The following is a 70704-nucleotide window of genomic DNA, read 5'->3' as shown; positions in this document are numbered from 1 at the left end:
TGTTCAGTGCGGCATGGTGTTGTTCAGTGCGGCATGGTGTTGTTCAGTGCGGCATAATGTTGTTCAGTGCGGCATAATGTTGTTCAGTGCGGCATGGTGTTTTTCAGTGCGCCATGGTGTTGTTCAGTGCGGCATGGTGTTGTTCAGTGCGGCATAATGTTGTTCAGTGCGCCATAATGTTGTTCAGTGTGGCATGGTGTTGTTCAGTGCGGGATGGTGTTGTTCAGTGCAGGATGGTGTTGCTCAGTGCGGCATGGTGTTGTTCAATGCGGCATGGTGTTGTTCAGTGCGGGATGGTGTTGTTCAGTGCGGCATGGTGTTGTTCAGTGCGGCACAATGTTGTTCAGTGCGGCATGGTGTTGTTCAGTGCGGCATGGTGTTGTTCAGTGCGGCATGGTGTTGTTCAGTGCGGCATGGTGTTGTTCAGTGCGGAATGGTGTTGTTCAGTGCGGCATGGTGTTGTTCAGTGCGGGATGGTGTTGTTCAATGCGGGATCGTGTTGTACAGTGCGGGGTGGTGTTGTTCAGTGCAGGATGGTGTTGTTCAGTGCGGCATGGTGTTGTTCAATGCGGCATGGTGTTGTTCAGTGCGGGATGGTGTTGTTCATTGCGGCATGGTGTTGTTCAGTGCGGCATGGTGTTGTTCAGTGCGGCATGGTGTTGTTCAGTGCGGCATGGTGTTGTTCAGTGCGGCATAATGTTGTTCAGTGCGGCATGGTGTTGTTCAGTGCGGGTAGGTGTTGTTCAGTGCAGGATGGTGTTGTTCAGTGCGGCATGGTGTTGTTCAGTGCAGCATAGTGTTGTTCAGTGCAGCATGGTGTTGTTCAGTGCGGCATGGTGTTGTTCAGTGCGGCATGGTGTTGTTCAATGCGGCATGGTGTTGTTCAATGCGGGATCGTGTTGTTCAGTGCGGGGTGGTGTTGTTCAGTGCAGAATGGTGTTGTTCAGTGCGGCATGGTGTTGTTCAATGCGGCATGGTGTTGTTCAGTGCTGGATGGTGTTGTTCAGTGCGGCATGGTGTTGTTCAGTGCGGCATGGTGTTGTTCAGTGCGGCATGGTGTTGTTCAGTGCGGCATGGTGTTGTTCAGTGCGGGATGGTGTTGTTCAATGCGGGATGGTGTTGTACAGTGCGGGGTGGTGTTGTTCAGTGCAGGATGGTGTTGTTCAGTGCGGCATGGTGTTGTTCAATGCGGCATGGTGTTGTTCAGTGCGGGATGGTGTTGTTCATTGCGGCATGGTGTTGTTCAGTGCGGCATGGTGTTGTTCAGTGCGGCATGGTGTTGTTCAGTGCGGGATGGTGTTGTTCAGTGCGGCATGGTGTTGTTCCGTGCGGCATGGTGTTGTTCAGTGCGGCATGGTGTTGTTCATTGCGGCATGGTGTTGTTCAGTGCGGCATGGTGTTGTTCAGTGCGGCATAATGTTGTTCAGTGCGCCATAATGTTGTTCAGTGTGGCATGGTGTTGTTCAGTGCGGGATGGTGTTGTTCAGTGCAGGATGGTGTTGCTCAGTGCGGCATGGTGTTGTTCAATGCGGCATGGTGTTAGTCAGTGCGGGATGGTGTTGTTCAGTGCGGCATGGTGTTGTTCAGTGCGGCACAATGTTGTTCAGTGCGGCATGGTGTTGTTCAGTGCGGCATGGTGTTGTTCAGTGCGGCATGGTGTTGTTCAGTGCGGAATGGTGTTGTTCAGTGCGGCATGGTGTTGTTCAGTGCGGGATGGTGTTGTTCAATGCGGGATCGTGTTGTACAGTGCGGGGTGGTGTTGTTCAGTGCAGGATGGTGTTGTTCAGTGCGGCATGGTGTTGTTCAATGCGGCATGGTGTTGTTCAGTGCGGGATGGTGTTGTTCATTGCGGCATGGTGTTGTTCAGTGCGGCATGGTGTTGTTCAGTGCGGCATGGTGTTGTTCAGTGCGGCATGGTGTTGTTCAGTGCGGCATAATGTTGTTCAGTGCGGCATGGTGTTGTTCAGTGCGGGTAGGTGTTGTTCAGTGCAGGATGGTGTTGTTCAGTGCGGCATGGTGTTGTTCAGTGCAGCATAGTGTTGTTCAGTGCAGCATGGTGTTGTTCAGTGCGGCATGGTGTTGTTCAGTGCGGCATGGTGTTGTTCAATGCGGCATGGTGTTGTTCAATGCGGGATTGTGTTGTTCAGTGCGGGGTGGTGTTGTTCAGTGCAGGATGGTGTTGTTCAGTGCGGCATGGTGTTGTTCAATGCGGCATGGTGTTGTTCAGTGCTGGATGGTGTTGTTCATTGTGGCATGGTGTTTTTCAGTGCGGCATGGTGTTGTTCAGTGCGGCATGGTGTTGTTCAGTGCGGCATGGTGTTGTTCAGTGCGGCATGGTGTTGTTCAGTGCGGGATGGTGTTGTTCAATGCGGGATGGTGTTGTACAGTGCGGGGTGGTGTTGTTCAGTGCAGGATGGTGTTGTTCAGTGCGGCATGGTGTTGTTCAATGCGGCATGGTGTTGTTCAGTGCGGGATGGTGTTGTTCATTGCGGCATGGTGTTGTTCAGTGCGGCATGGTGTTGTTCAGTGCGGGATGGTGTTGTTCAGTGCGGGATGGTGTTGTTCAGTGCGGCATGGTGTTGTTCCGTGCGGCATGGTGTTGTTCAGTGCGGCATGGTGTTGTTCATTGCGGCATGGTGTTGTTCATTGCGGCATGGTGTTGTTCAGTGCGGCATGGTGTTGTTCAATGTGGCATGGTGTTGTTCAATGCGGCATGGTGTTGTTCAATGCGGGATCGTGTTGTTCAGTGCGGGGTGGTGTTGTTCAGTGCAGGATGGTGTTGTTCAGTGCGGCATGGTGTTGTTCAATGCGGCATGGTGTTGTTCAGTGCTGGATGGTGTTGTTCATTGTGGCATGGTGTTGTTCAGTGCGGCATGGTGTTGTTCAGTGCGGCATGGTGTTGTTCAGTGCAGGATGGTGTTGTTCAGTGCGGCATGGTGTTGTTCAATGCAGGATCGTGTTGTTCAGTGCAGCATAATGTTGTTCAGTGTAGCATGGTGTTGTTCAGTGCGGCATGGTGTTGTTCAATGCGGCATGGTGTTGTTCAGTGCGGGATGGTGTTGTTCAGTGCGGCATGGTGTTGTTCAGTGCGGCATAATGTTGTTCAGTGCAGCATGGTGTTGTTCAGTGCGGCATGGTGTTGTTCAGTGCGACATAATGTTGTTCAGTGCGGCATAATGTTGTTCAGTGCGGCATGGTGTTGTTCAGTGCGGCATGTTGTTGTTCAGTGCGGCATGATGTTGTTCAGTGCGGCATGGTGTTGTTCAGTGCAGGATGGTGTTGTTCAGTGCGGCATGGTGTTGTTCAATGCGGCATGGTGTTGTTCAGTGCGGGATGGTGTTGTTCAGTGCAGGATGGTGTTGTTCAGTGCGGCATGGTGTTGTTCAGTGCGGAATGGTGTTGTTCAGTGCGGCATGGTGTTGTTCAGTGCGGCATGGTGTTGTTCAGTGCAGGATGGTGTTGTTCAATGCGGGATGGTGTTGTTCAGTGCGGGATGGTGTTGTTCAGTGCAGGATGGTGTTGTTCAGTGCGGCATGGTGTTGTTCAATGCGGCATGGTGTTGTTCAGTGCAGGATGGTGTTGTTCAATGCGGCATGGTGTTGTTCAATGCGGCATGGTGTTGTTCAGTGCGGCCATGTGTTGTTCAGTGCGGCATAATGTTGTTCAGTGCGGCATGGTGTTGTTCAGTGCGGCATGGTGTTGTTCAGTGCAGCGTAATGTTGTTCAGTGCGGCATGGTGTTGTTCAGTGCGGAATGCTGTTGTTCAGTGCGGCATGGTGTTGTTCAGTGCGTATGGTGTTGTTCAGTGCGGCATGGTGTTGTTCCGTGCGGCATGGTGTTGTTCAGTGCGGGATGGTGTTGTTCATTGCGGCATGGTGTTGTTCAGTGCGGCATGGTGTTGTTCAGTGCGCCATAATGTTGTTCAGTGCGGCATGGTGTTGTTCAGTGCGGCATGGTGTTGTTCACTGCGGCATAATGTTGTTCAGTGCGGCATAATGTTGTTCAGTGCGGCATAATGTTGTTCAGTGCGGCATAATGTTGTTCAGTGCGGCATAATGTTGTTCAGTGCGGGATGGTGTTGTTCATTGCGGCATGGTGTTGTTCAGTGCGGCATGGTGTTGTTCAGTGCGGCATGGTGTTGTTCAGTGCGGCATGGTGTTGTTCAGTGCGGGATGGTGTTGTTCAGTGCAGGATGGTGTTGTTCAGTGCGGCATGGTGTTGTTCAATGCGGCATGGTGTTGTTCAGTGCGGGATGGTGTTGTTCAGTGCGGCATGGTGTTGTTCAGTGCGGCATGGTGTTGTTCAGTGCGGCATGGTGTTGTTCAGTGCGGCATGGTGTTGTTCAGTGCGGCATAATGTTGTTCAGTGCGGCATGGTGTTGTTCAGTGCGGAATGGTGTTGTTCAGTGCGGCATGGTGTTGTTCAGTGCGGGATGGTGTTCAGTGCGGCATGGTGTTGTTCAGTGCGGCATGGTGTTGTTCAGTGCGGCATGGTGTTGTTCAGTGCGGCATGGTGTTGTTCAGTGCGGCATGGTGTTGTTCAGTGCGGGATGGTGTTGTTCAGTGCGGGATGGTGTTGTTCAGTGCGGCATGGTGTTCAATGCGGAATGGTGTTGTTCAGTGGAGGATGGTGTTGTTCAGTGCGGCATGGTGTTGTTCAGTGCGGCATAATGTTGTTCAGTGCGGCATGGTGTTGTTCAGTGCGGCATGGTGTTGTTCAGTGCGGCATAATGTTTTTCAGTGCGGCATGGTGTTGTTCAGTGCGGCATGGTGTTGTTCAGTGCGGCATAATGTTCAGTGTGGCATAATGTTGTTCAGTGCGGCATGGTGTTGTTCAGTGCGGGATGGTGTTGTTCAGTGCAGGATGGTGTTGTTCAGTGCGGCATGGTGTTGTTCAGTGCGGGATGGTGTCTTTCAGTGCGGCATGGTGTCGTTCAGTGCGGCATGGTGTCGTTCAGTGCGGCATGGTGTCTTTCAGTGCGTCATGGTGTCGTTCAGTGCGGCATGGTGTTGTTCAGTGCGGCATGGTGTTGTTCAGTGCGGCATGGTGTTGTTCAGTGCGGGATGGTGTTGTTCAGTGTGGCATGGTGTTCAGTGCGGCATGGTGTTGTTCAGTGCGGTATCGTGTTGTTTAGTGCGGTATCGTGTTGTTCAGTGCGGTATCGTGTTGTTCAGTGCAGTATCGTTGTGTTGTTCGTATTGTGTTGTGTTGTTCGTAATGTGTTGTGTTGTTCGTATTGTGTTGTGTTGTTCGTATTGTGTTGTGTTGTTCGTATTGTGTTGTGTTGTTCATATTGTGTTGTTCATATTGTGTTGAGTTGTTCGTATTGTGTTGTGTTGTTCGTATTGTGTTGCCTTTAACACTTAGCCTCTAACACTTAGCCTCTAACACTTAGCCTCTAGCACCTAGAAGCTAAATAAATAGGAAGGAAGGACTCACCGGTGACGTCTTCGCCCACGTCCAAGCGTTGTACTTTGTATTTTCATCCTTCTGACAGTGGAAAACATAGCCAACAAACACCGTGGAACCTAAACGAATGAAAGAAAACTATCATTTGGCCACAACAGACATTCACAGATACAACACAATGTGACGTGCGGGGTTGAGGTTAAAGGTTGAGTGAAGGGCCCTCGTTTTAAACTACTTTTTTGAAAAGGATTGGGAACAAGTAAGACGTATTTAATTTATTTAATGGGAAGTAGTAAGAGCTATTGAATTTAATCTATGTATTATATTCTATTGTATTGCATTCTGTTGTATTTATTTTGGATTGTATTCACACTAACCCCACTAAAACTTCAGCCCACAAAAACTCGCCTCTGGCGCCTAGCCTCTGGCTTTTAGCCTCTAACACTTAGCCTTTAACACTTAGCCTAGAAGGTGAATAAATAGGGTTAAAGGTTGAGTGAAGGGACCTCGTTTTAAACTACTTTTTTGAAAAGGAGTGGGAACAAGTAAGACGTATTTAATTTATTTAATGGGAACTAGTAAGACTTATTAAATTTATTTAATCTACTTTTCTTCCCAGGCAAAATTTGATGTGCTGCAATTCCAAATTTCCAAAGTGAATAAAGGAATGAAGTCCTTTAAATTATGATTTTGTATAAATACTAGGCATTAACACAAAATCGACGGCACAAAATGGGCAGACTTTACTTGTTTGAAAAGGACTGGTTACAAGACAGACTTTTTTAATTTATTTAATGGGAAGAAGACTTATTTAGTTTAATTGATCTATTTTTGTTCCCTGGCAAAATTCGATTTGCTGCAATTCCAAATTTCCAAAGTGAATGAAGGAAAGAAGTCGTTTAAATTATGATTTTGTTTAAATACTAGGCATAGACACAAAATCTACGGCACAAAATGGGCAGACTTTACTTGTTTGAAGAGGACTGGTTACAAGACAGACTTTTCTGATTTATTTAATGGGAAGAGGACTTATTTAGTTTATTTAATCTATTTTTGTTCCCTGGCAAAATTGGATTTGCTGAAATTGTATTTTGCCAAATCTTGACTTGAGACCTGATAGGAAGTATTAAACGCTTAGTTAAATCAATACAAGTTGGTAATAAGAGCGAGTAATGTTGGTTGAACCGATGAATGAAGGTTGAAAGCAATTTAAATTATGACTTTGTATAAATACTAGATATTAACAGAACATCTACTGCGCGAAATGGGCAGAGTTTACTTGTTTGAGAAGGAGTGGCTTATTCAAAACTAAGATTTATTTAATCTGTTTGTTCCCAGGCAAAATTGGATGTGATGCAATTCCAAATTTCACCACATGATGGTGCCCAATTTTGACTTCATAGGACATATTAAACACTTAGCTTGTTATTATGTTCAAGGTAATCAGATTTGTTTATTATTCTAATGGCCTCTTCAAAACTATTCTGGATTACTACTTTGGATCTATTCTACATTACTTGGCAACAACATACTCTGTAACAGATTAGGCAGTATAATCATATATGTTAACTTGAGAGTGCCCACACTCAATCTACTTATCGTGATGTGTTAAATCAATTACTGTTAGACATTATTTGTCTGATAATCTACCAAATCTTTGAATTGAAGAATTTGTGATTTAATTAATAGCTTGTTGTTATGTTAAGGGTAATCATACTTGTATATAATTCTAATGGCCTTCTTTTGAAAACTATTCTGAATTACAACTTTGGGTCTTATATTACTTTGCAACAATCTACTCTGTGACAGATTAGGCAGTATAATCACATATGTTAACTTCAGTGCCCACACTGTATTTATTTATGGTTATTTGTTAAATCAAGTACTGTTAGACATGAAATAGGAAGTGTTTAACATAAATGTTATGGCTACTCACCATTGTAGCTCGCTCCTGGTCAATGATACGAGCCTCTTCTTGCAGTGGAAAACTTGCAGCCAACAAACACCGTGGAACCTAAAGGAATGAAATTAAACATTAACATTTCGCCTCGACCAATTTTCACACGTACAACGCAACGCGGCTACACTTCTGCTATTACAAACGTAAATCTCCTTAAACACAATGAGTGTTACTTACCGTGTACGCTCTAGACGGTCCAGTTGCAAGCAGAAAATAAAGATATTTCTGTTGATAATCGTCGCTGCTCAGCGGCTCACGGCCATCGCGCCAACAGATTTGAATTTTGGCGGAGGTTCGGGCAATTACGTCATATCCGCGGCACATGACTGCGACGTAATACCCGCTTATCTGAAACGGCAGTTAAAAGTAGAGTTACATCAAGTTTTCTTGGAACCTAAACGAATGAAAGAAAACTATCATTTGGCCACAACCAAGATTCACAGATACAACACAACGTGCGGGGTTGAGGTTAAAGATTGAGTGAAGGGCCCTCGTTTTAAACTACTGTTTTGAAAAGGAGTGGAAACAAGTAAGACGTATTTAATTTATTTAATGGGAAGTAGTAAGACTTATTAAATTTATTTAATCTACTTTTCTTCCCAGGCAAAATTTGATGTGCTGCAATTCCAAATTTCCAAAGTGAATGAAGGAATGAAGTCCTTTAAATTATGATTTTGTATAAATACTAGGCATAAACACAAAATCGACGGCACAAAAAAAATTGTATTTTGCCAAATCTTGACTTGAGACCTGATAGGAAGTATTAAACGCTTAGTTAAATCAATACAAGTTGGTAATAAGAGCGAGTAATGTTGGTTGAACCGATGAATGAAGGTTGAAAGCAATTTAAATTATGACTTTGTATAAATACTAGATATTAACAGAACATCTACTGCGCGAAATGGGCAGAGTTTACTTGTTTGAGAAGGAGTGGCTTATTCAAAACTAAGATTTATTTAATCTGTTTGTTCCCAGGCAAAATTGGATGTGATGCAATTCCAAATTTCACCACATGATGGTGCCCAATTTTGACTTCATAGGACATATTAAACACTTAGCTTGTTATTATGTTCAAGGTAATCAGATTTGTTTATTATTCTAATGGCCTCTTCAAAACTATTCTGGATTACTACTTTGGATCTATTCTACATTACTTGGCAACAACATACTCTGTAACAGATTAGGCAGTATAATCATATATGTTAACTTGAGAGTGCCCACACTCAATCTACTTATCGTGATGTGTTAAATCAATTACTGTTAGACATTATTTGTCTGATAATCTACCAAATCTTTGAATTGAAGAATTTGTGATTTAATTAATAGCTTGTTGTTATGTTAAGGGTAATCATACTTGTATATAATTCTAATGGCCTTCTTTTGAAAACTATTCTGAATTACAACTTTGGATCTTATATTACTTTGCAACAATCTACTCTGTGACAGATTAGGCAGTATAATCACATATGTTAACTTCAGTGCCCACACTGTATTTATTTATGGTTATTTGTTAAATCAAGTACTGTTAGACATGAAATAGGAAGTGTTTAACATAAATGTTATGGCTACTCACCATTGTAGCTCGCTCCTGGTCAATGATACGAGCCTCTTCTTGCAGTGGAAAACTTGCAGCCAACAAACACCGTGGAACCTAAAGGAATGAAATTAAACATTAACATTTCGCCTCGACCAATTTTCACACGTACAACGCAACGCGGCTACACTTCTGCTATTACAAACGTAAATCTCCTTAAACACAATGAGTGTTACTTACCGTGTACGCTCTAGACGGTCCAGTTGCAAGCAGAAAATAAAGATATTTCTGTTGATAATCGTCGCTGCTCAGCGGCTCACGGCCATCGCGCCAACAGATTTGAATTTTGGCGGAGGTTCGGGCAATTACGTCATATCCGCGGCACATGACTGCGACGTAATACCCGCTTATCTGAAACGGCAGTTAAAAGTAGAGTTACATCAAGTTTTCTTGGAACCTAAACGAATGAAAGAAAACTATCATTTGGCCACAACCAAGATTCACAGATACAACACAACGTGCGGGGTTGAGGTTAAAGATTGAGTGAAGGGCCCTCGTTTTAAACTACTGTTTTGAAAAGGAGTGGAAACAAGTAAGACGTATTTAATTTATTTAATGGGAAGTAGTAAGACTTATTAAATTTATTTAATCTACTTTTCTTCCCAGGCAAAATTTGATGTGCTGCAATTCCAAATTTCCAAAGTGAATGAAGGAATGAAGTCCTTTAAATTATGATTTTGTATAAATACTAGGCATAAACACAAAATCGACGGCACAAAAAAAATTGTATTTTGCCAAATCTTGACTTGAGACCTGATAGGAAGTATTAAACGCTTAGTTAAATCAATACAAGTTGGTAATAAGAGCGAGTAATGTTGGTTGAACCGATGAATGAAGGTTGAAAGCAATTTAAATTATGACTTTGTATAAATACTAGATATTAACAGAACATCTACTGCGCGAAATGGGCAGAGTTTACTTGTTTGAGAAGGAGTGGCTTATTCAAAACTAAGATTTATTTAATCTGTTTGTTCCCAGGCAAAATTGGATGTGATGCAATTCCAAATTTCACCACATGATGGTGCCCAATTTTGACTTCATAGGACATATTAAACACTTAGCTTGTTATTATGTTCAAGGTAATCAGATTTGTTTATTATTCTAATGGCCTCTTCAAAACTATTCTGGATTACTACTTTGGATCTATTCTACATTACTTGGCAACAACATACTCTGTAACAGATTAGGCAGTATAATCATATATGTTAACTTGAGAGTGCCCACACTCAATCTACTTATCGTGATGTGTTAAATCAATTACTGTTAGACATTATTTGTCTGATAATCTACCAAATCTTTGAATTGAAGAATTTGTGATTTAATTAATAGCTTGTTGTTATGTTAAGGGTAATCATACTTGTATATAATTGTAATGGCCTTCTTTTGAAAACTATTCTGAATTACAACTTTGGATCTTATATTACTTTGCAACAATCTACTCTGTGACAGATTAGGCAGTATAATCACATATGTTAACTTCAGTGCCCACACTGTATTTATTTATGGTTATTTGTTAAATCAAGTACTGTTAGACATGAAATAGGAAGTGTTTAACATAAATGTTATGGCTACTCACCATTGTAGCTCGCTCCTGGTCAATGATACGAGCCTCTTCTTGCAGTGGAAAACTTGCAGCCAACAAACACCGTGGAACCTAAAGGAATGAAATTAAACATTAACATTTCGCCTCGACCAATTTTCACACGTACAACGCAACGCGGCTACACTTCTGCTATTACAAACGTAAATCTCCTTAAACACAATGAGTGTTACTTACCGTGTACGCTCTAGACGGTCCAGTTGCAAGCAGAAAATAAAGATATTTCTGTTGATAATCGTCGCTGCTCAGCGGCTCACGGCCATCGCGCCAACAGATTTGAATTTTGGCGGAGGTTCGGGCAATTACGTCATATCCGCGGCACATGACTGCGACGTAATACCCGCTTATCTGAAACGGCAGTTAAAAGTAGAGTTACATCAAGTTTTCTTGGAACCTAAACGAATGAAAGAAAACTATCATTTGGCCACAACCAAGATTCACAGATACAACACAACGTGCGGGGTTGAGGTTAAAGATTGAGTGAAGGGCCCTCGTTTTAAACTACTGTTTTGAAAAGGAGTGGAAACAAGTAAGACGTATTTAATTTATTTAATGGGAAGTAGTAAGACTTATTAAATTTATTTAATCTACTTTTCTTCCCAGGCAAAATTTGATGTGCTGCAATTCCAAATTTCCAAAGTGAATGAAGTCCTTTAAATTATGATTTTGTATAAATACTAGGCATAAACACAAAATCGACGGCACAAAATGGGCAGACTTTACTTGTTTGAAAAGGACTGGTTACAAGACAGACTTTTTTAATTCATTTAATGGGAAGAAAACTTATTTAGTTTAATTGATCTATTTTTGTTCCCTGGCAAAATTCGATTTGCTGCAATTCCAAATTTCCAAAGTGAATGAAGGAAAGAAGTCGTTTAAATTATGATTTTGTTTAAATACTAGGCATAGACACAAAATCTACGGCACAAAATGGGCAGACTTTACTTGTTTGAAGAGGACTGGTTACAAGACAGACTTTTCTGATTTATTTAATGGGAAGAGGACTTATTTAGTTTATTTAATCTATTTTTGTTCCCTGGCAAAATTGGATTTGCTGAAATTGTATTTTGCCAAATCTCGATTTGAGACCTGATAGGAAGTATTAAACGCTTAGTTAAATCAATACAAGTTGGTAATAAGAGCGAGTAATGTTGGTTGAACCGATGAATGAAGGTTGAAAGCAATTTAAATTATGACTTTGTATAAATACTAGATATTAACAGAACATCTACTGCGCAAAATGGGCAGAGTTTACTTGTTTGAGAAGGAGTGGCTTATTCAAAACTAAGATTTATTTAATCTGTTTGTTCCCAGGCAAAATTGGATGTGATGCAATTCCAAATCTATCTGAAACGGCAGTTAAAAGTAGAGTTACATAGTTTTCTTTTTTAATCAACACAATCATTTACAACCGTTGACCAGAAAGAATCGTCGAAATTCGACGTCCCCCACAAACGCCACGCTCACTCGCTTTTCAGGGCAACAAAAGTACTTCTTTTTAAAAACGATGAGTTGTACTTACCGTGTACGCTCTGGACGGTCCAGTTGCAAGCAGAAAATAAAAATATTTCTCTTGTTAGTCGTATGTTACCATCCGCTGTGTCTTTGTCAACATCGCCGCCATTTTCCTACTTCCTGCTGCGAGCCACGCCCACGGATTTAAATTTGGGCGGAAGCTCTTTCCATTGGCGTCGTTTTCGCGTATAGCAAATCCGATTGGTTGGGAAGGGGGCACGGTTATGCAGCCGAGGGGTCCTGTGATCGGTGGGATGTAAAGTAGGCGTCGACGTCACGTCCGCGTCACGTGACCACGACGTGGCAGACGTCATATAGCAACCGCTGTTTTGTTTAGTAGATTTACAGTTGTTATGCATTGGCATAATGGTGTGCACTCAAAATAGATTTAAATAAATTAAATATTTCTTCTGCCCACTCCCTTTTAAACAAGTTAACTCTGCCCACGTCCATTGACGTCTTGTCTGCGTCACGTGACCACGACGTAGCGACGTCATGTAGTAACCGCTGTTTTGATCAGTAGACTTACAGTTATTATGCGTTGACATAATGGCGCACTGGTTAGCATGGCCACCTCTTAAGCATGATGTTGCGGGTTCGACGCCTGATCAATGTTAGCATGGAGTGAGCTTAAGTGCATGGCGCTGAAGATTTGAATCTTTGAAATGCGCTGAGGTCTGACATATCAGGCAGAATGGTTTGCCATCACGTTCAACAAAAAATAGAAACTTTCCCACTCTGATTAAAACGTCCTGTGTTCATCTACGTATTTTCGTTTTGCTGTGCATCTTTTCCCTGCCATTTCGAGAGCCCAATTGACACTCATAGTTTAAAGAAATGTGTTTGCCCATCCTACTTTGTGGAATTTCACCACATGCGCTTTTGACCAAAATACCAAATTGAACTCAAGTGAAGCCAACACGCCCCCCCCCCCCCCCCCCCCCCCACACACACACACACACACACACAAATGTTGATATGAACATAAAAGAGCCGCATGCGGTTCGGGAGTTGCGGCTTGGCCAAACCTGTACTATACAACTTTATTTGTATAAAATTTTCACAACAGCTGTCACACAAACAAAGCGGGAAAAACCGAAGACGTGCGTGTTCCGCCCACGCTGGATTTATTTGCACCTTTGAAAAGACACCGTATTGCCGCAGATGTGGCAAAGAGTACTTTTGGGCATCTGAGACGGAAGGATGTCCAAAGCATCACGTCACCTGCTCTGGTAGGCATGGTGGTGGGACGTTGAGGTCAACCGCTTTGGGGTTGGCTGAATCTTTGATCGCAGGATGCCACACACTTGAAGACAGAAGCAGAAAAGCAGAGCTAAATGCAAAATGTACTCACCGGTGACTCCAATTTTTTTCCCCCTGAAGAAACAGCTGGACGGGTGGCCCCGGCTGGCCAGTGGGACTCTTGTTATTCTGACCCTTTTTAGTGCGCGTTTGGGGCAACAACCGTTTTTTGTGGCGCTCTCTTCTGGTTCAAAAGTGCCCTGCATGTGAATTTGCTTTTCCTGCCTTCTGATTGGATGAGCGCCGGTGTGACGCGGTGCCTCTGTCACCGTGGCGGGGGGTATACGTTGGCATCGGAGCGTCTGCCAACGTCTGAGACCGGCTGGCAGTGTATCGGAGGTGTCGAGTGCGGTGCCGCTGGAGCTCACTCACCAGCTGGTGTTAGGGCCACAGAATGAAGGCCAAGGAGAAGAATAGAAAGAGAAACAGAAACTTCTCCTCCAATTGTTTGATTTGTCTCTTCTGAGCTTCGATGAATTCTTTCAGCTCTTTGTTCCTCTAGGACGGACAAATGGAAAGTGGCATTCAAAAGCCAGTAAGCGTGCAAGTAAGTGCCGGGCTGGCTTTGGGCCCTTACCTGTTGCGCGCTGTGCAGCAGATCCATTCTCTCTTGGAGGATGCAAGCGTCGCGCTCCCTCAACTCGCACATCAGGGCTCGCTTCCATTGGTCCACGGCGCTCCTAAGCTCTTCTCTCTGATCCGCCGTCAGCACGTCATTCACGCCAGCGTGGCTGGCTTTTTCGCCGTCCGTGGCGGGGCAGTCCCGCTGCGGTAGCGCCTCGTACAACATGGCCTCCAGCTCCAGGATCCTCTGGGCCGCAATCCTCGTCCATCAGTGGTCCGGCGGGAGATTTGAGGGCGGCTTACCTTATGAGCCTGGTCCATGGAACACTTCCTGAAGTCCAACTCTTCATCCAGGTAGCCCTTCTGCTTGCAGAACATATCCTAGCACAGCTCAAGGTCAGAATTGTTGGGGCACATTGCCGGAGTTCCCCTTGGCTGATGTCGCGTGTCTGTCTACCTTCTCACTTTCAATGTCCAACATCTTCTGTTGAAGTGCTGACTTGGTCACTTTGATGTATTCTAACCACTGAGGAAAGGCTGCTGTCACATAAGCAGAATGCGAGAGCGTGCGTGGACGTGCGCGTTACCTTCTCGGCTAGGGTGAGAAGGGTCCTGGCGTGAATCACGACCACCTGCTCCTCGTTGGTGAGATTCTGCAAGAGCCCAAAGGCACAGCGTCAACAAGCTTCTTTCAGCGCAAAGCCTTCCAAAAGTCACATTTGAGCCGCCGAGTCTCGTGGAGTGCGAACATAAGGAGTTCGACATACACTTACGGCGTTATAGCCCAGGATGTCCAGCTTCTTCATCAGATCACTGATGACGATGTCCGGGGGAAAGGCGCAAGGAGCAATGTAAGGTGTTCTGGGACCTCGGGTTAAGGTTAGGGTTGCGAGGGACGCCTTACGTACGCTCACGCCCTCGGCCTCGCAGTAGATCTGCAAAGGGCTGAGGCCGTCTGGGAAACGGACTTGCAGAAACTTCAAGACGGGGGAGCGCCACTCCCTCTCCTGAAAGGCAGAGGCATGCATCCGTCCGTCCGTCCGTCCGTCCGTCCGTCCGTCCGTCACATCTCTGGCCTCAACACGCTTGTGCGAGTCTTCCCACCTCCAGCTCCAGGATGCGGAACTCAAGCAGTTCATTTTGGTCTCGGATATCCTGGATGTGCTCTTTCAGACGCGCTTCTTCCGCCTCCATCCGCCTGACCTGAAAAGACAGTCAGACCTCATCTGCGGGGCTTCCCGACGGGTGTGACGCCAAGCGACTCCGCCCAGCGCCTTTCTTTCCGTCACCTTTTCGGCCAACTGCTGATTGCTCTGACGCAGCAGCTGCTTCTCCTCCACCCACTTGACATTCTAGAAGAGACAAACGCGTGGACAGCTTTGGAATGTTGTGTCATTTTCATCCCCAAATTCTTTGGTTGACTGGAAAATGACATTTGCTTTTCTCCGCATTTTCCCAGCCACGTTCGGGGGGGGGGGGGGGGGTTGGTCCAGTAATGCCAGACGAATGAGTGACTGAAGAATGTAGCTATTTTGTCTGAGAAAAAGGTGTGCTCATTGATGAGCTTACCTGTCCTTGTTGCTTCAGCGCTGACTCCAGATCTGCTACTCTGCTTTGATAGTGACCCATTTCTACCATCAGCTTTTCTCTGGTCTGAAAGGAGGAGGAGGGAGGCTCCTCCTCCTCCTTTCAGACCAGAGAACACCTGAGGCTGGGTGAGAACGGGGAGGCTGCGACCCGGCCGGGGGTTGCGGAAAGGGGCGCCACCTTGATCTCCTTCTCGGCGTCGTAGTCCCCTTCGCTGGTCTGGGCTAGCAGAGCGTAGGCTCGTTGCAGCGCTTGATATTCTTGCATCAGCTGGCGGTAGCGAAGCTCCGCCTCTTCATGCACACACCAATGCAACACAGCACTAGTACCAGAATCAGTCAGACCGGCGACAAAGCACCCGCGACGCAAAGACGAGTCCAATTCCAGGCTGAAGAGGAATGTTTGGTGCCAATACGCTGGCAGAAATGGCGGGCTACCTCTTCGGGTTCCGTGTCGGGGGTTCTGTCGGTGTGAAAAGACAAGGACGATCCGTCCGAGTCCACCAACACGTCTTCGTCGTAGCCGTAAAATGTTTCGATGACCTGCGGGCGCGGAAGCAAACATCTCTCTGAACAAACTGAAGCGACACCTCACGATGAATCGACGAGAGGAACGATAGCGAGAAAAAGGCCATTTCATCTTGCGCAACACCAAGCAGCCGCAAACAAACAGACTCACCTTGCAGGACCTCACGCTTTGTTCCTCCTCAGAGATTCTCGACGTCGGTATCGTAGCAGCAAATCTCTCTCCTGTCGACACAAATAATCCGCCTTTGAGATTCTTTGGATGCAAAGGGAACGAACGGCTCCGGCGCAGAAACAAACGCGACTCACAATGACATTTCTGACATGAGCTCCTGTCTCCAGAGCCTGAAAAACACGTCACCGGCGATGATTGGAGGGACGCTCGTCTTTTCCAAAAGTGACAACTACAGGGTGTGTCAGGGTTTTCCAGATTATCTTTATCGTATCATTATGTTGCTTTGACTTTGACTGCAACCTGTAATAAATAATATTATTTATCCCTTATTTATCCCTATCGCTTATCCCTTCCTACACAAAGTCGTAAAACACCCCTTGCTATGTTTTGACTAGAGGTCAAGGGCTTCCTCTATTCAATCCACTCTTACACCCACCCTGTTTCTCTTAATTAAAATGCTCGTGCAGGAGCCGAGAGTCAGACTTCATTCGTACAACGGATGGACTCTCCACCTGCAGGTGTCCAAAAGAACTTACTTGTCTCCCGTGTGGTTCTTGCAAAATAAGTTGGAGCGAGCGCAACTCTAACAGGGTGCATTTTGCCACTAGCTGCCTACGGACAATGACGTCGCGCTCGCGGCTCATGGTTGACGGGCTGAGCAGCCGGGCAAGTCCGTCGTTTTCAGCGCACAGCGAGTGGCAAAGGCGCTGACAAAACGGGAGCTTTGAGCTGCTGAAAACGGCAAAACAAGTCTAAAGCGTGTTCAAACGCGTGCGCACAATGCTCCTGCTTGAAAGGTCGGAATTTAAGGGGCCAATTTTTTGGATGGCGGCCGCCGGCCAAGCTTTGGACGGAAAAGGTTTCCTGGCGACAGCGAGCGAGCGCGGCGCTGCCGTACGTGCACCGAGTCGCCTGCCTGAAGACCTTGGACAAGTCGTCGATGATGTGCCGCTGCTCCACAACTTGAAGGAACTCCATTTCACCGTCCTGCTGGCCGCAACCGCGGTCCAGGTCATTGAGCGAACTAGGCCTTCTCTGTGGAACACAAATGCAGTGGACTCTGTTGGCACGCCGCCGTTGTCCGCGTCGACTTACCAAGCTTGCCATCTCCTCGTTCTCCTGGGTGACAAAGCGCACTTTGTTTTCAAGGCGGCACAGCACCAGCGAGAGTTCTTCATTCTTCCTGCTCAGGCGTTTGTTTTTGTACAGGAGTGGCAGAAACTGGCTTTCTGTTTCTCTCAGTCGCTTTAGCTGCAAGCATGAAGTGCGGGATGTGAAAGACGCACAACACGCGGGCCAGAACGTATCCATTCCTTTTGCATCGGTTTGAACGGAATCGTGGCTTTGGCTCCCAATAAAAGACATCTACCAGGCAACCGACTCGCCGCGCCGCTCAACTAATAAGCAAGCGCAATGGGTGCCTCGCTGGATGGCGCGCATCAAACGTAGCGCAAACCTTCAAGCGTGCCGTCAATAAATTACCAGTTCATTGCGCTCTTCAGAAAGCAGGGCGTTTCGATCCTCCAGTTTCCTGATGACTGCGCTGAGCTCAGCGATTTTCAGATGAAACCGTCGCGTGTCCCGATCCTCCTGAGACTGAAAACGCCCCGCAACACACACACACAAGCACTCGTTCAAAGTTCAAAACTGTTTTTGTGCTACCTTCCTCCAGCAACGAACTAAGTCATGCGTACTGCAAGTGTGTGATGAGGTGGCTTACGCAATGAAGAGGATTGCTAGTAGCGGCGTTGACCCCACTTCCAGGGTAGTTTAGGCCCGCCCTTTGGGAATCCCTCAGGGCAGCGATCTGCTGCTCGGCAGCCTGAGTCTGCAGCTGAAGGCGGTGGACGTGGCCGGCCCCAGGGCTTCATCCAAAACACTAACCGCTCTGTCTTTCAGCTTGATCTCATCCGTCTGGATGTACAAACGGGGAGCGCTCAGGCAGGCGGGCAAACTCATTTGCCAGAATTGTGACAAAAACAAAGAGAGCAACCGGCCAATTTTTTTCTTGAATCGACTAGAACACCTTTGCTGTGACAAAAGCGAAGCGAGCAACCGGACATTTTCTTCTTGTGAAATAGAATAGAATAGAATGCCTTAGGTGTCATTGCACTGCAGGTATACAACGAAATTGGGAACATAGCCACGCACCGCGCATCTGATCAGTCCTACCAGTCGGCGGATCTCCCTCTCGCAGTCTCTCTTGGTTCGGCTCAGCTCCTCCCGATGCTGGTGATGAGCCGATCGGAGCTCGGCCGCTCGGGACTGCCAGGCCTGCTGGGCCGCTGCCAGGGCTTCTTCCGCGCTCCTGGTGGAGGCGACACCGCTCGGTCTCCCGACACCGCCGCGTCTCCTCCACCTCCGCCAGCAAAGCGCCCCCCCTCCTCACCTGAGCAGACATTGCGCCACACCAGGCCGTTGAGACCGCAACGGAGCGCCGCGACGCTTACTGGGGACAAGCTACACAATACGGTAGCGGCCGCATCGAAGCCCGACGTGGCGTGCGGATAGTCAGACACGGATAGAGCGGATCACCTTGTCCATGGAGCCGTCCCTCAGGCTGAGGACCAAGGCATTCAGTCGCTGGATCTCTCCATCTTTGATTTTGATCACTCTCATCAGCTCCATTTCATGCTGCCGCAGTAATGTCTCCCTGGTAATGGCTAACTCTTTCTGCTTCTCCTCATGGAGTTTGCTTTTGAGTTCCGTCATGGCGGCGGTGGCACGGTGGTGCTCCGCCCGCAGGTCCTGACTTCTCTCTCTCTCCAGACAGCTGACCTGACATGACTTAGACTTAGACTTAGACAAACTTTATTGTCATCTTGTCTGCACATGGTGCATACAAAACGAAATTCCGTTGCATACGTCTTACAACAAAGTAGTGATATTGCAGTTGAATAGAAGTAACATATCCTATGAAAATATATATATATACATATACTATATATATATATATATATTAAAAATAAGTATAAAGTGCAGCAGTGATAATTATGCAATAGTGCAAGTAGGCAAAACAGTATTCAAGAGTGTGCAGAGGAATGCTAAACCATGTATTAAACTTCTATTTAAAGGGTTTATACAAGTTCAGTAAAGTTGGTAGTGCGAGATAGTGCAAGATAGAGGTCCGTAGTGTCATAAAGTACAGTTCTGTGAATGTGTGATGCAGAGTTCAGTTTAGAGCTCAACAGTTCTAGTGTTCAACAGTCTGATGACAGCAGGGAAAAAGCTGTTGCAGAACCTGGTGGACCTGCAGCGGATGCTGCAAACCTCTTCCCAGAGGGCAGCAGGGAGAACAGTCCATGGTGGGGGTGTGATGGGTCATTGATGATGTTACGGGCACGGGACATGCAGCGCTGAGATGAAATGTCCTGAATGGAGGGAAGAGGAGCCCCTATGATCCTCTCTGCTGTCCTCACCACTCTCCTCACGTTCTTCCAATCGGAGGCGGTGCAGCCTCCACACCATACAGAGAGACAGCTTGTCAGAATGCTCTCTATGGTGCTCCTGTAGAACGTCCTCATGATGGGTGGGGGCAGGTGGGCTCTCCTCATCCTCCGCAGGAAGTACAAGCGCTTCTGTGCCCTCTTGACCAGTGCCGTAGTGTTCATAGTCCAGGTGAGGTCTTCTGTGATGTGGACCCCCAGGAATTTGGTGGTGCTGACCACCTCCACAGCTGAGCTGTTGATGATCAGTGGAGCGTGGTGAGGCTGTTTTTTCCTGAAGTCGACGACGATCTCCTTCATCTTCTCCTCATTCAGGATCAGGCTGTTTTCTCTGCACCAGCCCACCAGCTGCTCCACCTCCTCTCTGTAGTCCAGGTCGTTGTTGTCTCTGATGAGCCCCACCACCGTTGTGTCGTCTGCTGACTTCACGATGTGATTGGTGGTGAACCTGAGGACGCAGTCGTGTGTCATCAGGGTGAACAGCAGGGGGCTCAGGACGCAGCCCTGAGGGGAGCCTGTGCTGAGGGTGATGACATCAGAGGTGTTCTGTCCGACCCGGACTGACTGAGGTCTGTTGGTGAGGAAGTCTAGCAGCCAGTTGCGAAGGGGGGTGTTGAAGCCCAGGTGTTCCAATTTTCCTACCAGATGCTGTGGGATGATGGTGTTAAACGCTGAGCTGAAGTCCAGGAACAGCATCCGCACATGGGTGTTCTTCTCCTCCAGGTGAGCCAGGCTCAGGTGAAGAACGGAGGAGATGGCGTCCTGAGTGGAGCGGTTTTGCCGGTCGGCAAACTGGAACGGGTCAAATAATAGGGGGAGTCTGGAAACGATGTGACCTTTAAGCAGCCTTTCGAAGCACTTCATCATAACCGGAGTCAGTGCAACAGGCCGGTAATCATTAAATGAGGTGATTTGAGGTTTCTTCGGCACCGGAATGATGGAGGCAGTCTTAAAGCACGCCGGCACTGTGGCTTGGCCCAGCGAGGTGTTAAAAATGTCTGTGATGACCCCAGCCAGATGACTTGCACATTCCCTGAACACACGCCCAGGAATGTTGTCGGGGCCAGGGGCCTTACAGGGGTTGACTCTCCTCAGGGTCTTCAACACATCGGCGGAGTCAAGGCAGAGTACCTCCTCTTTCTGATGGGGGACAGTTTTAACTGCTGGAGTGCCGTTTAGTGCCTCGAACCTCCCAAAGAAGTTATTTAGACCATTTAGAAAGTCAGCATCAACTACACCCACCGGGGGGGGGGGGGGGAGTTGTAGTCTGTAATCGCCCGTATGCCTTGCCACATACTCCTGATGTTTTTGATGTCGTGGAAACGATCCTGAAATTTTCGACTGTGGTCTCGCTTCGCTATCCTGATGGCACGGTTCAAGTTGGCTCTCGCTGTCCTCAGTGTCTCCTTGTCGCCAGACTTGAAGGCAGAGTTCCGCGCTCGTAGCGTTTGACGTACCTCCTCAGTCATCCAGGGTCGTTGGTTGCCCCGGGTGATGATATTCTTAGTGGTGCTGACGTCCTCGGTGCATTTGTTGATGTAGGCTGACACAGTCATGGCACACGCATGTCTAATCTACATCGGGAAATCTGGGAGGGAGGGAGGGAGGCAGGCAGGGAGGCAGGCAGGGAGGCAGGCAGGGAGGCAGGCAGTGTCTGTCTGTTGAGGTTTTCACCTTGTTCTTCTCCTGCTGAAGTTCTAACTGGACGTCCATCAGTTTGGTTCTCAGCTCGTCATTGGCGGCCTGAAGGGCGTCCGTTCGCTCCGCCTTGGCCCGCCCTGCCGGAGCTCGTTTGGACATCTCTTACTCGAGTCTCGCCCGGTCGTCAGTCAGAGATCACAACATTTGTACCTGGAGAGCACAAACGCAGCGCTGTTTTCCACTGGCTTCGAACTCAACTTCAATCGGTACCGTAACTTACAACATCATAAACATAGAACTAGCTTGACTTATTCATTGAATAAATGCATTTGGTTCTTCAAAACTGCATCACGCAACATAGCGTGACCGAGACGGCCGTTATCCACCTGCGTGAAGTTATTTGGTGAAATGAATGAGATGTTTAAGACACCATCGTTCTGTCTCTCTGTAGATGAAGGGAAATAATCGATTGCTGAAGGTCCAAAGGTGTTGTGATAAACAAATAAACATATTAGTGATTAGTGACATATTTGTGATAAACATATTAGGCAGGATAATCACATATGTTAACTTGACTGCCCACACTGTATTTATTTATGGTTATTTGTTAAATCGAGTACTGTTAGACATGAAATAGGAAGTGTTTAACATAAATGGAAGACGAAAGGGGTACTCACCATTGTAGCTCCTGCTGGTCAATGATACGAGCCTCTTCTTGCAGTGGAAAACATACAGCCAACAAACACCGTGGAACCTAAAGGAATGAAATTAAACATTAACATTTAGCCTCAACCAACATTCACAGATACAACGCAACGCAAACTACACAAACGTAAATCTTTTTAAACACAATGAGTTGTACTTACCGTGTACGCTCTAGACGGTCCACTTGCAAGCAGAAAATAAAGATATTTCTGTTGATAATCGTCGTGTTTGTATCCGGTGTCTCGCTCAAGGCCATTGCGCCCACAGATTTGAATTTTGGCGAGAGTTCAGCCTATTGACGTCATTTCCGCGGTGTAATACCCGCATATCTGAAACGGCAAAGTTAAGAGTAGAGTTAAATAAAGTTTTTAGTCAACGCAATAATTTACAACCGTTGACCAGTCGAAATAATCGTCGAAATTTGGCGTCTGTGGCTGGAAGCAGACGCCGAGTTCGACGTTCCTCCCAAACGCCAAACTCCCTCGCTTTTCAGGGCTCAAAAAAAAAACAGTTGTAATTACCTTGTACGCTCTAGACGGTCAAGTTGCAAGCTGAAAACAAAAATATTTGCCTTGTTAGTCATCGTGTTACTAACCGCTGTGTCTTGTTTGCCAGAATTGCCGCTTTCCTACTTCCTGTTGCAAGCCACGCCCACGGAGTATAATTTTGCCGTGAGTTCCGCCTATTGACGTCATGTCCGCGTCACATGACTGCGACGTAATATTATCTAAAGCTGTTTGTGCGGTATTGTGTTGTTCTGTGCGGTGTTGTGTTATTCTGTGCGGCGTCGTGTTGTTCTGTGCGGCGTCGTGTTGTTCAGTGCGACGTCGTGTTGTTCAGTGCGGCATGGTGTTGTTCAGTGCGGCATGGTGTTGTTCAGTGCGGCATGGTGTTGTTCAGTGCGGCATAATGTTGTTCAGTGCGGCATAATGTTGTTCAGTGCGGTATGGTGTTGTTCAGTGCGCCATGGTGTTGTTCAGTGCGGCATGGTGTTGTTCAGTGCGGCATAATGTTGTTCAGTGCGCCATAATGTTGTTCAGTGCGGCATGGTGTTGTTCAGTGCGGGATGGTGTTGTTCAGTGCAGGATGGTGTTGTTCAGTGCGGCATGGTGTTGTTCAGTGCGGGATGGTGTTGTTCAGTGCGGCATGGTGTTGTTCAGTGCGGCATAATGTTGTTCAGTGCGGCATGGTGTTGTTCAGTGCGGCATGGTGTTGTTCAGTGCGGCATGGTGTTGTTCAGTGCGGGATGGTGTTGTTCAGTGCGGCATGGTGTTGTTCAGTGCAGGATGGTGTTGTTCAATGCGGGATGGTGTTGTTCAGTGCGGGATGGTGTTGTTCAGTGCAGGATGGTGTTGTTCAGTGCGGCATGGTGTTGTTCAGTGCGGGATGGTGTTGTTCAGTGCAGGATGGTGTTGTTCAGTGCGGCATGGTGTTGTTCAATGCGGCATGGTGTTGTTCAGTGCGGGATGGTGTTGTTCAGTGCGGCATGGTGTTGTTCAGTGCGGCATAATGTTGTTCAGTGCGGCATGGTGTTGTTCAGTGCGGCATGGTGTTGTTCAGTGCGGCATAATGTTGTTCAGTGCGGCATGGTGTTGTTCAGTGCGGAATGGTGTTGTTCAGTGCGGCATGGTGTTGTTCAGTGCGGGATGGTGTTGTTCAGTGCGGCATGGTGTTGTTCAGTGCGGCATAATGTTGTTCAGTGCGGCATGGTGTTGTTCAGTGCGGCATGGTGTTGTTCAGTGCGGCATGGTGTTGTTCAGTGCGGGATGGTGTTGTTCAGTGCGGGATGGTGTTGTTCAGTGCGGCATGGTGTTCAATGCGGAATGGTGTTGTTCAGTGCAGGATGGTGTTGTTCAGTGCGGCATGGTGTTGTTCAGTGCGGCATAATGTTGTTCAGTGCGGCATGGTGTTGTTCAGTGCGGCATGGTGTTGTTCAGTGCGGCATAATGTTTTTCAGTGCGGCATGGTGTTGTTCAGTGCGGCATGGTGTTGTTCAGTGCGGCATAATGTTCAGTGTGGCATAATGTTGTTCAGTGCGGCATGGTGTTGTTCAGTGCGGGATGGTGTTGTTCAGTGCAGGATGGTGTTCAGTGCGGCATGGTGTTGTTCAGTGCGGGATGGTGTCTTTCAGTGCGGCATGGTGTCGTTCAGTGCGGCATGGTGTCGTTCAGTGCGGCATGGTGTCTTTCAGTGCGTCATGGTGTCGTTCAGTGCGGCATGGTGTTGTTCAGTGCGGCATGGTGTTGTTCAGTGCGGCATGGTGTTGTTCAGTGCGGGATGGTGTTGTTCAGTGTGGCATGGTGTTCAGTGCGGCATGGTGTTGTTCAGTGCAGTATCGTGTTGTTTAGTGCGGTATCGTGTTGTTCAGTGCGGTATCGTGTTGTTCAGTGCAGTATCGTTGTGTTGTTCGTATTGTGTTGTGTTGTTCGTAATGTGTTGTGTTGTTCGTATTGTGTTGTGTTGTTCGTATTGTGTTGTGTTGTTCGTATTGTGTTGTGTTGTTCATATTGTGTTGTTCATATTGTGTTGAGTTGTTCGTATTGTGTTGTGTTGTTCGTATTGTGTTGCCTTTAACACTTAGCCTCTAACACTTAGCCTCTAACACTTAGCCTCTAGCACCTAGAAGGTAAATAAATAGGAAGGAAGGACTCACCGGTGACGTCTTCGCCCACGTCCAAGCGTTGTACTTTGTATTTTCATCCTTCTGACAGTGGAAAACATAGCCAACAAACACCGTGGAACCTAAACGAATGAAAGAAAACTATCATTTGGCCACAACAGACATTCACAGATACAACACAATGTGACGTGCGGGGTTGAGGTTAAAGGTTGAGTGAAGGGCCCTCGTTTTAAACTACTTTTTTGAAAAGGATTGGGAACAAGTAAGACGTATTTAATTTATTTAATGGGAAGTAGTAAGAGCTATTGAATTTAATCTATGTATTATATTCTATTGTATTGTATTCTGTTGTATTCTTTTGGATTGTATTCACACTAACCCCACTAAAACTTCAGCCCACAAAAACTCGCCTCTGGCGCCTAGCCTCTGGCTTTTAGCCTCTAACACTTAGCCTTTAACACTTAGCCTAGAAGGTGAATAAATAGGGTTAAAGGTTGAGTGAAGGGACCTCGTTTTAAACTACTTTTTTGAAAAGGAGTGGGAACAAGTAAGACGTATTTAATTTATTTAATGGGAACTAGTAAGACTTATTAAATTTATTTAATCTACTTTTCTTCCCAGGCAAAATTTGATGTGCTGCAATTCCAAATTTCCAAAGTGAATGAAGGAATGAAGTCCTTTAAATTATGATTTTGTATAAATACTAGGCATTAACACAAAATTGACGGCACAAAATGGGCAGACTTTACTTGTTTGAAAAGGACTGGTCACAAGACAGACTTTTTTAATTTATTTAATGGGAAGAAGACTTATTTAGTTTAATTGATCTATTTTTGTTCCCTGGCAAAATTCGATTTGCTGCAATTCCAAATTTCCAAAGTGAATGAAGGAAAGAAGTCGTTTAAATTATGATTTTGTTTAAATACTAGGCATAGACACAAAATCTACGGCACAAAATGGGCAGACTTTACTTGTTTGAAGAGGACTGGTTACAAGACAGACTTTTCTGATTTATTTAATGGGAAGAGGACTTATTTAGTTTATTTAATCTATTTTTGTTCCCTGGCAAAATTGGATTTGCTGAAATTGTATTTTGCCAAATCTTGACTTGAGACCTGATAGGAAGTATTAAACGCTTAGTTAAATCAATACAAGTTGGTAATAAGAGCGAGTAATGTTGGTTGAACCGATGAATGAAGGTTGAAAGCAATTTAAATTATGACTTTGTATAAATACTAGATATTAACAGAACATCTACTACGCAAAATGGGCAGAGTTTACTTGTTTGAGAAGGAGTGGCTTATTCAAAACTAAGATTTATTTAATCTGTTTGTTCCCAGGCAAAATTGGATGTGATGCAATTCCAAATTTCACCACATGATGGTGCCCAATTTTGACTTCATAGGACATATTAAACACTTAGCTTGTTATTATGTTCAAGGTAATCAGATTTGTTTATTATTCTAATGGCCTCTTCAAAACTATTCTGGATTACTACTTTGGATCTATTCTACATTACTTAGCAACAACATACTCTGTAACAGATTAGGCAGTATAATCATATATGTTAACTTGAGAGTGCCCACACTCAATCTACTTATCGTGATGTGTTAAATCAATTACTGTTAGACATTATTTGTCTGATAATCTACCAAATCTTTGAATTGAAGAATTTGTGATTTAATTAATAGCTTGTTGTTATGTTAAGGGTAATCATACTTGTATATAATTCTAATGGCCTTCTTTTGAAAACTATTCTGAATTACAACTTTGGATCTTATATTACTTTGCAACAATCTACTCTGTGACAGATTAGGCAGTATAATCACATATGTTAACTTCAGTGCCCACACTGTATTTATTTATGGTTATTTGTTAAATCAAGTACTGTTAGACATGAAATAGGAAGTGTTTAACATAAATGTTATGGCTACTCACCATTGTAGCTCGCTCCTGGTCAATGATACGAGCCTCTTCTTGCAGTGGAAAACTTGCAGCCAACAAACACCGTGGAACCTAAAGGAATGAAATTAAACATTAACATTTCGCCTCGACCAATTTTCACACGTACAACGCAACGCGGCTACACTTCTGCTATTACAAACGTAAATCTCCTTAAACACAATGAGTGTTACTTACCGTGTACGCTCTAGACGGTCCAGTTGCAAGCAGAAAATAAAGATATTTCTGTTGATAATCGTCGCTGCTCAGCGGCTCACGGCCATCGCGCCAACAGATTTGAATTTTGGCGGAGGTTCGGGCAATTACGTCATATCCGCGGCACATGACTGCGACGTAATACCCGCTTATCTGAAACGGCAGTTAAAAGTAGAGTTACATCAAGTTTTCTTGGAACCTAAACGAATGAAAGAAAACTATCATTTGGCCACAACCAAGATTCACAGATACAACACAACGTGCGGGGTTGAGGTTAAAGATTGAGTGAAGGGCCCTCGTTTTAAACTACTGTTTTGAAAAGGAGTGGAAACAAGTAAGACGTATTTAATTTATTTAATGGGAAGTAGTAAGACTTATTAAATTTATTTAATCTACTTTTCTTCCCAGGCAAAATTTGATGTGCTGCAATTCCAAATTTCCAAAGTGAATGAAGGAATGAAGTCCTTTAAATTATGATTTTGTATAAATACTAGGCATAAACACAAAATCGACGGCACAAAAAAAATTGTATTTTGCCAAATCTTGACTTGAGACCTGATAGGAAGTATTAAACGCTTAGTTAAATCAATACAAGTTGGTAATAAGAGCGAGTAATGTTGGTTGAACCGATGAATGAAGGTTGAAAGCAATTTAAATTATGACTTTGTATAAATACTAGATATTAACAGAACATCTACTGCGCGAAATGGGCAGAGTTTACTTGTTTGAGAAGGAGTGGCTTATTCAAAACTAAGATTTATTTAATCTGTTTGTTCCCAGGCAAAATGGGATGTGATGCAATTCCAAATTTCACCACATGATGGTGCCCAATTTTGACTTCATAGGACATATTAAACACTTAGCTTGTTATTATGTTCAAGGTAATCAGATTTGTTTATTATTCTAATGGCCTCTTCAAAACTATTCTGGATTACTACTTTGGATCTATTCTACATTACTTGGCAACAACATACTCTGTAACAGATTAGGCAGTATAATCATATATGTTAACTTGAGAGTGCCCACACTCAATCTACTTATCGTGATGTGTTAAATCAATTACTGTTAGACATTATTTGTCTGATAATCTACCAAATCTTTGAATTGAAGAATTTGTGATTTAATTAATAGCTTGTTGTTATGTTAAGGGTAATCATACTTGTATATAATTCTAATGGCCTTCTTTTGAAAACTATTCTGAATTAAAACTTTGGATCTTATATTACTTTGCAACAATCTACTCTGTGACAGATTAGGCAGTATAATCACATATGTTAACTTCAGTGCCCACACTGTATTTATTTATGGTTATTTGTTAAATCAAGTACTGTTAGACATGAAATAGGAAGTGTTTAACATAAATGTTATGGCTACTCACCATTGTAGCTCGCTCCTGGTCAATGATACGAGCCTCTTCTTGCAGTGGAAAACTTGCAGCCAACAAACACCGTGGAACCTAAAGGAATGAAATTAAACATTAACATTTCGCCTCGACCAATTTTCACACGTACAACGCAACGCGGCTACACTTCTGCTATTACAAACGTAAATCTCCTTAAACACAATGAGTGTTACTTACCGTGTACGCTCTAGACGGTCCAGTTGCAAGCAGAAAATAAAGATATTTCTGTTGATAATCGTCGCTGCTCAGCGGCTCACGGCCATCGCGCCAACAGATTTGAATTTTGGCGGAGGTTCGGGCAATTACGTCATATCCGCGGCACATGACTGCGACGTAATACCCGCTTATCTGAAACGGCAGTTAAAAGTAGAGTTACATCAAGTTTTCTTGGAACCTAAACGAATGAAAGAAAACTATCATTTGGCCACAACCAAGATTCACAGATACAACACAACGTGCGGGGTTGAGGTTAAAGATTGAGTGAAGGGCCCTCGTTTTAAACTACTGTTTTGAAAAGGAGTGGAAACAAGTAAGACGTATTTAATTTATTTAATGGGAAGTAGTAAGACTTATTAAATTTATTTAATCTACTTTTCTTCCCAGGCAAAATTTGATGTGCTGCAATTCCAAATTTCCAAAGTGAATGAAGGAATGAAGTCCTTTAAATTATGATTTTGTATAAATACTAGGCATAAACACAAAATCGACGGCACAAAATGGGCAGACTTTACTTGTTTGAAAAGGACTGGTTACAAGACAGACTTTTTTAATTCATTTAATGGGAAGAAAACTTATTTAGTTTAATTGATCTATTTTTGTTCCCTGGCAAAATTCGATTTGCTGCAATTCCAAATTTCCAAAGTGAATGAAGGAAAGAAGTCGTTTAAATTATGATTTTGTTTAAATACTAGGCATAGACACAAAATCTACGGCACAAAATGGGCAGACTTTACTTGTTTGAAGAGGACTGGTTACAAGACAGACTTTTCTGATTTATTTAATGGGAAGAGGACTTATTTAGTTTATTTAATCTATTTTTGTTCCCTGGCAAAATTGGATTTGCTGAAATTGTATTTTGCCAAATCTCGATTTGAGACCTGATAGGAAGTATTAAACGCTTAGTTAAATCAATACAAGTTGGTAATAAGAGCGAGTAATGTTGGTTGAACCGATGAATGAAGGTTGAAAGCAATTTAAATTATGACTTTGTATAAATACTAGATATTAACAGAACATCTACTGCGCAAAATGGGCAGAGTTTACTTGTTTGAGAAGGAGTGGCTTATTCAAAACTAAGATTTATTTAATCTGTTTGTTCCCAGGCAAAATTGGATGTGATGCAATTCCAAATCTATCTGAAACGGCAGTTAAAAGTAGAGTTACATAGTTTACTTTTTTAATCAACACAATCATTTACAACCGTTGACCAGAAAGAATCGTCGAAATTCGACGTCCCCCACAAACGCCACGCTCACTCGCTTTTCAGGGCAACAAAAGTACTTCTTTTTAAAAACGATGAGTTGTACTTACCGTGTACGCTCTGGACGGTCCAGTTGCAAGCAGAAAATAAAAATATTTCTCTTGTTAGTCGTATGTTACCATCCGCTGTGTCTTTGTCAACATCGCCGCCATTTTCCTACTTCCTGCTGCGAGCCACGCCCACGGATTTAAATTTGGGCGGAAGCTCTTTCCATTGGCGTCGTTTTCGCGTATAGCAAATCCGATTGGTTGGGAAGGGGGCACGGTTATGCAGCCGAGGGGTCCTGTGATCGGTGGGATGTAAAGTAGGCGTCGACGTCACGTCCGCGTCACGTGACCACGACGTGGCAGACGTCATATAGCAACCGCTGTTTTGTTTAGTAGATTTACAGTTGTTATGCATTGGCATAATGGTGTGCACTCAAAATAGATTTAAATAAATTAAATATTTCTTCTGCCCACTCCCTTTTAAACAAGTTAACTCTGCCCACGTCCATTGACGTCTTGTCTGCGTCACGTGACCACGACGTAGCGACGTCATGTAGTAACCGCTGTTTTGATCAGTAGACTTACAGTTATTATGCGTTGACATAATGGCGCACTGGTTAGCATGGCCACCTCTTAAGCATGATGTTGCGGGTTCGACGCCTGATCAATGTTAGCATGGAGTGAGCTTAAGTGCATGGCGCTGAAGATTTGAATCTTTGAAATGCGCTGAGGTCTGACATATCAGGCAGAATGGTTTGCCATCACGTTCAACAAAAAATAGAAACTTTCCCACTCTGATTAAAACGTCCTGTGTTCATCTACGTATTTTCGTTTTGCTGTGCATCTTTTCCCTGCCATTTCGAGAGCCCAATTGACACTCATAGTTTAAAGAAATGTGTTTGCCCATCCTACTTTGTGGAATTTCACCACATGCGCTTTTGACCAAAATACCAAATTGAACTCAAGTGAAGCCAACACGCACAACCCCCCCCCCCCCCCCCCCACACACACACACACACACAAATGTTGATATGAACATAAAAGAGCCGCATGCGGTTCGGGAGTTGCGGCTTGGCCAAACCTGTACTATACAACTTTATTTGTATAAAATTTTCACAACAGCTGTCACACAAACAAAGCGGGAAAAACCGAAGACGTGCGTGTTCCGCCCACGCTGGATTTATTTGCACCTTTGAAAAGACACCGTATTGCCGCAGATGTGGCAAAGAGTACTTTTGGGCATCTGAGACGGAAGGATGTCCAAAGCATCACGTCACCTGCTCTGGTAGGCATGGTGGTGGGACGTTGAGGTCAACCGCTTTGGGGTTGGCTGAATCTTTGATCGCAGGATGCCACACACTTGAAGACAGAAGCAGAAAAGCAGAGCTAAATGCAAAATGTACTCACCGGTGACTCCAATTTTTTTCCCCCCTGAAGAAACAGCTGGACGGGTGGCCCCGGCTGGCCAGTGGGACTCTTGTTATTCTGACCCTTTTTAGTGCGCGTTTGGGGCAACAACCGTTTTTTGTGGCGCTCTCTTCTGGTTCAAAAGTGCCCTGCATGTGAATTTGCTTTTCCTGCCTTCTGATTGGATGAGCGCCGGTGTGACGCGGTGCCTCTGTCACCGTGGCGGGGGGTATACGTTGGCATCGGAGCGTCTGCCAACGTCTGAGACCGGCTGGCAGTGTATCGGAGGTGTCGAGTGCGGTGCCGCTGGAGCTCACTCACCAGCTGGTGTTAGGGCCACAGAATGAAGGCCAAGGAGAAGAATAGAAAGAGAAACAGAAACTTCTCCTCCAATTGTTTGATTTGTCTCTTCTGAGCTTCGATGAATTCTTTCAGCTCTTTGTTCCTCTAGGACGGACAAATGGAAAGTGGCATTCAAAAGCCAGTAAGCGTGCAAGTAAGTGCCGGGCTGGCTTTGGGCCCTTACCTGTTGCGCGCTGTGCAGCAGATCCATTCTCTCTTGGAGGATGCAAGCGTCGCGCTCCCTCAACTCGCACATCAGGGCTCGCTTCCATTGGTCCACGGCGCTCCTAAGCTCTTCTCTCTGATCCGCCGTCAGCACGTCATTCACGCCAGCGTGGCTGGCTTTTTCGCCGTCCGTGGCGGGGCAGTCCCGCTGCGGTAGCGCCTCGTACAACATGGCCTCCAGCTCCAGGATCCTCTGGGCCGCAATCCTCGTCCATCAGTGGTCCGGCGGGAGATTTGAGGGCGGCTTACCTTATGAGCCTGGTCCATGGAACACTTCCTGAAGTCCAACTCTTCATCCAGGTAGCCCTTCTGCTTGCAGAACATATCCTAGCACAGCTCAAGGTCAGAATTGTTGGGGCACATTGCCGGAGTTCCCCTTGGCTGATGTCGCGTGTCTGTCTACCTTCTCACTTTCAATGTCCAACATCTTCTGTTGAAGTGCTGACTTGGTCACTTTGATGTATTCTAACCACTGAGGAAAGGCTGCTGTCACATAAGCAGAATGCGAGAGCGTGCGTGGACGTGCGCGTTACCTTCTCGGCTAGGGTGAGAAGGGTCCTGGCGTGAATCACGACCACCTGCTCCTCGTTGGTGAGATTCTGCAAGAGCCCAAAGGCACAGCGTCAACAAGCTTCTTTCAGCGCAAAGCCTTCCAAAAGTCACATTTGAGCCGCCGAGTCTCGTGGAGTGCGAACATAAGGAGTTCGACATACACTTACGGCGTTATAGCCCAGGATGTCCAGCTTCTTCATCAGATCACTGATGACGATGTCCGGGGGAAAGGCGCAAGGAGCAATGTAAGGTGTTCTGGGACCTCGGGTTAAGGTTAGGGTTGCGAGGGACGCCTTACGTACGCTCACGCCCTCGGCCTCGCAGTAGATCTGCAAAGGGCTGAGGCCGTCTGGGAAACGGACTTGCAGAAACTTCAAGACGGGGGAGCGCCACTCCCTCTCCTGAAAGGCAGAGGCATGCATCCGTCCGTCCGTCCGTCCGTCCGTCCGTCCGTCCGTCACATCTCTGGCCTCAACACGCTTGTGCGAGTCTTCCCACCTCCAGCTCCAGGATGCGGAACTCAAGCAGTTCGTTTTGGTCTCGGATATCCTGGATGTGCTCTTTCAGACGCGCTTCTTCCGCCTCCATCCGCCTGACCTGAAAAGACAGTCAGACCTCATCTGCGGGGCTTCCCGACGGGTGTGACGCCAAGCGACTCCGCCCAGCGCCTTTCTTTCCGTCACCTTTTCGGCCAACTGCTGATTGCTCTGACGCAGCAGCTGCTTCTCCTCCACCCACTTGACATTCTAGAAGAGACAAACGCGTGGACAGCTTTGGAATGTTGTGTCATTTTCATCCACAAATTCTTTGGTTGACTGGAAAATGACATTTGCTTTTCTCCGCATTTTCCCAGCCACGTTCGGGGGGGGGGGGGGGGGGGGGTTGGTCCAGTAATGCCAGACGAATGAGTGACTGAAGAATGTAGCTATTTTGTCTGAGAAAAAGGTGTGCTCATTGATGAGCTTACCTGTCCTTGTTGCTTCAGCGCTGACTCCAGATCTGCTACTCTGCTTTGATAGTGACCCATTTCTACCATCAGCTTTTCTCTGGTCTGAAAGGAGGAGGAGGGAGGCTCCTCCTCCTCCTTTCAGACCAGAGAACACCCGAGGCTGGGTGAGAACGGGGAGGCTGCGACCCGGCCGGGGGTTGCGGAAAGGGGCGCCACCTTGATCTCCTTCTCGGCGTCGTAGTCCCCTTCGCTGGTCTGGGCTAGCAGAGCGTAGGCTCGTTGCAGCGCTTGATATTCTTGCGTCAGCTGGCGGTAGCGAAGCTCCGCCTCTTCATGCACACACCAATGCAACACAGCACTAGTACCAGAATCAGTCAGACCGGCGACAAAGCACCCGCGACGCAAAGACGAGTCCGATTCCAGGCTGAAGAGGAATGTTTGGTGCCAATACGCTGGCAGAAATGGCGGGCTACCTCTTCGGGTTCCGTGTCGGGGGTTCTGTCGGTGTGAAAAGACAAGGACGATCCGTCCGAGTCCACCAACACGTCTTCGTCGTAGCCGTAAAATGTTTCGATGACCTGCGGGCGCGGAAGCAAACATCTCTCTGAACAAACTGAAGCGACACCTCACGATGAATCGACGAGAGGAACGATAGCGAGAAAAAGGCCATTTCATCTTGCGCAACACCAAGCAGCCGCAAACAAACAGACTCACCTTGCAGGACCTCACGCTTTGTTCCTCCTCAGAGATTCTGGACGTCGGTATCGTAGCAGCAAATCTCTCTCCTGTCGACACAAATAATCCGCCTTTGAGATTCTTTGGATGCAAAGGGAACGAACGGCTCCGGCGCAGAAACAAACGCGACTCACAATGACATTTCTGACATGAGCTCTTGTCTCCAGAGCCTGAAAAACACGTCACCGGCGATGATTGGAGGGACGCTCGTCTTTTCCAAAAGTGACAACTACAGGGTGTGTCAGGGTTTTCCAGATTATCTTTATCGTATCATTATGTTGCTTTGACTTTGACTGCAACCTGTAATAAATAATATTATTTATCCCTTATTTATCCCTATCGCTTATCCCTTCCTACACAAAGTCGTAAAACACCCCTTGCTATGTTTTGACTAGAGGTCAAGGGCTTCCTCTATTCAATCCACTCTTACACCCACCCTGTTTCTCTTAATTAAAATGCTCGTGCAGGAGCCGAGAGTCAGACTTCATTCGTACAACGGATGGACTCTCCACCTGCAGGTGTCCAAAAGAACTTACTTGTCTCCCGTGTGGTTCTTGCAAAATAAGTTGGAGCGAGCGCAACTCTAACAGGGTGCATTTTGCCACTAGCTGCCTACGGACAATGACGTCGCGCTCGCGGCTCATGGTTGACGGGCTGAGCAGCCGGGCAAGTCCGTCGTTTTCAGCGCACAGCGAGTGGCAAAGGCGCTGACAAAACGGGAGCTTTGAGCTGCTGAAAACGGCAAAACAAGTCTAAAGCGTGTTCAAACGCGTGCGCACAATGCTCCTGCTTGAAAGGTCGGAATTTAAGGGGCCAATTTTTTGGATGGCGGCCGCCGGCCAAGCTTTGGACGGAAAAGGTTTCCTGGCGACAGCGAGCGAGCGCGGCGCTGCCGTACGTGCACCGAGTCGCCTGCCTGAAGACCTTGGACAAGTCGTCGATGATGTGCCGCTGCTCCACAACTTGAAGGAACTCCATTTCACCGTCCTGCTGGCCGCAACCGCGGTCCAGGTCATTGAGCGAACTAGGCCTTCTCTGTGGAACACAAATGCAGTGGACTCTGTTGGCACGCCGCCGTTGTCCGCGTCGACTTACCAAGCTTGCCATCTCCTCGTTCTCCTGGGTGACAAAGCGCACTTTGTTTTCAAGGCGGCACAGCACCAGCGAGAGTTCTTCATTCTTCCTGCTCAGGCGTTTGTTTTTGTACAGGAGTGGCAGAAACTGGCTTTCTGTTTCTCTCAGTCGCTTTAGCTGCAAGCATGAAGTGCGGGATGTGAAAGACGCACAACACGCGGGCCAGAACGTATCCATTCCTTTTGCATCGGTTTGAACGGAATCGTGGCTTTGGCTCCCAATAAAAGACATCTACCAGGCAACCGACTCGCCGCGCCGCTCAACTAATAAGCAAGCGCAATGGGTGCCTCGCTGGATGGCGCGCATCAAACGTAGCGCAAACCTTCAAGCGTGCCGTCAATAAATTACCAGTTCATTGCGCTCTTCAGAAAGCAGGGCGTTTCGATCCTCCAGTTTCCTGATGACTGCGCTGAGCTCAGCGATTTTCAGATGAAACCGTCGCGTGTCCCGATCCTCCTGAGACTGAAAACGCCCCGCAACACACACACACAAGCACTCGTTCAAAGTTCAAAACTGTTTTTGTGCTACCTTCCTCCAGCAACGAACTAAGTCATGCGTACTGCAAGTGTGTGATGAGGTGGCTTACGCAATGAAGAGGATTGCTAGTAGCGGCGTTGACCCCACTTCCAGGGTAGTTTAGGCCCGCCCTTTGGGAATCCCTCAGGGCAGCGATCTGCTGCTCGGCAGCCTGAGTCTGCAGCTGAAGGCGGTGGACGTGGCCGGCCCCAGGGCTTCATCCAAAACACTAACCGCTCTGTCTTTCAGCTTGATCTCATCCGTCTGGATGTACAAACGGGGAGCGCTCAGGCAGGCGGGCAAACTCATTTGCCAGAATTGTGACAAAAACAAAGAGAGCAACCGGCCAATTTTTTTCTTGAATCGACTAGAACACCTTTGCTGTGACAAAAGCGAAGCGAGCAACCGGACATTTTCTTCTTGTGAAATAGAATAGAATAGAATGCCTTAGGTGTCATTGCACTGCAGGTATACAACGAAATTGGGAACATAGCCACGCACCGCGCATCTGATCAGTCCTACCAGTCGGCGGATCTCCCTCTCGCAGTCTCTCTTGGTTCGGCTCAGCTCCTCCCGATGCTGGTGATGAGCCGATCGGAGCTCGGCCGCTCGGGACTGCCAGGCCTGCTGGGCCGCTGCCAGGGCTTCTTCCGCGCTCCTGGTGGAGGCGACACCGCTCGGTCTCCCGACACCGCCGCGTCTCCTCCACCTCCGCCAGCAAAGCACCCCCCCTCCTCACCTGAGCAGACATTGCGCCACACCGGGCCGTTGAGACCGCAACGGAGCGCCGCGACGCTTACTGGGGACAAGCTACACAATACGGTAGCGGCCGCATCGAAGCCCGACGTGGCGTGCGGATAGTCAGACACGGATAGAGCGGATCACCTTGTCCATGGAGCCGTCCCTCAGGCTGAGGACCAAGGCATTCAGTCGCTGGATCTCTCCATCTTTGATTTTGATCACTCTCATCAGCTCCATTTCATGCTGCCGCAGTAATGTCTCCCTGGTAATGGCTAACTCTTTCTGCTTCTCCTCATGGAGTTTGCTTTTGAGTTCCGTCATGGCGGCGGTGGCACGGTGGTGCTCCGCCCGCAGGTCCTGACTTCTCTCTCTCTCCAGACAGCTGACCTGACATGACTTAGACTTAGACTTAGACAAACTTTATTGTCATCTTGTCTGCACATGGTGCATACAAAACGAAATTCCGTTGCATACGTCTTACAACAAAGTAGTGATATTGCAGTTGAATAGAAGTAACATATCCTATGAAAATATATATATATACATATACTGTATATATATATATATATATATATATATATATATATATATATATATATTAAAAATAAGTATAAAGTGCAGCAGTGATAATTATGCAATAGTGCAAGTAGGCAAAACAGTATTCAAGAGTGTGCAGAGGAATGCTAAACCATGTATTAAACTTCTATTTAAAGGGTTTATACAAGTTCAGTAAAGTTGGTAGTGCGAGATAGTGCAAGATAGAGGTCCGTAGTGTCATAAAGTACAGTTCTGTGAATGTGTGATGCAGAGTTCAGTTTAGAGCTCAACAGTTCTAGTGTTCAACAGTCTGATGACAGCAGGGAAAAAGCTGTTGCAGAACCTGGTGGACCTGCAGCGGATGCTGCAAACCTCTTCCCAGAGGGCAGCAGGGAGAACAGTCCATGGTGGGGGTGTGATGGGTCATTGATGATGTTACGGGCACGGGACATGCAGCGCTGAGATGAAATGTCCTGAATGGAGGGAAGAGGAGCCCCTATGATCCTCTCTGCTGTCCTCACCACTCTACTCACGTTCTTCCAATCGGAGGCGGTGCAGCCTCCACACCATACAGAGAGACAGCTTGTCAGAATGCTCTCTATGGTGCTCCTGTAGAACGTCCTCATGATGGGTGGGGGCAGGTGGGCTCTCCTCATCCTCCGCAGGAAGTACAAGCGCTTCTGTGCCCTCTTGACCAGTGCCGTAGTGTTCATAGTCCAGGTGAGGTCTTCTGTGATGTGGACCCCCAGGAATTTGGTGGTGCTGACCACCTCCACAGCTGAGCTGTTGATGATCAGTGGAGCGTGGTGAGGCTGTTTTTTCCTGAAGTCGACGACGATCTCCTTCATCTTCTCCTCATTCAGGATCAGGCTGTTTTCTCTGCACCAGCCCACCAGCTGCTCCACCTCCTCTCTGTAGTCCAGGTCGTTGTTGTCTCTGATGAGCCCCACCACCGTTGTGTCGTCTGCTGACTTCACGATGTGATTGGTGGTGAACCTGAGGACGCAGTCGTGTGTCATCAGGGTGAACAGCAGGGGGCTCAGGACGCAGCCCTGAGGGGAGCCTGTGCTGAGGGTGATGACATCAGAGGTGTTCTGTCCGACCCGGACTGACTGAGGTCTGTTGGTGAGGAAGTCTAGCAGCCAGTTGCGAAGGGGGGTGTTGAAGCCCAGGTGTTCCAATTTTCCTACCAGATGCTGTGGGATGATGGTGTTAAACGCTGAGCTGAAGTCCAGGAACAGCATCCGCACATGGGTGTTCTTCTCCTCCAGGTGAGCCAGGCTCAGGTGAAGAACGGAGGAGATGGCGTCCTGAGTGGAGCGGTTTTGCTGGTCGGCAAACTGGAACGGGTCAAATAATAGGGGGAGTCTGGAAACGATGTGACATTTAAGCAGCCTTTCGAAGCACTTCATCATAACCGGAGTCAGTGCAACAGGCCGGTAATCATTAAATGAGGTGATTTGAGGTTTCTTCGGCACCGGAATGATGGAGGCAGTCTTAAAGCACGCCGGCACTGTGGCTTGGCCCAGCGAGGTGTTAAAAATGTCTGTGATGACCCCAGCCAGATGACTTGCACATTCCCTGAACACACGCCCAGGAATGTTGTCGGGGCCAGGGGCCTTACAGGGGTTGACTCTCCTCAGGGTCTTCAACACATCGGCGGAGTCAAGGCAGAGTACCTCCTCTTTCTGATGGGGGACAGTTTTAACTGCTGGAGTGCCGTTTAGTGCCTCGAACCTCCCAAAGAAGTTATTTAGACCATTTAGAAAGTCAGCATCAACTACACCCACCGGGGGGGGGGGGGGGAGTTGTAGTCTGTAATCGCCCGTATGCCTTGCCACATACTCCTGATGTTTTTGACGTCGTGGAAACGATCCTGAAATTTTCGACTGTGGTCTCGCTTCGCTATCCTGATGGCACGGTTCAAGTTGGCTCTCGCTGTCCTCAGTGTCTCCTTGTCGCCAGACTTGAAGGCAGAGTTCCGCGCTCGTAGCGTTTGACGTACCTCCTCAGTCATCCAGGGTCGTTGGTTGCCCCGGGTGATGATATTCTTAGTGGTGCTGACGTCCTCGGTGCATTTGTTGATGTAGGCTGACACAGTCATGGCACACGCATGTCTAATCTACATCGGGAAATCTGGGAGGGAGGGAGGGAGGCAGGCAGGGAGGCAGGCAGGGAGGCAGGCAGTGTCTGTCTGTTGAGGTTTTCACCTTGTTCTTCTCCTGCTGAAGTTCTAACTGGACGTCCATCAGTTTGGTTCTCAGCTCGTCATTGGCGGCCTGAAGGGCGTCCGTTCGCTCCGCCTTGGCCCGCCCTGCCGGAGCTCGTTTGGACATCTCTTACTCGAGTCTCGCCCGGTCGTCAGTCAGAGATCACAACATTTGTACCTGGAGAGCACAAACGCAGCGCTGTTTTCCACTGGCTTCGAACTCAACTTCAATCGGTACCGTAACTTACAACATCATAAACATAGAACTAGCTTGACTTATTCATTGAATAAATGCATTTGGTTCTTCAAAACTGCATCACGCAACATAGCGTGACCGAGACGGCCCTTATCCACCTGCGTGAAGTTATTTGGTGAAATGAATGAGATGTTTAAGACACCATCGTTCTGTCTCTCTGTAGATGAAGGGAAATAATCGATTGCTGAAGGTCCAAAGGTGTTGTGATAAACAAATAAACATATTAGTGATTAGTGACATATTTGTGATAAACATATTAGGCAGGATAATCACATATGTTAACTTGACTGCCCACACTGTATTTATTTATGGTTATTTGTTAAATCGAGTACTGTTAGACATGAAATAGGAAGTGTTTAACATAAATGGAAGACGAAAGGGGTACTCACCATTGTAGCTCCTGCTGGTCAATGATACGAGCCTCTTCTTGCAGTGGAAAACATACAGCCAACAAACACCGTGGAACCTAAAGGAATGAAATTAAACATTAACATTTAGCCTCAACCAACATTCACAGATACAACGCAACGCAAACTACACAAACGTAAATCTTTTTAAACACAATGAGTTGTACTTACCGTGTACGCTCTAGACGGTCCACTTGCAAGCAGAAAATAAAGATATTTCTGTTGATAATCGTCGTGTTTGTATCCGGTGTCTCGCTCAAGGCCATTGCGCCCACAGATTTGAATTTTGGCGAGAGTTCAGCCTATTGACGTCATTTCCGCGGTGTAATACCCGCATATCTGAAACGGCAAAGTTAAGAGTAGAGTTAAATAAAGTTTTTAGTCAACGCAATAATTTACAACCGTTGACCAGTCGAAATAATCGTCGAAATTTGGCGTCTGTGGCTGGAAGCAGACGCCGAGTTCGACGTTCCTCCCAAACGCCAAACTCCCTCGCTTTTCAGGGCTAAAAAAAAAAACAGTTGTAATTACCTTGTACGCTCTAGACGGTCAAGTTGCAAGCTGAAAACAAAAATATTTGCCTTGTTAGTCATCGTGTTACTAACCGCTGTGTCTTGTTTGCCAGAATTGCCGCTTTCCTACTTCCTGTTGCAAGCCACGCCCACGGAGTATAATTTTGCCGTGAGTTCCGCCTATTGACGTCATGTCCGCGTCACATGACTGCGACGTAATATTATCTAAAGCTGTTTGTGCGGTATTGTGTTGTTCTGTGCGGTGTTGTGTTATTCTGTGCGGCGTCGTGTTGTTCTGTGCGGCGTCGTGTTGTTCAGTGCGACGTCGTGTTGTTCAGTGCGGCATGGTGTTGTTCAGTGCGGCATGGTGTTGTTCAGTGCGGCATGGTGTTGTTCAGTGCGCCATAATGTTGTTCAGTGCGCCATAATGTTGTTCAGTGCGGTATGGTGTTGTTCAGTGCGCCATGGTGTTGTTCAGTGCGGCATGGTGTTGTTCAGTGCGGCATAATGTTGTTCAGTGCGCCATAATGTTGTTCAGTGCGGCATGGTGTTGTTCAGTGCGGGATGGTGTTGTTCAGTGCAGGATGGTGTTGCTCAGTGCGGCATGGTGTTGTTCAATGCGGCATGGTGTTGTTCAGTGCGGGATGGTGTTGTTCAGTGCGGCATGGTGTTGTTCAGTGCGGCACAATGTTGTTCAGTGCGGCATGGTGTTGTTCAGTGCGGCATGGTGTTGTTCAGTGCGGCATGGTGTTGTTCAGTGCGGCATGGTGTTGTTCAGTGCGGAATGGTGTTGTTCAGTGCGGCATGGTGTTGTTCAGTGCGGGATGGTGTTGTTCAATGCGGGATCGTGTTGTACAGTGCGGGGTGGTGTTGTTCAGTGCAGGATGGTGTTGTTCAGTGCGGCATGGTGTTGTTCAATGCGGCATGGTGTTGTTCAGTGCGGGATGGTGTTGTTCATTGCGGCATGGTGTTGTTCAGTGCGGCATGGTGTTGTTCAGTGCGGCATGGTGTTGTTCAGTGCGGCATGGTGTTGTTCAGTGCGGCATAATGTTGTTCAGTGCGGCATGGTGTTGTTCAGTGCGGGTAGGTGTTGTTCAGTGCAGGATGGTGTTGTTCAGTGCGGCATGGTGTTGTTCAGTGCAGCATAGTGTTGTTCAGTGCAGCATGGTGTTGTTCAGTGCGGCATGGTGTTGTTCAGTGCGGCATGGTGTTGTTCAATGCGGCATGGTGTTGTTCAATGCGGGATCGTGTTGTTCAGTGCGGGGTGGTGTTGTTCAGTGCAGGATGGTGTTGTTCAGTGCGGCATGGTGTTGTTCAATGCGGCATGGTGTTGTTCAGTGCTGGATGGTGTTGTTCATTGTGGCATGGTGTTGTTCAGTGCGGCATGGTGTTGTTCAGTGCGGCATGGTGTTGTTCAGTGCGGCATGGTGTTGTTCAGTGCGGCATGGTGTTGTTCAGTGCGGGATGGTGTTGTTCAATGCGGGATGGTGTTGTACAGTGCGGGGTGGTGTTGTTCAGTGCAGGATGGTGTTGTTCAGTGCGGCATGGTGTTGTTCAGTGCGGCATGGTGTTGTTCAGTGCGGCATAATGTTGTTCAGTGCGGCATGGTGTTGTTCAGTGCGGGTAGGTGTTGTTCAGTGCAGGATGGGGTTGTTCAGTGCGGCATGGTGTTGTTCAATGCGGCATGGTGTTGTTCAGTGCGGGATGGTGTTGTTCAGTGCGGGATGGTGTTGTTCAGTGCGGCATGGTGTTGTTCTGTGCGGCATGGTGTTGTTCAGTGCGGGATGGTGTTGTTCATTGCGGCATGGTGTTGTTCAGTGCGGCATGGTGTTGTTCAGTGCGGCATGGTGTTGTTCAATGCGGCATGGTGTTGTTCAATGCGGGATCGTGTTGTTCAGTGCGGGGTGGTGTTGTTCAGTGCAGGATGGTGTTGTTCAGTGCGGCATGGTGTTGTTCAATGCGGCATGGTGTTGTTCAGTGCTGGATGGTGTTGTTCATTGTGGCATGGTGTTGTTCAGTGCGGCATGGTGTTGTTCAGTGCGGCATGGTGTTGTTCAGTGCAGGATGGTGTTGTTCAGTGCGGCATGGTGTTGTTCAATGCAGGATCGTGTTGTTCAGTGCAGCATAATGTTGTTCAGTGCAGCATGGTGTTGTTCAGTGCGGCATGGTGTTGTTCAATGCGGCATGGTGTTGTTCAGTGCGGGATGGTGTTGTTCAGTGCGGCATGGTGTTGTTCAGTGCGGCATAATGTTGTTCAGTGCAGCATGGTGTTGTTCAGTGCGGCATGGTGTTGTTCAGTGCGACATAATGTTGTTCAGTGCGGCATAATGTTGTTCAGTGCGGCATGGTGTTGTTCAGTGCGGCATGGTGTTGTTCAGTGCGGCATGATGTTGTTCAGTGCGGCATGGTGTTGTTCAGTGCAGGATGGTGTTGTTCAGTGCGGCATGGTGTTGTTCAATGCGGCATGGTGTTGTTCAGTGCGGGATGGTGTTGTTCAGTGCAGGATGGTGTTGTTCAGTGCGGCATGGTGTTGTTCAGTGCGGAATGGTGTTGTTCAGTGCGGCATGGTGTTGTTCAGTGCGGCATGGTGTTGTTCAGTGCAGGATGGTGTTGTTCAATGCGGGATGGTGTTGTTCAGTGCGGGATGGTGTTGTTCAGTGCAGGATGGTGTTGTTCAGTGCGGCATGGTGTTGTTCAATGCGGCATGGTGTTGTTCAGTGCAGGATGGTGTTGTTCAGTGCGGCATGGTGTTGTTCAATGCGGCATGGTGTTGTTCAATGCGGCATGGTGTTGTTCAGTGCGGCATGGTGTTGTTCAGTGCGGCATAATGTTGTTCAGTGCGGCATGGTGTTGTTCAGTGCGGCATGGTGTTGTTCAGTGCAGCGTAATGTTGTTCAGTGCGGCATGGTGTTGTTCAGTGCGGAATGCTGTTGTTCAGTGCGGCATGGTGTTGTTCAGTGCGGGATGGTGTTTTTCAGTGCGGCATGGTGTTGTTCCGTGCGGCATGGTGTTGTTCAGTGCGGGATGGTGTTGTTCATTGCGGCATGGTGTTGTTCAGTGCGGCATGGTGTTGTTCAGTGCGCCATAATGTTGTTCAGTGCGGCATGGTGTTGTTCAGTGCGGCATGGTGTTGTTCACTGCGGCATAATGTTGTTCAGTGCGGCATAATGTTGTTCAGTGCAGCATAATGTTGTTCAGTGCGGCATAATGTTGTTCAGTGCGGCATAATGTTGTTCAGTGCGCGATGGTGTTGTTCATTGCGGCATGGTGTTGTTCAGTGCGGCATGGTGTTGTTCAGTGCGGCATGGTGTTGTTCAGTGCGGGATGGTGTTGTTCAGTGCAGGATGGTGTTGTTCAGTGCGGCATGGTGTTGTTCAATGCGGCATGGTGTTGTTCAGTGCGGGATGGTGTTGTTCAGTGCGGCATGGTGTTGTTCAGTGCGGCATAATGTTGTTCAGTGCGGCATGGTGTTGTTCAGTGCGGCATGGTGTTGTTCAGTGCGGCATAATGTTGTTCAGTGCGGCATGGTGTTGTTCAGTGCGGAATGGTGTTGTTCAGTGCGGCATGGTGTTGTTCAGTGCGGGATGGTGTTGTTCAGTGCGGCATGGTGTTGTTCAGTGCGGCATAATGTTGTTCAGTGCGGCATGGTGTTGTTCAGTGCGGCATGGTGTTGTTCAGTGCGGCATGGTGTTGTTCAGTGCGGGATGGTGTTGTTCAGTGCGGGATGGTGTTGTTCAGTGCGGCATGGTGTTCAATGCGGAATGGTGTTGTTCAGTGCAGGATGGTGTTGTTCAGTGCGGCATGGTGTTGTTCAGTGCGGCATAATGTTGTTCAGTGCGGCATGGTGTTGTTCAGTGCGGCATGGTGTTGTTCAGTGCGGCATAATGTTTTTCAGTGCGGCATGGTGTTGTTCAGTGCGGCATGGTGTTGTTCAGTGCGGCATAATGTTCAGTGTGGCATAATGTTGTTCAGTGCGGCATGGTGTTGTTCAGTGCGGGATGGTGTTGTTCAGTGCAGGATGGTGTTGTTCAGTGCGGCATGGTGTTGTTCAGTGCGGGATGGTGTCTTTCAGTGCGGCATGGTGTCGTTCAGTGCGGCATGGTGTCGTTCAGTGCGGCATGGTGTCTTTCAGTGCGTCATGGTGTCGTTCAGTGCGGCATGGTGTTGTTCAGTGCGGCATGGTGTTGTTCAGTGCGGCATGGTGTTGTTCAGTGCGGGATGGTGTTGTTCAGTGTGGCATGGTGTTCAGTGCGGCATGGTGTTGTTCAGTGCAGTATCGTGTTGTTTAGTGCGGTATCGTGTTGTTCAGTGCGGTATCGTGTTGTTCAGTGCAGTATCGTTGTGTTGTTCGTATTGTGTTGTGTTGTTCGTAATGTGTTGTGTTGTTCGTATTGTGTTGTGTTGTTCGTAGTGTGTTGTGTTGTTCGTATTGTGTTGTGTTGTTCATATTGTGTTGTTCATATTGTGTTGAGTTGTTCGTATTGTGTTGTGTTGTTCGTATTGTGTTGCCTTTAACACTTAGCCTCTAACACTTAGCCTCTAACACTTAGCCTCTAGCACCTAGAAGGTAAATAAATAGGAAGGAAGGACTCACCGGTGACGTCTTCGCCCACGTCCAAGCGTTGTACTTTGTATTTTCATCCTTCTGACAGTGGAAAACATAGCCAACAAACACCGTGGAACCTAAACGAATGAAAGAAAACTATCATTTGGCCACAACAGACATTCACAGATACAACACAATGTGACGTGCGGGGTTGAGGTTAAAGGTTGAGTGAAGGGCCCTCGTTTTAAACTACTTTTTTGAAAAGGATTGGGAACAAGTAAGACGTATTTAATTTATTTAATGGGAAGTAGTAAGAGCTATTGAATTTAATCTATGTATTATATTCTATTGTATTGTATTCTGTTGTATTCTTTTGGATTGTATTCACACTAACCCCACTAAAACTTCAGCCCACAAAAACTCGCCTCTGGCGCCTAGCCTCTGGCTTTTAGCCTCTAACACTTAGCCTTTAACACTTAGCCTAGAAGGTGAATAAATAGGGTTAAAGGTTGAGTGAAGGGACCTCGTTTTAAACTACTTTTTTGAAAAGGAGTGGGAACAAGTAACACGTATTTAATTTATTTAATGGGAACTAGTAAGACTTATTAAATTTATTTAATCTACTTTTCTTCCCAGGCAAAATTTGATGTGCTGCAATTCCAAATTTCCAAAGTGAATGAAGGAATGAAGTCCTTTAAATTATGATTTTGTATAAATACTAGGCATTAACACAAAATTGACGGCACAAAATGGGCAGACTTTACTTGTTTGAAAAGGACTGGTCACAAGACAGACTTTTTTAATTTATTTAATGGGAAGAAGACTTATTTAGTTTAATTGATCTATTTTTGTTCCCTGGCAAAATTCGATTTGCTGCAATTCCAAATTTCCAAAGTGAATGAAGGAAAGAAGTCGTTTAAATTATGATTTTGTTTAAATACTAGGCATAGACACAAAATCTACGGCACAAAATGGGCAGACTTTACTTGTTTGAAGAGGACTGGTTACAAGACAGACTTTTCTGATTTATTTAATGGGAAGAGGACTTATTTAGTTTATTTAATCTATTTTTGTTCCCTGGCTAGATATTAACAGAACATCTACTACGCAAAATGGGCAGAGTTTACTTGTTTGAGAAGGAGTGGCTTATTCAAAACTAAGATTTATTTAATCTGTTTGTTCCCAGGCAAAATTGGATGTGATGCAATTCCAAATTTCACCACATGATGGTGCCCAATTTTGACTTCATAGGACATATTAAACACTTAGCTTGTTATTATGTTCAAGGTAATCAGATTTGTTTATTATTCTAATGGCCTCTTCAAAACTATTCTGGATTACTACTTTGGATCTATTCTACATTACTTAGCAACAACATACTCTGTAACAGATTAGGCAGTATAATCATATATGTTAACTTGAGAGTGCCCACACTCAATCTACTTATCGTGATGTGTTAAATCAATTACTGTTAGACATTATTTGTCTGATAATCTACCAAATCTTTGAATTGAAGAATTTGTGATTTAATTAATAGCTTGTTGTTATGTTAAGGGTAATCATACTTGTATATAATTCTAATGGCCTTCTTTTGAAAACTATTCTGAATTACAACTTTGGATCTTATATTACTTTGCAACAATCTACTCTGTGACAGATTAGGCAGTATAATCACATATGTTAACTTCAGTGCCCACACTGTATTTATTTATGGTTATTTGTTAAATCAAGTACTGTTAGACATGAAATAGGAAGTGTTTAACATAAATGTTATGGCTACTCACCATTGTAGCTCGCTCCTGGTCAATGATACGAGCCTCTTCTTGCAGTGGAAAACTTGCAGCCAACAAACACCGTGGAACCTAAAGGAATGAAATTAAACATTAACATTTCGCCTCGACCAATTTTCACACGTACAACGCAACGCGGCTACACTTCTGCTATTACAAACGTAAATCTCCTTAAACACAATGAGTGTTACTTACCGTGTACGCTCTAGACGGTCCAGTTGCAAGCAGAAAATAAAGATATTTCTGTTGATAATCGTCGCTGCTCAGCGGCTCACGGCCATCGCGCCAACAGATTTGAATTTTGGCGGAGGTTCGGGCAATTACGTCATATCCGCGGCACATGACTGCGACGTAATACCCGCTTATCTGAAACGGCAGTTAAAAGTAGAGTTACATCAAGTTTTCTTGGAACCTAAACGAATGAAAGAAAACTATCATTTGGCCACAACCAAGATTCACAGATACAACACAACGTGCGGGGTTGAGGTTAAAGATTGAGTGAAGGGCCCTCGTTTTAAACTACTGTTTTGAAAAGGAGTGGAAACAAGTAAGACGTATTTAATTTATTTAATGGGAAGTAGTAAGACTTATTAAATTTATTTAATCTACTTTTCTTCCCAGGCAAAATTTGATGTGCTGCAATTCCAAATTTCCAAAGTGAATGAAGGAATGAAGTCCTTTAAATTATGATTTTGTATAAATACTAGGCATAAACACAAAATCGACGGCACAAAAAAAATTGTATTTTGCCAAATCTTGACTTGAGACCTGATAGGAAGTATTAAACGCTTAGTTAAATCAATACAAGTTGGTAATAAGAGCGAGTAATGTTGGTTGAACCGATGAATGAAGGTTGAAAGCAATTTAAATTATGACTTTGTATAAATACTAGATATTAACAGAACATCTACTGCGCGAAATGGGCAGAGTTTACTTGTTTGAGAAGGAGTGGCTTATTCAAAACTAAGATTTATTTAATCTGTTTGTTCCCAGGCAAAATTGGATGTGATGCAATTCCAAATTTCACCACATGATGGTGCCCAATTTTGACTTCATAGGACATATTAAACACTTAGCTTGTTATTATGTTCAAGGTAATCAGATTTGTTTATTATTCTAATGGCCTCTTCAAAACTATTCTGGATTACTACTTTGGATCTATTCTACATTACTTGGCAACAACATACTCTGTAACAGATTAGGCAGTATAATCATATATGTTAACTTGAGAGTGCCCACACTCAATCTACTTATCGTGATGTGTTAAATCAATTACTGTTAGACATTATTTGTCTGATAATCTACCAAATCTTTGAATTGAAGAATTTGTGATTTAATTAATAGCTTGTTGTTATGTTAAGGGTAATCATACTTGTATATAATTCTAATGGCCTTCTTTTGAAAACTATTCTGAATTACAACTTTGGATCTTATATTACTTTGCAACAATCTACTCTGTGACAGATTAGGCAGTATAATCACATATGTTAACTTCAGTGCCCACACTGTATTTATTTATGGTTATTTGTTAAATCAAGTACTGTTAGACATGAAATAGGAAGTGTTTAACATAAATGTTATGGCTACTCACCATTGTAGCTCGCTCCTGGTCAATGATACGAGCCTCTTCTTGCAGTGGAAAACTTGCAGCCAACAAACACCGTGGAACCTAAAGGAATGAAATTAAACATTAACAATTCGCCTCGACCAATTTTCACACGTACAACGCAACGCGGCTACACTTCTGCTATTACAAACGTAAATCTCCTTAAACACAATGAGTGTTACTTACCGTGTACGCTCTAGACGGTCCAGTTGCAAGCAGAAAATAAAGATATTTCTGTTGATAATCGTCGCTGCTCAGCGGCTCACGGCCATCGCGCCAACAGATTTGAATTATGCGGAGGTTCGGGCAATTACGTCATATCCGCGGCACATGACTGCGACGTAATACCCGCTTATCTGAAACGGCAGTTAAAAGTAGAGTTACATCAAGTTTTCTTGGAACCTAAACGAATGAAAGAAAACTATCATTTGGCCACAACCAAGATTCACAGATACAACACAACGTGCGGGGTTGAGGTTAAAGATTGAGTGAAGGGCCCTCGTTTTAAACTACTGTTTTGAAAAGGAGTGGAAACAAGTAAGACGTATTTAATTTATTTAATGGGAAGTAGTAAGACTTATTAAATTTATTTAATCTACTTTTCTTCCCAGGCAAAATTTGATGTGCTGCAATTCCAAATTTCCAAAGTGAATGAAGGAATGAAGTCCTTTAAATTATGATTTTGTATAAATACTAGGCATAAACACAAAATCGACGGCACAAAATGGGCAGACTTTACTTGTTTGAAAAGGACTGGTTACAAGACAGACTTTTTAAATTCATTTAATGGGAAGAAAACTTATTTAGTTTAATTGATCTATTTTTGTTCCCTGGCAAAATTCGATTTGCTGCAATTCCAAATTTCCAAAGTGAATGAAGGAAAGAAGTCGTTTAAATTATGATTTTGTTTAAATACTAGGCATAGACACAAAATCTACGGCACAAAATGGGCAGACTTTACTTGTTTGAAGAGGACTGGTTACAAGACAGACTTTTCTGATTTATTTAATGGGAAGAGGACTTATTTAGTTTATTTAATCTATTTTTGTTCCCTGGCAAAATTGGATTTGCTGAAATTGTATTTTGCCAAATCTCGATTTGAGACCTGATAGGAAGTATTAAACGCTTAGTTAAATCAATACAAGTTGGTAATAAGAGCGAGTAATGTTGGTTGAACCGATGAATGAAGGTTGAAAGCAATTTAAATTATGACTTTGTATAAATACTAGATATTAACAGAACATCTACTGCGCAAAATGGGCAGAGTTTACTTGTTTGAGAAGGAGTGGCTTATTCAAAACTAAGATTTATTTAATCTGTTTGTTCCCAGGCAAAATTGGATGTGATGCAATTCCAAATCTATCTGAAACGGCAGTTAAAAGTAGAGTTACATAGTTTTCTTTTTTAATCAACACAATCATGTACAACCGTTGACCAGAAAGAATCGTCGAAATTCGACGTCCCCCACAAACGCCACGCTCACTCGCTTTTCAGGGCAACAAAAGTACTTCTTTTTAAAAACGATGAGTTGTACTTACCGTGTACGCTCTGGACGGTCCAGTTGCAAGCAGAAAATAAAAATATTTCTCTTGTTAGTCGTATGTTACCATCCGCTGTGTCTTTGTCAACATCGCCGCCATTTTCCTACTTCCTGCTGCGAGCCACGCCCACGGATTTAAATTTGGGCGGAAGCTCTTTCCATTGGCGTCGTTTTCGCGTATAGCAAATCCGATTGGTTGGGAAGGGGGCACGGTTATGCAGCCGAGGGGTCCTGTGATCGGTGGGATGTAAAGTAGGCGTCGACGTCACGTCCGCGTCACGTGACCACGACGTGGCAGACGTCATATAGCAACCGCTGTTTTGTTTAGTAGATTTACAGTTGTTATGCATTGGCATAATGGTGTGCACTCAAAATAGATTTAAATAAATTAAATATTTCTTCTGCCCACTCCCTTTTAAACAAGTTAACTCTGCCCACGTCCATTGACGGCTTGTCTGCGTCACGTGACCACGACGTAGCGACGTCATGTAGTAACCGCTGTTTTGATCAGTAGACTTACAGTTATTATGCGTTGACATAATGGCGCACTGGTTAGCATGGCCACCTCTTAAGCATGATGTTGCGGGTTCGACGCCTGATCAATGTTAGCATGGAGTGAGCTTAAGTGCATGGCGCTGAAGATTTGAATCTTTGAAATGCGCTGAGGTCTGACATATCAGGCAGAATGGTTTGCCATCACGTTCAACAAAAAATAGAAACTTTCCCACTCTGATTAAAACGTCCTGTGTTCATCTACGTATTTTCGTTTTGCTGTGCATCTTTTCCCTGCCATTTCGAGAGCCCAATTGACACTCATAGTTTAAAGAAATGTGTTTGCCCATCCTACTTTGTGGAATTTCACCACATGCGCTTTTGACCAAAATACCAAATTGAACTCAAGTGAAGCCAACACGCACAACCCCCCCCCCCCCCCCCACACACACACACACACACAAATGTTGATATGAACATAAAAGAGCCGCATGCGGTTCGGGAGTTGCGGCTTGGCCAAACCTGTACTATACAACTTTATTTGTATAAAATTTTCACAACAGCTGTCACACAAACAAAGCGGGAAAAACCGAAGACGTGCGTGTTCCGCCCACGCTGGATTTATTTGCACCTTTGAAAAGACACCGTATTGCCGCAGATGTGGCAAAGAGTACTTTTGGGCATCTGAGACGGAAGGATGTCCAAAGCATCACGTCACCTGCTCTGGTAGGCATGGTGGTGGGACGTTGAGGTCAACCGCTTTGGGGTTGGCTGAATCTTTGATCGCAGGATGCCACACACTTGAAGACAGAAGCAGAAAAGCAGAGCTAAATGCAAAATGTACTCACCGGTGACTCCAATTTTTTTCCCCCCTGAAGAAACAGCTGGACGGGTGGCCCCGGCTGGCCAGTGGGACTCTTGTTATTCTGACCCTTTTTAGTGCGCGTTTGGGGCAACAACCGTTTTTTGTGGCGCTCTCTTCTGGTTCAAAAGTGCCCTGCATGTGAATTTGCTTTTCCTGCCTTCTGATTGGATGAGCGCCGGTGTGACGCGGTGCCTCTGTCACCGTGGCGGGGGGTATACGTTGGCATCGGAGCGTCTGCCAACGTCTGAGACCGGCTGGCAGTGTATCGGAGGTGTCGAGTGCGGTGCCGCTGGAGCTCACTCACCAGCTGGTGTTAGGGCCACAGAATGAAGGCCAAGGAGAAGAATAGAAAGAGAAACAGAAACTTCTCCTCCAATTGTTTGATTTGTCTCTTCTGAGCTTCGATGAATTCTTTCAGCTCTTTGTTCCTCTAGGACGGACAAATGGAAAGTGGCATTCAAAAGCCAGTAAGCGTGCAAGTAAGTGCCGGGCTGGCTTTGGGCCCTTACCTGTTGCGCGCTGTGCAGCAGATCCATTCTCTCTTGGAGGATGCAAGCGTCGCGCTCCCTCAACTCGCACATCAGGGCTCGCTTCCATTGGTCCACGGCGCTCCTAAGCTCTTCTCTCTGATCCGCCGTCAGCACGTCATTCACGCCAGCGTGGCTGGCTTTTTCGCCGTCCGTGGCGGGGCAGTCCCGCTGCGGTAGCGCCTCGTACAACATGGCCTCCAGCTCCAGGATCCTCTGGGCCGCAATCCTCGTCCATCAGTGGTCCGGCGGGAGATTTGAGGGCGGCTTACCTTATGAGCCTGGTCCATGGAACACTTCCTGAAGTCCAACTCTTCATCCAGGTAGCCCTTCTGCTTGCAGAACATATCCTAGCACAGCTCAAGGTCAGAATTGTTGGGGCACATTGCCGGAGTTCCCCTTGGCTGATGTCGCGTGTCTGTCTACCTTCTCACTTTCAATGTCCAACATCTTCTGTTGAAGTGCTGACTTGGTCACTTTGATGTATTCTAACCACTGAGGAAAGGCTGCTGTCACATAAGCAGAATGCGAGAGCGTGCGTGGACGTGCGCGTTACCTTCTCGGCTAGGGTGAGAAGGGTCCTGGCGTGAATCACGACCACCTGCTCCTCGTTGGTGAGATTCTGCAAGAGCCCAAAGGCACAGCGTCAACAAGCTTCTTTCAGCGCAAAGCCTTCCAAAAGTCACATTTGAGCCGCCGAGTCTCGTGGAGTGCGAACATAAGGAGTTCGACATACACTTACGGCGTTATAGCCCAGGATGTCCAGCTTCTTCATCAGATCACTGATGACGATGTCCGGGGGAAAGGCGCAAGGAGCAATGTAAGGTGTTCTGGGACCTCGGGTTAAGGTTAGGGTTGCGAGGGACGCCTTACGTACGCTCACGCCCTCGGCCTCGCAGTAGATCTGCAAAGGGCTGAGGCCGTCTGGGAAACGGACTTGCAGAAACTTCAAGACGGGGGAGCGCCACTCCCTCTCCTGAAAGGCAGAGGCATGCATCCGTCCGTCCGTCCGTCCGTCCGTCCGTCCGTCACATCTCTGGCCTCAACACGCTTGTGCGAGTCTTCCCACCTCCAGCTCCAGGATGCGGAACTCAAGCAGTTCGTTTTGGTCTCGGATATCCTGGATGTGCTCTTTCAGACGCGCTTCTTCCGCCTCCATCCGCCTGACCTGAAAAGACAGTCAGACCTCATCTGCGGGGCTTCCCGACGGGTGTGACGCCAAGCGACTCCGCCCAGCGCCTTTCTTTCCGTCACCTTTTCGGCCAACTGCTGATTGCTCTGACGCAGCAGCTGCTTCTCCTCCACCCACTTGACATTCTAGAAGAGACAAACGCGTGGACAGCTTTGGAATGTTGTGTCATTTTCATCCACAAATTCTTTGGTTGACTGGAAAATGACATTTGCTTTTCTCCGCATTTTCCCAGCCACGTTCGGGGGGGGGGGGGGGGGGGGTTGGTCCAGTAATGCCAGACGAATGAGTGACTGAAGAATGTAGCTATTTTGTCTGAGAAAAAGGTGTGCTCATTGATGAGCTTACCTGTCCTTGTTGCTTCAGCGCTGACTCCAGATCTGCTACTCTGCTTTGATAGTGACCCATTTCTACCATCAGCTTTTCTCTGGTCTGAAAGGAGGAGGAGGGAGGCTCCTCCTCCTCCTTTCAGACCAGAGAACACCCGAGGCTGGGTGAGAACGGGGAGGCTGCGACCCGGCCGGGGGTTGCGGAAAGGGGCGCCACCTTGATCTCCTTCTCGGCGTCGTAGTCCCCTTCGCTGGTCTGGGCTAGCAGAGCGTAGGCTCGTTGCAGCGCTTGATATTCTTGCGTCAGCTGGCGGTAGCGAAGCTCCGCCTCTTCATGCACACACCAATGCAACACAGCACTAGTACCAGAATCAGTCAGACCGGCGACAAAGCACCCGCGACGCAAAGACGAGTCCGATTCCAGGCTGAAGAGGAATGTTTGGTGCCAATACGCTGGCAGAAATGGCGGGCTACCTCTTCGGGTTCCGTGTCGGGGGTTCTGTCGGTGTGAAAAGACAAGGACGATCCGTCCGAGTCCACCAACACGTCTTCGTCGTAGCCGTAAAATGTTTCGATGACCTGCGGGCGCGGAAGCAAACATCTCTCTGAACAAACTGAAGCGACACCTCACGATGAATCGACGAGAGGAACGATAGCGAGAAAAAGGCCATTTCATCTTGCGCAACACCAAGCAGCCGCAAACAAACAGACTCACCTTGCAGGACCTCACGCTTTGTTCCTCCTCAGAGATTCTGGACGTCGGTATCGTAGCAGCAAATCTCTCTCCTGTCGACACAAATAATCCGCCTTTGAGATTCTTTGGATGCAAAGGGAACGAACGGCTCCGGCGCAGAAACAAACGCGACTCACAATGACATTTCTGACATGAGCTCTTGTCTCCAGAGCCTGAAAAACACGTCACCGGCGATGATTGGAGGGACGCTCGTCTTTTCCAAAAGTGACAACTACAGGGTGTGTCAGGGTTTTCCAGATTATCTTTATCGTATCATTATGTTGCTTTGACTTTGACTGCAACCTGTAATAAATAATATTATTTATCCCTTATTTATCCCTATCGCTTATCCCTTCCTACACAAAGTCGTAAAACACCCCTTGCTATGTTTTGACTAGAGGTCAAGGGCTTCCTCTATTCAATCCACTCTTACACCCACCCTGTTTCTCTTAATTAAAATGCTCGTGCAGGAGCCGAGAGTCAGACTTCATTCGTACAACGGATGGACTCTCCACCTGCAGGTGTCCAAAAGAACTTACTTGTCTCCCGTGTGGTTCTTGCAAAATAAGTTGGAGCGAGCGCAACTCTAACAGGGTGCATTTTGCCACTAGCTGCCTACGGACAATGACGTCGCGCTCGCGGCTCATGGTTGACGGGCTGAGCAGCCGGGCAAGTCCGTCGTTTTCAGCGCACAGCGAGTGGCAAAGGCGCTGACAAAACGGGAGCTTTGAGCTGCTGAAAACGGCAAAACAAGTCTAAAGCGTGTTCAAACGCGTGCGCACAATGCTCCTGCTTGAAAGGTCGGAATTTAAGGGGCCAATTTTTTGGATGGCGGCCGCCGGCCAAGCTTTGGACGGAAAAGGTTTCCTGGCGACAGCGAGCGAGCGCGGCGCTGCCGTACGTGCACCGAGTCGCCTGCCTGAAGACCTTGGACAAGTCGTCGATGATGTGCCGCTGCTCCACAACTTGAAGGAACTCCATTTCACCGTCCTGCTGGCCGCAACCGCGGTCCAGGTCATTGAGCGAACTAGGCCTTCTCTGTGGAACACAAATGCAGTGGACTCTGTTGGCACGCCGCCGTTGTCCGCGTCGACTTACCAAGCTTGCCATCTCCTCGTTCTCCTGGGTGACAAAGCGCACTTTGTTTTCAAGGCGGCACAGCACCAGCGAGAGTTCTTCATTCTTCCTGCTCAGGCGTTTGTTTTTGTACAGGAGTGGCAGAAACTGGCTTTCTGTTTCTCTCAGTCGCTTTAGCTGCAAGCATGAAGTGCGGGATGTGAAAGACGCACAACACGCGGGCCAGAACGTATCCATTCCTTTTGCATCGGTTTGAACGGAATCGTGGCTTTGGCTCCCAATAAAAGACATCTACCAGGCAACCGACTCGCCGCGCCGCTCAACTAATAAGCAAGCGCAATGGGTGCCTCGCTGGATGGCGCGCATCAAACGTAGCGCAAACCTTCAAGCGTGCCGTCAATAAATTACCAGTTCATTGCGCTCTTCAGAAAGCAGGGCGTTTCGATCCTCCAGTTTCCTGATGACTGCGCTGAGCTCAGCGATTTTCAGATGAAACCGTCGCGTGTCCCGATCCTCCTGAGACTGAAAACGCCCCGCAACACACACACACAAGCACTCGTTCAAAGTTCAAAACTGTTTTTGTGCTACCTTCCTCCAGCAACGAACTAAGTCATGCGTACTGCAAGTGTGTGATGAGGTGGCTTACGCAATGAAGAGGATTGCTAGTAGCGGCGTTGACCCCACTTCCAGGGTAGTTTAGGCCCGCCCTTTGGGAATCCCTCAGGGCAGCGATCTGCTGCTCGGCAGCCTGAGTCTGCAGCTGAAGGCGGTGGACGTGGCCGGCCCCAGGGCTTCATCCAAAACACTAACCGCTCTGTCTTTCAGCTTGATCTCATCCGTCTGGATGTACAAACGGGGAGCGCTCAGGCAGGCGGGCAAACTCATTTGCCAGAATTGTGACAAAAACAAAGAGAGCAACCGGCCAATTTTTTTCTTGAATCGACTAGAACACCTTTGCTGTGACAAAAGCGAAGCGAGCAACCGGACATTTTCTTCTTGTGAAATAGAATAGAATAGAATGCCTTAGGTGTCATTGCACTGCAGGTATACAACGAAATTGGGAACATAGCCACGCACCGCGCATCTGATCAGTCCTACCAGTCGGCGGATCTCCCTCTCGCAGTCTCTCTTGGTTCGGCTCAGCTCCTCCCGATGCTGGTGATGAGCCGATCGGAGCTCGGCCGCTCGGGACTGCCAGGCCTGCTGGGCCGCTGCCAGGGCTTCTTCCGCGCTCCTGGTGGAGGCGACACCGCTCGGTCTCCCGACACCGCCGCGTCTCCTCCACCTCCGCCAGCAAAGCACCCCCCCTCCTCACCTGAGCAGACATTGCGCCACACCGGGCCGTTGAGACCGCAACGGAGCGCCGCGACGCTTACTGGGGACAAGCTACACAATACGGTAGCGGCCGCATCGAAGCCCGACGTGGCGTGCGGATAGTCAGACACGGATAGAGCGGATCACCTTGTCCATGGAGCCGTCCCTCAGGCTGAGGACCAAGGCATTCAGTCGCTGGATCTCTCCATCTTTGATTTTGATCACTCTCATCAGCTCCATTTCATGCTGCCGCAGTAATGTCTCCCTGGTAATGGCTAACTCTTTCTGCTTCTCCTCATGGAGTTTGCTTTTGAGTTCCGTCATGGCGGCGGTGGCACGGTGGTGCTCCGCCCGCAGGTCCTGACTTCTCTCTCTCTCCAGACAGCTGACCTGACATGACTTAGACTTAGACTTAGACAAACTTTATTGTCATCTTGTCTGCACATGGTGCATACAAAACGAAATTCCGTTGCATACGTCTTACAACAAAGTAGTGATATTGCAGTTGAATAGAAGTAACATATCCTATGAAAATATATATATATAGATATACTATATATATTTATATATATATATATTAAAAATAAGTATAAAGTGCAGCAGTGATAATTATGCAATAGTGCAAGTAGGCAAAACAGTATTCAAGAGTGTGCAGAGGAATGCTAAACCATGTATTAAACTTCTATTTAAAGGGTTTATACAAGTTCAGTAAAGTTGGTAGTGCGAGATAGTGCAAGATAGAGGTCCGTAGTGTCATAAAGTACAGTTCTGTGAATGTGTGATGCAGAGTTCAGTTTAGAGCTCAACAGTTCTAGTGTTCAACAGTCTGATGACAGCAGGGAAAAAGCTGTTGCAGAACCTGGTGGACCTGCAGCGGATGCTGCAAACCTCTTCCCAGAGGGCAGCAGGGAGAACAGTCCATGGTGGGGGTGTGATGGGTCATTGATGATGTTACGGGCACGGGACATGCAGCGCTGAGATGAAATGTCCTGAATGGAGGGAAGAGGAGCCCCTATGATCCTCTCTGCTGTCCTCACCACTCTCCTCACGTTCTTCCAATCGGAGGCGGTGCAGCCTCCACACCATACAGAGAGACAGCTTGTCAGAATGCTCTCTATGGTGCTCCTGTAGAACGTCCTCATGATGGGTGGGGGCAGGTGGGCTCTCCTCATCCTCCGCAGGAAGTACAAGCGCTTCTGTGCCCTCTTGACCAGTGCCGTAGTGTTCATAGTCCAGGTGAGGTCTTCTGTGATGTGGACCCCCAGGAATTTGGTGGTGCTGACCACCTCCACAGCTGAGCTGTTGATGATCAGTGGAGCGTGGTGAGGCTGTTTTTTCCTGAAGTCGACGACGATCTCCTTCATCTTCTCCTCATTCAGGATCAGGCTGTTTTCTCTGCACCAGCCCACCAGCTGCTCCACCTCCTCTCTGTAGTCCAGGTCGTTGTTGTCTCTGATGAGCCCCACCACCGTTGTGTCGTCTGCTGACTTCACGATGTGATTGGTGGTGAACCTGAGGACGCAGTCGTGTGTCATCAGGGTGAACAGCAGGGGGCTCAGGACGCAGCCCTGAGGGGAGCCTGTGCTGAGGGTGATGACATCAGAGGTGTTCTGTCCGACCCGGACTGACTGAGGTCTGTTGGTGAGGAAGTCTAGCAGCCAGTTGCGAAGGGGGGTGTTGAAGCCCAGGTGTTCCAATTTTCCTACCAGATGCTGTGGGATGATGGTGTTAAACGCTGAGCTGAAGTCCAGGAACAGCATCCGCACATGGGTGTTCTTCTCCTCCAGGTGAGCCAGGCTCAGGTGAAGAACGGAGGAGATGGCGTCCTGAGTGGAGCGGTTTTGCCGGTCGGCAAACTGGAACGGGTCAAATAATAGGGGGAGTCTGGAAACGATGTGACCTTTAAGCAGCCTTTCGAAGCACTTCATCATAACCGGAGTCAGTGCAACAGGCCGGTAATCATTAAATGAGGTGATTTGAGGTTTCTTCGGCACCGGAATGATGGAGGCAGTCTTAAAGCACGCCGGCACTGTGGCTTGGCCCAGCGAGGTGTTAAAAATGTCTGTGATGACCCCAGCCAGATGACTTGCACATTCCCTGAACACACGCCCAGGAATGTTGTCGGGGCCAGGGGCCTTACAGGGGTTGACTCTCCTCAGGGTCTTCAACACATCGGCGGAGTCAAGGCAGAGTACCTCCTCTTTCTGATGGGGGACAGTTTTAACTGCTGGAGTGCCGTTTAGTGCCTCGAACCTCCCAAAGAAGTTATTTAGACCATTTAGAAAGTCAGCATCAACTACACCCACCGGGGGGGGGGGGGAGTTGTAGTCTGTAATCGCCCGTATGCCTTGCCACATACTCCTGATGTTTTTGACGTCGTGGAAACGATCCTGAAATTTTCGACTGTGGTCTCGCTTCGCTATCCTGATGGCACGGTTCAAGTTGGCTCTCGCTGTCCTCAGTGTCTCCTTGTCGCCAGACTTGAAGGCAGAGTTCCGCGCTCGTAGCGTTTGACGTACCTCCTCAGTCATCCAGGGTCGTTGGTTGCCCCGGGTGATGATATTCTTAGTGGTGCTGACGTCCTCGGTGCATTTGTTGATGTAGGCTGACACAGTCATGGCACACGCATGTCTAATCTACATCGGGAAATCTGGGAGGGAGGGAGGGAGGCAGGCAGGGAGGCAGGCAGGGAGGCAGGCAGTGTCTGTCTGTTGAGGTTTTCACCTTGTTCTTCTCCTGCTGAAGTTCTAACTGGACGTCCATCAGTTTGGTTCTCAGCTCGTCATTGGCGGCCTGAAGGGCGTCCGTTCGCTCCGCCTTGGCCCGCCCTGCCGGAGCTCGTTTGGACATCTCTTACTCGAGTCTCGCCCGGTCGTCAGTCAGAGATCACAACATTTGTACCTGGAGAGCACAAACGCAGCGCTGTTTTCCACTGGCTTCGAACTCAACTTCAATCGGTACCGTAACTTACAACATCATAAACATAGAACTAGCTTGACTTATTCATTGAATAAATGCATTTGGTTCTTCAAAACTGCATCACGCAACATAGCGTGACCGAGACGGCCGTTATCCACCTGCGTGAAGTTATTTGGTGAAATGAATGAGATGTTTAAGACACCATCGTTCTGTCTCTCTGTAGATGAAGGGAAATAATCGATTGCTGAAGGTCCAAAGGTGTTGTGATAAACAAATAAACATATTAGTGATTAGTGACATATTTGTGATAAACATATTAGGCAGGATAATCACATATGTTAACTTGACTGCCCACACTGTATTTATTTATGGTTATTTGTTAAATCGAGTACTGTTAGACATGAAATAGGAAGTGTTTAACATAAATGGAAGACGAAAGGGGTACTCACCATTGTAGCTCCTGCTGGTCAATGATACGAGCCTCTTCTTGCAGTGGAAAACATACAGCCAACAAACACCGTGGAACCTAAAGGAATGAAATTAAACATTAACATTTAGCCTCAACCAACATTCACAGATACAACGCAACGCAAACTACACAAACGTAAATCTTTTTAAACACAATGAGTTGTACTTACCGTGTACGCTCTAGACGGTCCACTTGCAAGCAGAAAACAAAGATATTTCTGTTGATAATCGTCGTGTTTGTATCCGGTGTCTCGCTCAAGGCCATTGCGCCCACAGATTTGAATTTTGGCGAGAGTTCAGCCTATTGACGTCATTTCCGCGGTGTAATACCCGCATATCTGAAACGGCAAAGTTAAGAGTAGAGTTAAATAAAGTTTTTAGTCAACGCAATAATTTACAACCGTTGACCAGTCGAAATAATCGTCAAAATTTGGCGTCTGTGGCTGGAAGCAGACGCCGAGTTCGACGTTCCTCCCAAACGCCAAACTCCCTCGCTTTTCAGGGCTCAAAAAAAAAACAGTTGTAATTACCTTGTACGCTCTAGACGGTCAAGTTGCAAGCTGAAAACAAAAATATTTGCCTTGTTAGTCATCGTGTTACTAACCGCTGTGTCTTGTTTGCCAGAATTGCCGCTTTCCTACTTCCTGTTGCAAGCCACGCCCACGGAGTATAATTTTGCCGTGAGTTCCGCCTATTGACGTCATGTCCGCGTCACATGACTGCGACGTAATATTATCTAAAGCTGTTTGTGCGGTATTGTGTTGTTCTGTGCGGTGTTGTGTTATTCTGTGCGGCGTCGTGTTGTTCTGTGCGGCGTCGTGTTGTTCAGTGCGACGTCGTGTTGTTCAGTGCGGCATGGTGTTGTTCAGTGCGGCATGGTGTTGTTCAGTGCGGCATGGTGTTGTTCAGTGCGGCATAATGTTGTTCAGTGCGGCATAATGTTGTTCAGTGCGGTATGGTGTTGTTCAGTGCGCCATGGTGTTGTTCAGTGCGGCATGGTGTTGTTCAGTGCGGCATAATGTTGTTCAGTGCGCCATAATGTTGTTCAGTGCGGCATGGTGTTGTTCAGTGCGGGATGGTGTTGTTCAGTGCAGGATGGTGTTGCTCAGTGCGGCATGGTGTTGTTCAATGCGGCATGGTGTTGTTCAGTGCGGGATGGTGTTGTTCAGTGCGGCATGGTGTTGTTCAGTGCGGCACAATGTTGTTCAGTGCGGCATGGTGTTGTTCAGTGCGGCATGGTGTTGTTCAGTGCGGCATGGTGTTGTTCAGTGCGGCATGGTGTTGTTCAGTGCGGAATGGTGTTGTTCAGTGCGGCATGGTGTTGTTCAGTGCGGGATGGTGTTGTTCAATGCGGGATCGTGTTGTACAGTGCGGGGTGGTGTTGTTCAGTGCAGGATGGTGTTGTTCAGTGCGGCATGGTGTTGTTCAATGCGGCATGGTGTTGTTCAGTGCGGGATGGTGTTGTTCATTGCGGCATGGTGTTGTTCAGTGCGGCATGGTGTTGTTCAGTGCGGCATGGTGTTGTTCAGTGCGGCATGGTGTTGTTCAGTGCGGCATAATGTTGTTCAGTGCGGCATGGTGTTGTTCAGTGCGGGTAGGTGTTGTTCAGTGCAGGATGGTGTTGTTCAGTGCGGCATGGTGTTGTTCAGTGCAGCATAGTGTTGTTCAGTGCAGCATGGTGTTGTTCAGTGCGGCATGGTGTTGTTCAGTGCGGCATGGTGTTGTTCAATGCGGCATGGTGTTGTTCAATGCGGGATCGTGTTGTTCAGTGCGGGGTGGTGTTGTTCAGTGCAGGATGGTGTTGTTCAGTGCGGCATGGTGTTGTTCAATGCGGCATGGTGTTGTTCAGTGCTGGATGGTGTTGTTCATTGTGGCATGGTGTTGTTCAGTGCGGCATGGTGTTGTTCAGTGCGGCATGGTGTTGTTCAGTGCGGCATGGTGTTGTTCAGTGCGGCATGGTGTTGTTCAGTGCGGGATGGTGTTGTTCAATGCGGGATGGTGTTGTACAGTGCGGGGTGGTGTTGTTCAGTGCAGGATGGTGTTGTTCAGTGCGGCATGGTGTTGTTCAGTGCGGCATGGTGTTGTTCAGTGCGGCATAATGTTGTTCAGTGCGGCATGGTGTTGTTCAGTGCGGGTAGGTGTTGTTCAGTGCAGGATGGGGTTGTTCAGTGCGGCATGGTGTTGTTCAATGCGGCATGGTGTTGTTCAGTGCGGGATGGTGTTGTTCAGTGCGGGATGGTGTTGTTCAGTGCGGCATGGTGTTGTTCAGTGCGGCATGGTGTTGTTCAGTGCGGGATGGTGTTGTTCATTGCGGCATGGTGTTGTTCAGTGCGGCATGGTGTTGTTCAGTGCGGCATGGTGTTGTTCAATGCGGCATGGTGTTGTTCAATGCGGGATCGTGTTGTTCAGTGCGGGGTGGTGTTGTTCAGTGCAGGATGGTGTTGTTCAGTGCGGCATGGTGTTGTTCAATGCGGCATGGTGTTGTTCAGTGCTGGATGGTGTTGTTCATTGTGGCATGGTGTTGTTCAGTGCGGCATGGTGTTGTTCAGTGCGGCATGGTGTTGTTCAGTGCAGGATGGTGTTGTTCAGTGCGGCATGGTGTTGTTCAATGCAGGATCGTGTTGTTCAGTGCAGCATAATGTTGTTCAGTGCAGCATGGTGTTGTTCAGTGCGGCATGGTGTTGTTCAATGCGGCATGGTGTTGTTCAGTGCGGGATGGTGTTGTTCAGTGCGGCATGGTGTTGTTCAGTGCGGCATAATGTTGTTCAGTGCAGCATGGTGTTGTTCAGTGCGGCATGGTGTTGTTCAGTGCGACATAATGTTGTTCAGTGCGGCATAATGTTGTTCAGTGCGGCATGGTGTTGTTCAGTGCGGCATGGTGTTGTTCAGTGCGGCATGGTGTTGTTCAGTGCGGCATGATGTTGTTCAGTGCTGCATGGTGTTGTTCAGTGCAGGATGGTGTTGTTCAGTGCGGCATGGTGTTGTTCAATGCGGCATGGTGTTGTTCAGTGCGGGATGGTGTTGTTCAGTGCAGGATGGTGTTGTTCAGTGCGGCATGGTGTTGTTCAGTGCGGAATGGTGTTGTTCAGTGCGGCATGGTGTTGTTCAGTGCGGCATGGTGTTGTTCAGTGCAGGATGGTGTTGTTCAATGCGGGATGGTGTTGTTCAGTGCGGGATGGTGTTGTTCAGTGCAGGATGGTGTTGTTCAGTGCGGCATGGTGTTGTTCAATGCGGCATGGTGTTGTTCAGTGCAGGATGGTGTTGTTCAGTGCGGCATGGTGTTGTTCAATGCGGCATGGTGTTGTTCAATGCGGCATGGTGTTGTTCAGTGCGGCATGGTGTTGTTCAGTGCGGCATAATGTTGTTCAGTGCGGCATGGTGTTGTTCAGTGCGGCATGGTGTTGTTCAGTGCAGCGTAATGTTGTTCAGTGCGGCATGGTGTTGTTCAGTGCGGAATGCTGTTGTTCAGTGCGGCATGGTGTTGTTCAGTGCGGGATGGTGTTTTTCAGTGCGGCATGGTGTTGTTCCGTGCGGCATGGTGTTGTTCAGTGCGGGATGGTGTTGTTCATTGCGGCATGGTGTTGTTCAGTGCGGCATGGTGTTGTTCAGTGCGCCATAATGTTGTTCAGTGCGGCATGGTGTTGTTCAGTGCGGCATGGTGTTGTTCACTGCGGCATAATGTTGTTCAGTGCGGCATAATGTTGTTCAGTGCAGCATAATGTTGTTCAGTGCGGCATAATGTTGTTCAGTGCGGCATAATGTTGTTCAGTGCGCGATGGTGTTGTTCATTGCGGCATGGTGTTGTTCAGTGCGGCATGGTGTTGTTCAGTGCGGCATGGTGTTGTTCAGTGCGGGATGGTGTTGTTCAGTGCAGGATGGTGTTGTTCAGTGCGGCATGGTGTTGTTCAATGCGGCATGGTGTTGTTCAGTGCGGGATGGTGTTGTTCAGTGCGGCATGGTGTTGTTCAGTGCGGCATAATGTTGTTCAGTGCGGCATGGTGTTGTTCAGTGCGGCATGGTGTTGTTCAGTGCGGCATAATGTTGTTCAGTGCGGCATGGTGTTGTTCAGTGCGGAATGGTGTTGTTCAGTGCGGCATGGTGTTGTTCAGTGCGGGATGGTGTTGTTCAGTGCGGCATGGTGTTGTTCAGTGCGGCATAATGTTGTTCAGTGCGGCATGGTGTTGTTCAGTGCGGCATGGTGTTGTTCAGTGCGGCATGGTGTTGTTCAGTGCGGGATGGTGTTGTTCAGTGCGGGATGGTGTTGTTCAGTGCGGCATGGTGTTCAATGCGGAATGGTGTTGTTCAGTGCAGGATGGTGTTGTTCAGTGCGGCATGGTGTTGTTCAGTGCGGCATAATGTTGTTCAGTGCGGCATGGTGTTGTTCAGTGCGGCATGGTGTTGTTCAGTGCGGCATAATGTTTTTCAGTGCGGCATGGTGTTGTTCAGTGCGGCATGGTGTTGTTCAGTGCGGCATAATGTTCAGTGTGGCATAATGTTGTTCAGTGCGGCATGGTGTTGTTCAGTGCGGGATGGTGTTGTTCAGTGCAGGATGGTGTTGTTCAGTGCGGCATGGTGTTGTTCAGTGCGGGATGGTGTCTTTCAGTGCGGCATGGTGTCGTTCAGTGCGGCATGGTGTCGTTCAGTGCGGCATGGTGTCTTTCAGTGCGTCATGGTGTCGTTCAGTGCGGCATGGTGTTGTTCAGTGCGGCATGGTGTTGTTCAGTGCGGCATGGTGTTGTTCAGTGCGGGATGGTGTTGTTCAGTGTGGCATGGTGTTCAGTGCGGCATGGTGTTGTTCAGTGCAGTATCGTGTTGTTTAGTGCGGTATCGTGTTGTTCAGTGCGGTATCGTGTTGTTCAGTGCAGTATCGTTGTGTTGTTCGTATTGTGTTGTGTTGTTCGTAATGTGTTGTGTTGTTCGTATTGTGTTGTGTTGTTCGTAGTGTGTTGTGTTGTTCGTATTGTGTTGTGTTGTTCATATTGTGTTGTTCATATTGTGTTGAGTTGTTCGTATTGTGTTGTGTTGTTCGTATTGTGTTGCCTTTAACACTTAGCCTCTAACACTTAGCCTCTAACACTTAGCCTCTAGCACCTAGAAGGTAAATAAATAGGAAGGAAGGACTCACCGGTGACGTCTTCGCCCACGTCCAAGCGTTGTACTTTGTATTTTCATCCTTCTGACAGTGGAAAACATAGCCAACAAACACCGTGGAACCTAAACGAATGAAAGAAAACTATCATTTGGCCACAACAGACATTCACAGATACAACACAATGTGACGTGCGGGGTTGAGGTTAAAGGTTGAGTGAAGGGCCCTCGTTTTAAACTACTTTTTTGAAAAGGATTGGGAACAAGTAAGACGTATTTAATTTATTTAATGGGAAGTAGTAAGAGCTATTGAATTTAATCTATGTATTATATTCTATTGTATTGTATTCTGTTGTATTCTTTTGGATTGTATTCACACTAACCCCACTAAAACTTCAGCCCACAAAAACTCGCCTCTGGCGCCTAGCCTCTGGCTTTTAGCCTCTAACACTTAGCCTTTAACACTTAGCCTAGAAGGTGAATAAATAGGGTTAAAGGTTGAGTGAAGGGACCTCGTTTTAAACTACTTTTTTGAAAAGGAGTGGGAACAAGTAAGACGTATTTAATTTATTTAATGGGAACTAGTAAGACTTATTAAATTTATTTAATCTACTTTTCTTCCCAGGCAAAATTTGATGTGCTGCAATTCCAAATTTCCAAAGTGAATGAAGGAATGAAGTCCTTTAAATTATGATTTTGTATAAATACTAGGCATTAACACAAAATTGACGGCACAAAATGGGCAGACTTTACTTGTTTGAAAAGGACTGGTCACAAGACAGACTTTTTTAATTTATTTAATGGGAAGAAGACTTATTTAGTTTAATTGATCTATTTTTGTTCCCTGGCAAAATTCGATTTGCTGCAATTCCAAATTTCCAAAGTGAATGAAGGAAAGAAGTCGTTTAAATTATGATTTTGTTTAAATACTAGGCATAGACACAAAATCTACGGCACAAAATGGGCAGACTTTACTTGTTTGAAGAGGACTGGTTACAAGACAGACTTTTCTGATTTATTTAATGGGAAGAGGACTTATTTAGTTTATTTAATCTATTTTTGTTCCCTGGCTAGATATTAACAGAACATCTACTACGCAAAATGGGCAGAGTTTACTTGTTTGAGAAGGAGTGGCTTATTCAAAACTAAGATTTATTTAATCTGTTTGTTCCCAGGCAAAATTGGATGTGATGCAATTCCAAATTTCACCACATGATGGTGCCCAATTTTGACTTCATAGGACATATTAAACACTTAGCTTGTTATTATGTTCAAGGTAATCAGATTTGTTTATTATTCTAATGGCCTCTTCAAAACTATTCTGGATTACTACTTTGGATCTATTCTACATTACTTAGCAACAACATACTCTGTAACAGATTAGGCAGTATAATCATATATGTTAACTTGAGAGTGCCCACACTCAATCTACTTATCGTGATGTGTTAAATCAATTACTGTTAGACATTATTTGTCTGATAATCTACCAAATCTTTGAATTGAAGAATTTGTGATTTAATTAATAGCTTGTTGTTATGTTAAGGGTAATCATACTTGTATATAATTCTAATGGCCTTCTTTTGAAAACTATTCTGAATTACAACTTTGGATCTTATATTACTTTGCAACAATCTACTCTGTGACAGATTAGGCAGTATAATCACATATGTTAACTTCAGTGCCCACACTGTATTTATTTATGGTTATTTGTTAAATCAAGTACTGTTAGACATGAAATAGGAAGTGTTTAACATAAATGTTATGGCTACTCACCATTGTAGCTCGCTCCTGGTCAATGATACGAGCCTCTTCTTGCAGTGGAAAACTTGCAGCCAACAAACACCGTGGAACCTAAAGGAATGAAATTAAACATTAACATTTCGCCTCGACCAATTTTCACACGTACAACGCAACGCGGCTACACTTCTGCTATTACAAACGTAAATCTCCTTAAACACAATGAGTGTTACTTACCGTGTACGCTCTAGACGGTCCAGTTGCAAGCAGAAAATAAAGATATTTCTGTTGATAATCGTCGCTGCTCAGCGGCTCACGGCCATCGCGCCAACAGATTTGAATTTTGGCGGAGGTTCGGGCAATTACGTCATATCCGCGGCACATGACTGCGACGTAATACCCGCTTATCTGAAACGGCAGTTAAAAGTAGAGTTACATCAAGTTTTCTTGGAACCTAAACGAATGAAAGAAAACTATCATTTGGCCACAACCAAGATTCACAGATACAACACAACGTGCGGGGTTGAGGTTAAAGATTGAGTGAAGGGCCCTCGTTTTAAACTACTGTTTTGAAAAGGAGTGGAAACAAGTAAGACGTATTTAATTTATTTAATGGGAAGTAGTAAGACTTATTAAATTTATTTAATCTACTTTTCTTCCCAGGCAAAATTTGATGTGCTGCAATTCCAAATTTCCAAAGTGAATGAAGGAATGAAGTCCTTTAAATTATGATTTTGTATAAATACTAGGCATAAACACAAAATCGACGGCACAAAAAAAATTGTATTTTGCCAAATCTTGACTTGAGACCTGATAGGAAGTATTAAACGCTTAGTTAAATCAATACAAGTTGGTAATAAGAGCGAGTAATGTTGGTTGAACCGATGAATGAAGGTTGAAAGCAATTTAAATTATGACTTTGTATAAATACTAGATATTAACAGAACATCTACTGCGCGAAATGGGCAGAGTTTACTTGTTTGAGAAGGAGTGGCTTATTCAAAACTAAGATTTATTTAATCTGTTTGTTCCCAGGCAAAATTGGATGTGATGCAATTCCAAATTTCACCACATGATGGTGCCCAATTTTGACTTCATAGGACATATTAAACACTTAGCTTGTTATTATGTTCAAGGTAATCAGATTTGTTTATTATTCTAATGGCCTCTTCAAAACTATTCTGGATTACTACTTTGGATCTATTCTACATTACTTGGCAACAACATACTCTGTAACAGATTAGGCAGTATAATCATATATGTTAACTTGAGAGTGCCCACACTCAATCTACTTATCGTGATGTGTTAAATCAATTACTGTTAGACATTATTTGTCTGATAATCTACCAAATCTTTGAATTGAAGAATTTGTGATTTAATTAATAGCTTGTTGTTATGTTAAGGGTAATCATACTTGTATATAATTCTAATGGCCTTCTTTTGAAAACTATTCTGAATTACAACTTTGGATCTTATATTACTTTGCAACAATCTACTCTGTGACAGATTAGGCAGTATAATCACATATGTTAACTTCAGTGCCCACACTGTATTTATTTATGGTTATTTGTTAAATCAAGTACTGTTAGACATGAAATAGGAAGTGTTTAACATAAATGTTATGGCTACTCACCATTGTAGCTCGCTCCTGGTCAATGATACGAGCCTCTTCTTGCAGTGGAAAACTTGCAGCCAACAAACACCGTGGAACCTAAAGGAATGAAATTAAACATTAACAATTCGCCTCGACCAATTTTCACACGTACAACGCAACGCGGCTACACTTCTGCTATTACAAACGTAAATCTCCTTAAACACAATGAGTGTTACTTACCGTGTACGCTCTAGACGGTCCAGTTGCAAGCAGAAAATAAAGATATTTCTGTTGATAATCGTCGCTGCTCAGCGGCTCACGGCCATCGCGCCAACAGATTTGAATTATGCGGAGGTTCGGGCAATTACGTCATATCCGCGGCACATGACTGCGACGTAATACCCGCTTATCTGAAACGGCAGTTAAAAGTAGAGTTACATCAAGTTTTCTTGGAACCTAAACGAATGAAAGAAAACTATCATTTGGCCACAACCAAGATTCACAGATACAACACAACGTGCGGGGTTGAGGTTAAAGATTGAGTGAAGGGCCCTCGTTTTAAACTACTGTTTTGAAAAGGAGTGGAAACAAGTAAGACGTATTTAATTTATTTAATGGGAAGTAGTAAGACTTATTAAATTTATTTAATCTACTTTTCTTCCCAGGCAAAATTTGATGTGCTGCAATTCCAAATTTCCAAAGTGAATGAAGGAATGAAGTCCTTTAAATTATGATTTTGTATAAATACTAGGCATAAACACAAAATCGACGGCACAAAATGGGCAGACTTTACTTGTTTGAAAAGGACTGGTTACAAGACAGACTTTTTAAATTCATTTAATGGGAAGAAAACTTATTTAGTTTAATTGATCTATTTTTGTTCCCTGGCAAAATTCGATTTGCTGCAATTCCAAATTTCCAAAGTGAATGAAGGAAAGAAGTCGTTTAAATTATGATTTTGTTTAAATACTAGGCATAGACACAAAATCTACGGCACAAAATGGGCAGACTTTACTTGTTTGAAGAGGACTGGTTACAAGACAGACTTTTCTGATTTATTTAATGGGAAGAGGACTTATTTAGTTTATTTAATCTATTTTTGTTCCCTGGCAAAATTGGATTTGCTGAAATTGTATTTTGCCAAATCTCGATTTGAGACCTGATAGGAAGTATTAAACGCTTAGTTAAATCAATACAAGTTGGTAATAAGAGCGAGTAATGTTGGTTGAACCGATGAATGAAGGTTGAAAGCAATTTAAATTATGACTTTGTATAAATACTAGATATTAACAGAACATCTACTGCGCAAAATGGGCAGAGTTTACTTGTTTGAGAAGGAGTGGCTTATTCAAAACTAAGATTTATTTAATCTGTTTGTTCCCAGGCAAAATTGGATGTGATGCAATTCCAAATCTATCTGAAACGGCAGTTAAAAGTAGAGTTACATAGTTTTCTTTTTTAATCAACACAATCATGTACAACCGTTGACCAGAAAGAATCGTCGAAATTCGACGTCCCCCACAAACGCCACGCTCACTCGCTTTTCAGGTCAGTACAAAAGTACTTCTTTTTAAAAACGATGAGTTGTACTTACCGTGTACGCTCTGGACGGTCCAGTTGCAAGCAGAAAATAAAAATATTTCTCTTGTTAGTCGTATGTTACCATCCGCTGTGTCTTTGTCAACATCGCCGCCATTTTCCTACTTCCTGCTGCGAGCCACGCCCACGGATTTAAATTTGGGCGGAAGCTCTTTCCATTGGCGTCGTTTTCGCGTATAGCAAATCCGATTGGTTGGGAAGGGGGCACGGTTATGCAGCCGAGGGGTCCTGTGATCGGTGGGATGTAAAGTAGGCGTCGACGTCACGTCCGCGTCACGTGACCACGACGTGGCAGACGTCATATAGCAACCGCTGTTTTGTTTAGTAGATTTACAGTTGTTATGCATTGGCATAATGGTGTGCACTCAAAATAGATTTAAATAAATTAAATATTTCTTCTGCCCACTCCCTTTTAAACAAGTTAACTCTGCCCACGTCCATTGACGGCTTGTCTGCGTCACGTGACCACGACGTAGCGACGTCATGTAGTAACCGCTGTTTTGATCAGTAGACTTACAGTTATTATGCGTTGACATAATGGCGCACTGGTTAGCATGGCCACCTCTTAAGCATGATGTTGCGGGTTCGACGCCTGATCAATGTTAGCATGGAGTGAGCTTAAGTGCATGGCGCTGAAGATTTGAATCTTTGAAATGCGCTGAGGTCTGACATATCAGGCAGAATGGTTTGCCATCACGTTCAACAAAAAATAGAAACTTTCCCACTCTGATTAAAACGTCCTGTGTTCATCTACGTATTTTCGTTTTGCTGTGCATCTTTTCCCTGCCATTTCGAGAGCCCAATTGACACTCATAGTTTAAAGAAATGTGTTTGCCCATCCTACTTTGTGGAATTTCACCACATGCGCTTTTGACCAAAATACCAAATTGAACTCAAGTGAAGCCAACACGCACAACCCCCCCCCCCCCCCCCCCACACACACACACACACAAATGTTGATATGAACATAAAAGAGCCGCATGCGGTTCGGGAGTTGCGGCTTGGCCAAACCTGTACTATACAACTTTATTTGTATAAAATTTTCACAACAGCTGTCACACAAACAAAGCGGGAAAAACCGAAGACGTGCGTGTTCCGCCC

General features: G+C 46.2%; 1 protein-coding gene and 4 long non-coding RNA genes across 7 annotated transcripts; all 5 read right to left on the bottom strand.

The window, feature by feature from the left end:
• Positions 1 to 14341: 14341 nt before the first annotated feature.
• On the bottom strand, positions 14342 to 15675 carry LOC148378097 (janus kinase and microtubule-interacting protein 3-like). The gene is made up of 6 exons (XM_088368012.1): positions 15514 to 15675; positions 15234 to 15296; positions 15049 to 15147; positions 14718 to 14951; positions 14532 to 14597; positions 14342 to 14470 (listed from the first exon to the last, which is right to left on the bottom strand). Exons 1-6 carry the CDS (start codon positions 15580 to 15582, stop codon positions 14342 to 14344), a joined length of 660 nt encoding a protein of 219 aa, XP_088224138.1. The 5' UTR covers positions 15583 to 15675.
• Positions 15676 to 31986: 16311 nt separating this feature from the next.
• LOC148378096 (uncharacterized) lies at positions 31987 to 32587 on the bottom strand. The gene is made up of 3 exons (XR_015856178.1): positions 32362 to 32587; positions 32176 to 32241; positions 31987 to 32114 (listed from the first exon to the last, which is right to left on the bottom strand). It is a non-coding gene; the product is annotated as an uncharacterized LOC148378096 (long non-coding RNA).
• Positions 32588 to 33321: 734 nt separating this feature from the next.
• Positions 33322 to 35027, bottom strand: LOC148378095 (uncharacterized). Of its 2 annotated transcripts, XR_015856193.1 has the most exons (4): positions 34974 to 35027; positions 33858 to 33928; positions 33617 to 33721; positions 33322 to 33472 (listed from the first exon to the last, which is right to left on the bottom strand). It is a non-coding gene; the product is annotated as an uncharacterized LOC148378095 (long non-coding RNA). The 2 variants fall into 2 exon arrangements; XR_015856192.1 differs by lacking the exon at positions 34974 to 35027 and having other exon boundaries at positions 33858 to 34209.
• A 16896-nt stretch (positions 35028 to 51923) lies between these two features.
• On the bottom strand, positions 51924 to 52524 carry LOC148378094 (uncharacterized). The gene is made up of 3 exons (XR_015856179.1): positions 52299 to 52524; positions 52113 to 52178; positions 51924 to 52051 (listed from the first exon to the last, which is right to left on the bottom strand). It is a non-coding gene; the product is annotated as an uncharacterized LOC148378094 (long non-coding RNA).
• A 729-nt stretch (positions 52525 to 53253) lies between these two features.
• On the bottom strand, positions 53254 to 54959 carry LOC148378093 (uncharacterized). Of its 2 annotated transcripts, XR_015856196.1 has the most exons (4): positions 54906 to 54959; positions 53790 to 53860; positions 53549 to 53653; positions 53254 to 53404 (listed from the first exon to the last, which is right to left on the bottom strand). It is a non-coding gene; the product is annotated as an uncharacterized LOC148378093 (long non-coding RNA). The 2 variants fall into 2 exon arrangements; XR_015856194.1 differs by lacking the exon at positions 54906 to 54959 and having other exon boundaries at positions 53790 to 54141.
• Between the last annotated feature and the right edge of the window lie 15745 nt (positions 54960 to 70704).

The sequence above is a fragment of the Syngnathus floridae genome, unplaced genomic scaffold (genome assembly GCF_059516105.1).
Source record: "Syngnathus floridae isolate MCC-2025c unplaced genomic scaffold, RoL_Sflo_1.0 HiC_scaffold_65, whole genome shotgun sequence".
In the NCBI taxonomy this organism is placed as follows: domain Eukaryota; kingdom Metazoa; phylum Chordata; class Actinopteri; order Syngnathiformes; family Syngnathidae; genus Syngnathus; species Syngnathus floridae.
The sequence above is the reverse complement of the archived record's forward strand: the minus strand, read 5'-3'. Positions and strand labels throughout refer to the sequence as shown.

Bases quoted from the DNA above. Each gene is read 5' to 3' on its own strand.
- LOC148378097 (XM_088368012.1), bottom strand. From the start codon at position 15,582: ATGGTAGAAATGGGTCACTATCAAAGCAGAGTAGCAGATCTGGAGTCA. The intron at 15,297-15,513 runs GTAAGCTCATCA...TGTCTCTTCTAG, and splicing joins CGCTGAAGCAACAAGGACAG to AATGTCAAGTGGGTGGAGGA. The intron at 14,471-14,531 runs GTAACGCGCACG...GCCTTTCCTCAG, and splicing joins TTCTCACCCTAGCCGAGAAG to TGGTTAGAATACATCAAAGT.